The 72,089-nt window shown below is 39.0% G+C and overlaps 2 protein-coding genes and 1 long non-coding RNA gene across 4 annotated transcripts in view; 2 read left to right on the top strand and 1 right to left on the bottom strand.

The window, feature by feature from the left end:
• Positions 1-27,959: 27,959 nt before the first annotated feature.
• LOC110784769 (beta-glucuronosyltransferase GlcAT14A-like) lies at positions 27,960-44,617 on the top strand. The gene is made up of 5 exons (XM_021989214.2): positions 27,960-28,178; positions 28,492-29,149; positions 31,321-31,399; positions 31,475-31,590; positions 43,996-44,617. Exons 2-5 carry the CDS (start codon positions 28,543-28,545, stop codon positions 44,508-44,510), a joined length of 1,317 nt encoding a protein of 438 aa, XP_021844906.2. The 5' UTR covers positions 27,960-28,178; positions 28,492-28,542; the 3' UTR covers positions 44,511-44,617.
• Positions 44,618-46,509: 1,892 nt separating this feature from the next.
• Positions 46,510-49,222, bottom strand: LOC130459731 (uncharacterized). Of its 2 annotated transcripts, XR_008919316.1 has the most exons (4): positions 48,946-49,222; positions 48,328-48,403; positions 47,947-47,989; positions 47,219-47,809 (listed from the first exon to the last, which is right to left on the bottom strand). It is a non-coding gene; the product is annotated as an uncharacterized lncRNA (long non-coding RNA). The 2 variants fall into 2 exon arrangements; XR_008919315.1 differs by lacking the exons at positions 47,219-47,809; positions 47,947-47,989 and adding an exon at positions 46,510-46,936.
• Positions 49,223-68,062: 18,840 nt separating this feature from the next.
• LOC130471608 (protein FAR1-RELATED SEQUENCE 5-like) overlaps positions 68,063-72,089 on the top strand; it is a 5,203-nt gene continuing 1,176 nt past the window's right edge. The window contains exons 1-2 of the mRNA XM_056841842.1: positions 68,063-68,178; positions 70,986-71,789. Coding sequence (XP_056697820.1) covers positions 68,063-68,178; positions 70,986-71,789 — 920 coding nt within the window. The remainder of the gene's footprint in view (positions 68,179-70,985; positions 71,790-72,089) is intronic.

Raw genomic sequence — 72,089 nt, 5'->3', positions numbered from 1 at the left:
GTCTAGCAAGCTCGTCCGATGCTTATTTCGTACGACGCGCTTCCGATTATTTTTCCGATTCCGGAATTCATTTCTGATTCGAACAATATTTAACATTTCCGATTCCGGAATTAATTTCCGTTTCGAACAAATATTTAATATTTCCGATTCCGGAATTATTTTTCGATTCCGATACTATTTTCGATTCTGACAATATTTCCGTTTCCGGCAATATTTCCGATTCCGACAATATTTCCATTTCCGATAATATTTTCCGATACGTACCATGTTTCCGTTTCCGGCAACATCTACGACTTGGATAATATTTATATTTCCGATACGATCCATATTTCCGTTTCCGGCAATATCATCGTTTCCGGAGTATCCATAATTTGCCTTTGAGGATTTCAGGTCCCACTGGAACCGAGATCCGTCGATTCCGTATATTCATAAATGGAGTATTTATTTCCATTCAATACTTGATCCGTTCACGTACTATTTGTGTGACCCTACGGGTTTAGTCAGGAGTAAGCTGTGGATTAATATTATTAATTCCACTTGAACTGAAGCGGCCTCTAGCTAGGCATACAGTTCACTTGATCTCACTGAATTATTAACTTGTATAATTAATACTGAACCGCATTTATTAGACTTAGCATTGAATGCATACTTGGACCAAGGGCATTATTTCCTTCAGTGTGACCCTACAGGTTCAGTCAAGAGTAAGTTGTGGATTAATATTATTAATCCCACTTGAATGAAGCGGCCTCTAGCTAGGCATTTTGTTCACTTGATCTCACTGAATTATTAACATGTTAATTAATACTGAACCGCATTTATTACACTTAGCATTAAATGCATACTTGGACCAAGGGAATTATTTCCTTCACTTTTAACCGTGTAGTTGCCGATGGAAGATACATACGCATTCACTTCATTCACTGAGGATTATGAGAAGCTTTTAGGAATGACTGTTACAGTTCTCTTCAAGAAGAAGCACATTGTGAGTTAAATTAATGCAATTCCTTTTGCTGAATCATCCAAGACTATCTGTAATACACTCCACCCCCGCACTCAATAACAGATGACAACAACTACAAGTCCTTTACTCTATTTCATAAACTTTAATTGTATTCATTTAAATAAAAGGGACTATATGCATTAGTGTTTACCTGTCAAGTGTTTATCTTTCTAGGGCATAAAATGCAACCCCATTAGCCAACCTTCAATTACATTTATGCATGTTGTTCACTCCAATTCTTGAAGGAAATAATGCCCTTGGTCCAAGTATGCATTTAATATTAAGTCTAATAAATGCGGTTCAGTATTAATTAACAAGTTAATAATTCAGTGAGAACAAGTGAGCTGAATGCCTAGCTAGAGGCCGCTTCAGTTCAAGTGGAATTAATGATATTAATCCACAGCTTACTCTTGACTGAACCCGTAGGGTCACACAAATAGTACGTAAACGGATCAAGTATTTAATGGTATTAAATAATCCATGTATGGATATTCGGAATCGACGGATCTTGGTTTCAGTGGGAGCTGAGATCGTCAAAGGCAAGTAAATGAATACTCCGGAAACGATGATATTGCCGGAAATGGAAATATGAATCGTATCGGAAATATAAATATTATCCAAGTCGTAGAAGTTGCCGGAAATGGAAACATGGTACGTATCGGAAAATATTATCGGAAATGGAAATATTTCCGGAAACGGAAATATTGTCAGAGTCGGAAATATTATCGGAATCGGAAAATAATTCCGAAAACGGAAATATTAAATATTTGTTCGAAACGGAAATTAATTCCGGAATCGGAAATGTTAAATATTGTTCGTATCGGAAATGAATTCCGGATTCGGGAATTTAATCTGAAGCGCATCGTACAAATTAGCATCGGACGAGACTTGCTAGATGAAGGCCTAGCACGAAGCCAGGCCCGCGCCCAGCAAGCCATGCGCACCAACACACACGCCAAAGCCTCGCCAGGCCCAGCAAGGCATGGCGTGCGCGCGAGCTATTTGGGCTGCGAGCAAAAGGGCTGCGAGCTGTGCAGCTCGCGTGGGCCGCGAGGCTTGCGCGGGTTATGCGGTGCTCGTGCTCGTGTGCGGTTGTGTGCGATACGAATCCTAAAGCTATTGGAATTCGTTCTATGATTAAATCCTAATCCTAGTAGATAGAATTTATTTAATAGAGTCCTAATTAAAGGGATTCTAATTAAACTAATTGGTATTCTAATAGGATTCTAAATCCTTTTCCATACTCTATAAATATGTGCCTAGGGTCACAAATTTATACACGAAATTTCAAGTATTCAACACGAGTATTTTTAAGCAGAAAAATCAGTCAAAACTCTTGCCCTATTTAGCCGAAAATTTATAGAACCTTAAGGGCGATTCTAGTTGGTCAATCTTAAGGCGGATCCGGACGTGCTGTGGACTATCTACGGAGGGACGACACTTGGAGTCCTAAAGACTTGTTCTTGTTCGGTTCGGGCGCAGCTAGGGAGGGGACGCTACAAAGTGTATGCATCTAAATTATGCTATATGATTATGTGCAATTAATATGTATCCTGGCATCTAGGTTTTTCCGCATGATTTATGTTTTTCATATGTATCATAACCTAACAGTGGTATCACGAGCCCCTTATTAATTGCCTGATCTATAATTGCTTAAACATGTTTAAATTTTACAAATTTGCAAAGAATTAAAAGGGGTGATTAATTTTCGTAATTGTTAATTAATTGCAAATTGCGTTTATTTAATTATATGTACGCAGTTTTTCGGCAGTTTATTCGTTACTCATCCAAATTGAGTGATTTTTGTAACAATTCCGCATGTAAAAGGCATTCTTAAATTTTGACAAAAACATTATTTTTCGGCCGAAACCAGAATTCCCAAATTCGAAGCCTAACTATGACTTTTCGGAGGTTTTAGTTTTTCGAACGCAAAAGTTTGTAAATTTAAGATGTTAAATTGAATATTTGCCATTCTTGTTGATAAATCTTGAATTTTTGATTGACCTACTGTATATGTTTAACAAATTTGAATGCCTAGAATTGTTAATTATACAACCTAATTTGTAATTATGATTAATTTGTTGAAATTCGAATAATTTAGAATTGATTTGATTTTCATAATTAATTAAAATTTAATTAGGTATCCATGATTGAAAACCACCATAAAAATTGTTAATTTGTGATAAATTTTAAATTTTTATGACCTAGATTTGAATCCATGTTAATCGGAAATTAATTTATTAATAAATTTTCGATTTTTCGCCCTAAAATTATGAAATTATTATGATTTATTAATTTGTCATTAATTTTGAATCAAAAATTTTAAATTTTTATGAAAAACGCTCATAAATTTTGCACGCACAAAGCAATGGACGCTACGTGTTACCCTAAAGGGGTGTTGTATAGTGCGGGACGCGACGACGAGCAAGGGAGCTCGTCGCCCGTGCGGTACGAATGCAGCGAGCAACATAGCATGGTGCGCGCGCGAGGCATTGGTGTTGGTCGTGTGTGCTATACGATGGGCGTGGGCAAGAGGCAAGGCACTGTGAGCAGTCGCGCGTGGGCAGCAAGCGTGCTGCGCCACAGCGCGCACTGCCTCGCGCCAGCGAGCGATGCCTCGCGTGCAGCGAGGGATGCCTCGCGAGGGAAAGCAGCACCAGACGCGACACAGCACAGAGGTTGCGCGCAGCGTGGCCAGCGATGGCTGCGTGTGCGTGTGGCGTGTGGCTGCGTGTGGCGTATGGCTGTGTGTGCCTTGTGCAACGACCGATCGAGCGGGGCGTAGCTGCCTCGTGGCTCGATGGGGCTTGGGCGCAAGCCCAAGTGCCTCGTCTTGCGACGATTGATACGTTTTGTTTTTTAATTTTGAATTTTCAGTTCGGAAATAATTTTAATTAATTTTAAAATTAATAATTTAAATTGTTTTCTCGGGATTTAATTTTGATTATATAATTATTATAAATTTTAATTTATACTAATTATTTTACTAAAATGAAACCTTGAATTAATTTAAATTCGTTTAATTCAACTGAAAATAAATTAATGGATTCGATTATAATTTTATATGAGCTTTAAATTTTAATTAAACTTGTATGTTTCCGGTTAGACTAGAAATACATTTTTATGTTTAAAATTAGTAAAGCATATAAAGTTATTGGTTTAAGTGGGAGAATTTTTAGTCATAAACTCTTGATTAGGTCTACAAATCCTTTAAGGTTAAACAACTTGATTAGAATTAATAAGGACTGAATAATTGGTAGATTATTGGTGCCTTGATTAATTGCTGCAAATATTTATGTGATGCATACAATATGTTTTTACTAACAAAGTCTATGTGGGCCATTCATGATAATGAATGGGTGAATGGTATATATTGTATATGTACTGTTTTGCAGGTTATGAAGTGACTAGTATGGCCCAACTAGGAAAGAAAATATGGTCTGCGTACCATTAATTTGAATGTAATTGGTCTAATGCACCAAAGTTGGTTTTTCAATTCAAATATGGTCTGCGTACCATCAAATAGTTGTAATTGGTTTCATTATAGCTGATCCTATTTGAAGAAAATGGCGCCTCCCACGATGAAATTCAAGACGGAGTTTCCAATCTATTTTCAAGACGGACTTTGAAGTTGAAGCTTCAAGATGAAGTCGGGCCATACTAGATCACATTTATCTTATGCATGCTTTAAGTTATTTATTGCTGTTAAATATGTCTTAATTATGCATGAGATTGTGGCTTGATTATGTTGCATGATTAAGGATTTTAGTTCACTTAAAATCTATCGAACATAGTAAGAGCCTTAAGTTCCAAAGTTTAAAAATTGAGTTAAAAGGTGCCATGCCAAAATAACACTTACTTGGATAACCTTTACATCAATCTAGTAATAGATTACGCTCAGTGAGGTGTTACTTATTGATCCTAAAGGGGTAAGGTACACAAATAATTGTGAGTACGTGTTAGTTTTGGTGAAACTCAACGATATAAGTAAGGAGTCCTTTTATGTCGTGGCAAATTCGATAATTTTACCTAATAAGTTCTTAGACGTACCTATCAACCAAGAGTAGTTTCTAGACTATTAGCAAAAGGCTTTTGCTTACCTAAAATATTTTAGAATTGATTCAAAATACATAATGTGCTTAATTCTTCAATGGTTTTAGGGTCTTGGAATCATTTTATTCACACCTGCCGGAACAATAAATCCGAATAAAATGCTAATAACTTGTTTGAATTGCATGATTGCTTTAATTTTCAAGTTATTACTCATGATAAATGTTTAGACTTTGCATGCTTCAATGTATGTTTTAATTATTGTTTATAATTAAATATCTTGCACTGCAGTAAACCCTTTTAGAAAGGTAACAGTAAATTTCCTCGATTGGTAGTGAATCCAAGAACGATTCACGGAAATGAGAGAAAATGAGCAACTTCAAATGTACGTTTCTTTTAGCGACTTTTATGGTTGTTTTCGATATCAAAATCGAATGGCAAACCGATTGGTGCTTGTGAATTCAAAATACACTGTAGTTTTGAGATCATAAAGCATTGAGTTTAAACGCTCAGCTTTACCAATGGTTAACAACCTAATATCTTTTTCCATTTAATTCTCGAATGAGTCTAGTCCCTAGACATTCGAATAGATCGATGCTTAGAGAACTTTAGAAGCTTCTGGTAAGATCATCTAGTTGAAAAGAATATTCAACATAAAATAAAATGGTAAGAAGTTTGGAATGACATTGGACATGTCTAACAAAGTATAAAAGGAAACACTAGAGAATTCAATTATTAAGACTATAAGAAAGGGTACAAGAAATAGGAAAACAAGGAACAAATAAAAGGAATTTACAATTCCGTTTCTACCTATAAAGTTTATGTATAAAGAGAAGTGACCTAGCAATCAAACTTCCTTGGTATCATATACCGCTTGAGGTTCTTACTTCGGTAATAACTGAAACAATGGAAGCTAGGCTACACTAATGGCCTACAAGTGGGAAATGAAGCATGGCAATGCTACATTAGTTGTAGGGTCATATGGTTTGTTTTATGTCCTTTCAAAGGCTGGAACTTAATGGCTATTTTGTTCCACAATCAGCATACCTAAATTTCTGTTTTTAAACACAGAAAGACTCACATTCAGAAGAACAAAAACAATGTTTGTTTGTTTATTTGAATGAAATGGTCATTTACGGGTTGAGTCAATATGCTGGATTAAAACAAACAACTCTTTAACAATAAAATTTTTACTAGGTTCAAATCAAACCCTTGATTTGAGTTCCACTAATCTTTGGCATTGTTGCTTAGACCATATCAACAAATTAACATTCATAAGCTCTATTTTGATGGACTTTTGAAAGTTGATTGATTTCTAGATCAATTCAAGACAAGCTAGTCTTACTTGTTGAAAGTAACAAAAGATATGAACTATTGTTAGAACGCCTAGACGATAGAGTTCAAAGCTAAAGAAAGGTTTTATGACTTTATTATTTCACACAGATTTGAGTGAATATAGGTTTATTTACTCAATGTGATATAAGTTTGAATCTGTTTGGCTAGTTCAAAGATTCAGAAGTATAAAATCCACTTGGCAAGAAATCATAAATATCTAGGTTAGATCATGTTGATGATTACTTGAGACCAAAAATGATCATCAATGATTGTGCGTTGTAATTACATGATCTAGCTCCATAAGGTATGGCATATCTAAGTTGGAATGATCGAAGTCAATTAGTACTTGAGTCGATCAATGATGAATCATAAAGACTTTTCCTATAATTTCTAAAACAAAATGCTCAACTACCACCAAACTAAACCAAATTCGTCAAAGCTATTGAAAAGTAATTTCAGAATATCTTTTCATAATTATATATATCTAAAGAGTTGCTAAACTCAGTGGGAGCTTCGTGTTTGTTATTCAACAAACTAAGGCCCAAGTATAGATATATGTTTCACTGTGATTTATTCAAATGAGACACAAGGGTATTGTTTCTACCACGAATTTTTGAGAACATAATGTTTGTTTGCTCGAAATGATGTCCTTTTGGAGATTCGTTTCCAAAATGACAAGTGGGAGAAAATAGACCTCGAAAGTCTTTGAGGTGAACAACAAACATAAACGACATTCTGGAGGCTTTTCGAAGTTCTTTAGAAAAATCCGAACACGTATTCATTAAGGACTTTAGAAGTGGCTTTAAATAATAAGACATATCTTAGAAGACTTTACAAGTGCTTCAAGGAGAACAGAATAATCAAAGGACTCTCAAAGTGCCTGTTGATATTCTATTGTTTGATGTTCTATACCCAAGTAGGCATAGAGTTCAAGTCACTGAAACTACGAGATTCTTCTATTAGATAGTGAAGAATCATGGAGTTCAGGTCACTGAAGCTATGCGATTCTTCTATTAGATAGTGAAGAAACCTACAACTTGCAGTCAAACTATTATCATGTAGATTAATAAGTTTGTGACTTGTAAGAAAGCTATGACGAAACCTAGATTCCCTAAAATGGTTAAAGGCCATATATAGACTCAAATGTTTTAGATGGTTAAAGGCCATAAAACATAACCAATGTTTTGATGACAAAATTGAAATTTTGTTGATTTGCAAGAATGGGTTAACACCTATTGGTTGAAAATTGGTTTTAAGGATAAAAACCATCAAACATGGAATTGTGTTCACACACAAAGCTAGATTAGTTGCTAAAGGTTACAAGCAAATTCACGGCGTGGATTGTGTTGAAACCTCATGCATAATCGTAATGCTTAAGTCTATAATTCAAGCAATGATTGCATATTGGTACATATGGCAATTGGATGACAAAAACGAATTCCTCAATCAAATGTTGGAAGAAACTATGTACATGGTATGTCATAGGATTTGTGGATCCAAATAAATACTTGAAAAGGAAAGCTAGCTTATGAGATCTAAGTACAAATTTAAGCAAGCAAATTGGGAATTAAAACTGTATTTTAGTGAAGCTAATAAGTATTTTAGTTTCATAAAATGTACATGATTCTTATAGATATATCAGAAGTTTACTGGGAGTACATAAAAACTTAATTGGTCCTATGTGTATCACACACATATCTCTCTATTGTGAAATAACATTCAAATGCTAATGACTTAGATTTGAAATTATTCATCAATGATGGACCAAGGCGAAACTTAGTACATACTGGGTATTAAGATCTAGTTACAAAGATCTTATGCTATTGTTTTGGATTAAGTAATGTCATTTACTAAATCAAACACGAAAGACTCCATTGGAGATATTCGACCCATATGAATAAATCTAAGTAAAGGATGTTTGAACTATGTATAAGCATTTACTAAGTTAAACATCAAAGAGTTGAAGTAAAAGTACTTATTGCCTAAGAAGAAATAAAACAGAGTTGTTTATATTAATGAGTTCTTCATTGAACATGGGAAGATCACATGTCTGTTGACTTAATGGTCCTTCATTGCAAAATGCGTAGAACCACTAATGTAGCAAGAAAGACTAGATAACAAAATAAACATACTCAAAAGATCTTATCATCATATCTCGAAGAACATTCGATGAAAAGGATATTAAGATTGGCAAAGCATGATAACTAAACCTATGCAACAAGTGAGAAGCAATACTCACGTTGTAGCACTGGAAATCAAGCATAGCTTTGAATTCCATGAACTGTTTTAAAGATGGGTTTGAGGCCCATGGTTGTAAAACATTGGGGTTGAACATTTATCATATATGAAATGTATTTTCATATTCCATTTAATCTTGGTTTAGTATTAAATGATGAGTCCCTTCAATTTGATGATATATATTCAAGATAGACTGTCAGGACCAGTCTTGTGACTAAGAAATGTCTATCAAGTGAACTTGAATGTCAAAAGTTGAAAATGGTCCCTGGTCGGAGTTTTCTATAAAGATGGACGCATAGAAAACGTTAGACGACTAGAATGCAAGATGACTAGTAGTTCTGTTTCTTGAACTATGTGGACATGGCAATGTCGTAATCATTTGCATAGATACTTACTTTGGGAAGACTAGTATCAGACAGACCTATGAAACTTTACTGTAAGAAATGAAAATATGTCATAAGTAAATTTCATTAAAATTATTACACACTAAATCCTCAATACCTGAGTGATTTGAGATTACATGTTTGAGAACTGCTTACTTTGACGTTGACCAACCGTCGCACCGTAAAAGGAGGCTATAAAGGCAACGCTCAGGTAATCACCTATCAAACGAAGTCTAATCTCAAGATCGTAAGATTTGGATTGTCCTCCCATAAATCGGGATGAGATGCTTAAAAGTTGTACAAGGCCACTCGGAGAGCTAGAAACTGTAAAATGCATGGCCGTGCTCAGATGAATCATAGGATATGATTATCTGTTTATTTGATCAGGTGAACTCTGAAACCGAGAAACACCTCTGGACGTAATAAGGATGACAACTCTTACCTTATGTTCAAGAGCAAGCATCGAGCGACAAAGGAATTAGGAAATGCACACTTGTCCCTAAGGACAAGTGGGAGACTGTGAGGGGGTCGAAAAAGCACGAGGCTAATGCGTGACCTCGTCCCTCGTGGGTGTGACGATTCTTTTATTCAATCAAGTGTAATTGGATTTCCTGTGAGTATACACCCAATTGACTAGTAATATAGGAGTCGTCATTCAGTTTTTAACAACAATGAGAAAAACTGACAAAACCCGGTTATCGTGACATAAAGGGAGTGCAATTATGTTTGACCACGACGGCCGTAGGTTCCCTTGTGATCCCTGGTGTGGGGATCTCTCAACATACACCCGCAAGGTAGAGATTGAGGGTTCGGGGGACTGTAACTACCGAGAGGAGTACACGCTCGTCGATAACTCCAGAGGCAGGATATCCTTACTAGCTCAGCATAAATAATTGAAGGGACATGCGTTAACTATTAAACTAATCTGAGTTGATTTTAGCAATATGCAACATATAATACTAGATCGATCGCGATTATCTGATTTAAATAGCATTAAGGGACCTAGCATGATAATCCAATTTCCCAAAAATATTATATTTATTAGGCGTGGTAGAACAATCAGATTTAGTTAGTTTAACAGTTCATAAAAAGGGCGAGGAAAGCAATTAAATCATCGAGAAGGGGCACATTACGACGCACCCTTGAGAGGTGCGTCACGGTTCTCAGAAAACTAACCACTTTGACTTTGCTATTTCTCCTTTTTATTTAACGAATCTCAAATTATGGGACAGGATACGTTCTGTTCGATTTATGGATCGATTGCGACAGAACGCGTGAATAATTTCGCAGCGTGAGACTTAGGCTAAGGGTTGGAGTCAATACTCAGAATATGAATTGTGTGTGTGTGTTCTTTTCACGTCGAATTTGGGGCTGTATTTATAGGGAAGAGTTTGTGGAAAGATAGAATTGCAGAGTTCTAATCCACAAAGAATTAGGAAAAAACACGTACCCAGGTATTTTCAGCGCCCAGGCCTGGGCGCCGAAGATTTCGGCGCCCAGAGCTAGGCGTTGAAAATAGGGTCTGGGCTGTTTTCCTAGTCAGATTCGAATTCCTGAAATTCGTAGTGTTTGAGACTTAATCGAGTCTTTTAGTGCGTATCAATTTCATGACGGAATGCGTCTGGGCCCGTTACGAACTCTAGGCTCGTTAGGATTTTAATTAATACGTAACTCTTATTTCCGAATCATATTAGGAATAGGATTCTCGCAGTTTTCTATCTCACTTTTAGAAGCTACCCTTTACGGCAGTTACTATTTTTAGCAGGTTTCCATAAATAGCAGGTTTCTATAAATAGCAGGTTTCGGGTGAAATGAAAAGGGGAATTGAGATTCGTTATTTTATAGGAGATGCGTTGTCAAGTGGAGATTTATGTTTTCATCATCGAACCATTCCCTTTCGGGAATGGGGACAAAAGTAGGTGTCTACAAAGACTGAAGGAAATAATGTCCTTGGTCCAAGTATGCATTTAATATTAAGTCTAATAAATGCGGTTCAGTATTAATTAACAAGTTAATAATTCAGTGAGATCAAGTGAACTGAATGCCTAGCTAGAGGCCGCTTCAGTTCAAGTGGAATTAATGATATTAATCCACAGCTTACTCTTGACTGAACCCGTAGGGTCACACAAACAGTACGTAAACGGACCAAGTATTTAATGATATTAAATAATCCATCTATGGATATTCGGAATCGACGGATCTTTTAATTTTTGGAAAAGGGAAAACCAGAAAAAGTTATAGCTGCAGCGACTAAGGACCTGCGCGGTTAGTGGCGCAGACCCCGCCGGCTAAAGATGGCGAGCCTGTCCGCTAAGGGTGGACGCCCCGTCCGAAAGAAGTGGACGAATCTGTTTTGAAGTTTGTTTGGTTTTTTTGAAAATAAGGACCTACGCGGCTTGTGACGTAGACCCCGCCGGCTAAAGATGGCGAGCCTGTCCGCTAAGGGTGGAAACCCCGTCCGATAGAAGTGGACGAATCTATCTTTGAAATTTGAAAATAAGGACCTACGCGGCTTGTGACGTAGACCCCGCCGGCTAAAGATGGCGAACCTGTCCGCTAAGGGTGGACACCCCGTCCGATAGAAGTGGACGAATCTATTTTGAAATTTGTTTGTGATTTTTGAAAATAAGGACCTACGTGGTTTGTGACGTAGACCCCGCCGGCTGAAGATGGCGAGCCTATTTTGAATTTGAAGACTTAATTTTTCGAAAACTGAGGACCTGCGCGGCTAGTGACGCAGACCCCGCCCGCTGAAGGTGGGCGAGCCTTGCCCGCTAATGGTGGACGCCCCTGAATCCGTCTTTTTGATTTGGAACTTGCGTGGTTCGTGGCGCGATCTTGCCCGATTGAGGTGGGCAAGTCGTGATTTCTTTTGAGAATTTCTTTTATTCAATCTTGCAAGAGCGAATTCTTTCGAGGGATGCTCGGATTTAGTTGTAACCTGAATGTGGGTTGACAACGTGCTTAGACGGACCATTATCATGTGGTCATCATCTTTCATGGTTTTGAGCTAGTCTTTATGGCTCAATCTTGCCACTACCTGGGTCCTTGATTAGGGGACTATGTATAAGTGTCAATGGCGACCTTTGTCTTGAGGTCGTAAACCGGTTTTATTTTTTGAGACATCCAAACACGGGACTTCATACAGCGTAGTCTGGGAATATTGTTTTAACTTTGCATAATATATATTTCTTTCGAGCCACCAAGCACTCGTGCTTGGCGGTAAGTTCTTGTCAAAGAGGTTCTTTGGGGATACGCATTTTGTAATGTCCTTGATTGTGTTTGGGATCGTGCTCGTAAGTGCGAGCGATCTTCGTAGTGGTGTGCTACTCTTGACAAAGTCGTGAGGTGCGACTTTCAGTAAGGAAATCGGCAATTTTCGAGTCGAATGGATGCGGCAAAGCCCAATAGAAGTTAGGGCCTTTTTTTGAGCCTGGGTTCATTTTCGGCGTCCAGGCCTTGGCGTTGAAATAATTCACGCCCAGGTGGGGCGTGGAAAGTGTTGTTTGAGATGGTCTTTTGATGACACAGTCGGCCTCTTGTTCATTCGTCTATTTCACTTGGAAGTTCTATGTATTCTCTTCTCTTTTGTTTTTTCTTTATTTTTAGAACGTGATGATTTTCTTGAGAAGCCGTAGCCGATTGGTGGACTACGGTGCTTGTCGTTTTGGGGCGATTATTTTAAGGAATTGTTGCTCTTAAGGCGTACAGTTATTGCAATCGTTGGGTGAGTCTATTTGGCCCGAGGAACATACCTTGAGGCGTAAGACTTTGATCGCTCTTGTATATATATTTTTTTTCTTTTGAATGCGTTCGTGAATGATGATATGTATGTGCGAACGAGTGTTCATAGAATGACCGTTGTGTGCGGTCCATTAATCAGTTTGCTTGAATTTTTTTTGAGCAATGACTGATTTTGAATAGTTTGCTTAGACGCTTGCTAGGGTTCAGGCCTATTCATGAAGTGGGCTCAAACATCGTGCCCTTCTGATTGTTCAAACATTTTCTTCGAGATTTTTTTTATTTTGCTATGGTCGTTTCGTAGCTTGGAGCCCCCAAGTATGCATGTTGGGATGCTTCCTTTTGGCGTACGATTTTTGTAGGTTCCTTCGAGAAAGGTGCCTTGGGGTTCCGCTCGTGTAGGTGCGAGCTATCCTTTCCGTGGTAGGTAATATTTTGCTACCTTTAATCCTTAATGTAGAAGTCGTGGGGCTTGCATTTTGAATTTGGGCGATAAGCAGTCTTTGCCTCTTTTACACGTGCTCTTGGTCGTGCCTACATTAGTGCAATATGCCTTACTCTCCTTTTTTAGACTTGTACCGTGGGATGGTTGAACTTATGGTGCGACGTAGGCTTGTGTGGCCTAACAACGTGTCTTAGAACATTCCTCTAGGTGTTGGGATTTATTTTTTGCATTGGAGTACTTCATCACGCCTCGTTCAGGTGCTTGAACAAGTGTAGCACCTTCTGCGTGGGTTTGCACGGCTTATCACTTCGTTCGATGCGAGGATTCATAGGTGTTTCTTTCTTATTTTTATATCTGGGCAAAACGTGACTAGCAGAAAGATTCAGCGCCCAGGCTGGGGCGTTAAAGATATCGGCGCCCAGCTCTGGGCGTTGAAATTGATTTCTGGGCAGAATTTCGACAGTTTTTTCATTCTTGATTTTTTTTCTTTCGCTTTTGCTTTGGAACGACTTAGACTGTGTAACGGGCGCTTGTAGGGCGAGCGTTATGTGCAGTAGTTTGATCGGAGTTTTGGTGACTCGCGATTTTCAGTTACCCTTGTTAGTGGGGTGACTTTATATATTCTAAGTAGCGCTTAGAATTTGGGAGGGGTTGTAGCCATTCTAAGGTTCGTTTTACACGATCAAAGCTTAGGATTGTGCCCCTATGATGTATGTATAGCATTAGCGTCGAGAATTTGCGATAAAAACGTCATTTCGAGCATTTTTAGAGTGTTTTTCTCAAGCCTCCAATTGTAGCTACGGGATTGGCTTGGTGCTATAATGCTTTGCATACGTTTTTATGCATTCATGGTGACACGAATCATGAATAGTATGAACCAGACTCGTTTAGTGCGAGGTATGTTCGAGTAGTGATTTTGCTACTCCTTTTGTAAATGTCATATTGTGCGACATTGCCATGGTCAAGGTAGTCACATGTTGAAGTGTGCCTTGACCAAAAGCTAGGTGCCTTTCTTTACCCTTAATCATATTTAGAAATCTTTTTGACTCACTTGCAACATCGAGATAAATTCATACTTAGCTTAAACCAACGACACTTTATTATGTTCGAAGCAGTCTTTGAAAATTATTTGAAAATTATTTAAAATCCGAGTCCTACTGTGTACAATCCGAGGTGTCCTAAGTAAGTTGACTTATAGAAGGGTTCGTACAGGATTACATGAGTGAATCAAAATACTATCACGGTTTTTGGAATGATGTCTAAGGATTTGCTGGAAGCCAGGGTGCGGGCGTCAAGATATTACTTGTGCCCGTGTGGCACATGCTTTAGGCTTTTAGGGCCATCTTTTCCAGAATTGCGGGAATATAAACCATTTTCAAATTGACTTAGATTTACTTGGTGTATGTCTGCGCAAAAAGGTCAAGGTATACTTAGTTCTTTCCCTAGCTCTTTCATTTCAATATTTAGCCCCCAGTTGCTGTTATGTCTTCCCATGATGCTTTCAGATTTCGATTTTAGATGCCCGTGTCATATGTCTGAGTAGGGTGAGCCTTGGTTAAGTGCCAAGTCCTATTGACAATGTCTGATTTTTTTCAAAGGGGATTCGCAAGCATTTGAGTTACCATGAACGGGTGCCCTGAGTTCAAAGGAACGATGGGGCGATGCCGTAGAATAATCCTCTTTATTGCAAGCTTTACTGCCTTTACTACTTGTTGGCGATTATGACTGTGTCTAGTGGTGAAAGAAGGTCTTTAAGCGAACGACTATGCCTAGTGGTGAAAGAAAGTCTTTATGTGAGTTAGTTCGCTTTAGGGAGGGTCAAGTCGAGTACTTTAGAGGTCATGGACGCTTGCGCTAGCCCCCATTCAATTGAGGCAAAGCGATCTTTTGAGTCTTGGCTAAGTGCCTAGGAGTGTGAGTGCTCCTTCTGGCAAGGGTACGTGCCCTTATTATTTTTCGATGTGTGCTCATTAATTTTGGCATTTTGATGACTTGGATTCTTCTTCGTGCTTTCAATTTTTCTTTTGACTTGGATCGCAAGTAATTAAATTTCAATAAGGGACTTCTATTTTTATTCTTGTTTTTCTATAGACTTTAATATGGGTTGGACCGAATCATGGATTGCCTACGTATCCGCCTTAAATAGATTTAATTTGGAATCAGGTCTTGCGTAGTTCTTAGCCTAGAAAATGGTTTCTTAGAGTGCCGATTTTAAACAAGTATGTTCTGAGGTGGAAACATATTATTTGAAACGGTAGAATAAGTGAAGTTTATTATTATTTTAATCTGCCGCTTTGCCGTAAGCCAAAAATTTGTTTTATATATTTTTTTGAGTACATGTATTTTTGGTGGTACGTATATCTGAATACGTGTTGTACCCCTCCAAGTGTTCGTTATTTTTCCGTGCATGTGCGGATAAAATGACGAGCACTTATGGACAAAATTTGGCGAGCAGAGAGATTCATCGCCCAGACTGGGGCGTTAAAGATTTCGGCGCCCAGCTCTGGGCGCTGAAAATGATTTATGGGCGGATCTTTTTTGGTGCGCTAAATGCTCCTTTTTCTTTTTAGACTAACTTTTAGAGGCGCTTTGCAAAGTTCCTTTTTTTTTTATTCACATTTTATTATATTTTTTTTTGCAATTTTCATTTGTTTCCTTTTTTGTTTGTGACTCAAGACGGCTTGAAAAGATGGGTTGAATGAGATAGGATAATTTTTATAGGTATTGGTCAAGCATGAGGATTACATCAACCAAGGCCAATGAATAGCATGGGGATGGTTCAAGGGTATATCAACAGGATGTATCCAAACAAGTTATATGGTCCTTGTGCTAATGGTGGTGTAAGAGCCGGTTTGGGCTTTGGAAATAATGGGAATGACGTACGTGTCAATGGCCGTACGTGGTTTGCGGTTGATAACAAGTTCAAAAACAAGAGTTGAGGTAATGGTTTCTTGGGTTATGGCAATGAGAGCATGGATGGGTTAAATGAGCTGAACAGGGACCCCAGAGCGAAGGCGTCTAAGAGCATAAGGATTGGAAAGGGTAGACATCGTAGAATTTTATGATTTGGATTGGTTGACTCAATTCTTTTCCTTCGTTTACTTGGGTAGATTTCGCACTTTGGGAGGTACGGGCTACGTATTTCATGGCTCGCTCTTTTCGCTTTCTTCTTTTCTATTTTCTTCTTTTTGCTTGGGATTTCTCCCCAACATAAATCCTTCAAAAATTTTTATTTGGGCTAAAAGGTAGATGGTTGTGGTCTTTGAGTCACGAGGCGAGACTGAGTGAGCCTCGTTTGGTAGGCCTATAGTGGACCTTTAATTTTAGCGGGCCTAGGGTGGACCTTTAGCTTTAGTAGGCCTAGGGTGGACCTTTAAATTGTCTTACTTTGCAAGCGTATTTAGTCGTTTTTTAAAATGTGCAAATAGCGTAGATTCAAAATGTTGTTTTTACTTTATTGAAATTTAATGAAAGAATTACATCGAAAATAATTTTTTTTGTTTCTTTTCAGACTTCAGTTTCTGGGATTTAATTGGAAGTTGTGATTTAGACTCGAACTTTCATTAATCTTTCTGATTATAACCCGTGTATGAATACAAGGAGGTGGCCTAGACTCAAAATAATGACGTGGCGTAAGCCTATAATACTTGACCAAGCGACTCTCAGACTTAGGCTAATTGGACCATAACTTTCGTTGGTTGACACTTTAGATTTTAGCCCTTGGGTGTTCATTTTTCATGTGCCATTTTGCTTAATGTTGGCAAGTTAGTTAATTGGGGAGATCGAATTTCCATTTTTACAAGGCTAGAATCATTAGTGCGGTTTCTCTCTTAGTGTGTATTGCTTTACCCCAATGGTAGCCTTATGGTATGCCGATTTGGGTATTTTCATGGTTGGTCATGTTGCATTCATGGAAAATCTTTTAGTCCGTACTTAGTAGTATTTCAAGGAGCGAGTGACTCGAGAGGACTATGATAGTCGTGACCCAATATGATTATAAGCCTTGAGGCCATTAATTTTTTCTTTGCCAATGGTATTGACACCTTAGGTTCACTTTGGGGGTTGTGCGACTATGGGGGAATGATTTTCAGAATGTGACTGTTCCCATTTTGCAAATACTATAATATATTCTTTTTATTGGTGAGAGAGTATTGAGGCCGTAGACTCTTAGCAAGGGATGACAATTACATATGGGTGCTTATTGATTTAAATGTTAGGAAGGGAGACTCAATATGGTTTAACCTTTTAACTTGCAGAACGACACCAAGCATTAGGACCGATTCTATGGATAAGACAAGTGAGACTTAGGATTTAGATTGTACTTTGGCATAGCCTAGTCTAGACTCGGATTTTTTTTTTATTCGAACATTATTCTTTGAATACTTTGCCCGTGTGACATTCAAGGTTATTTCAATTAGCATGTTCGGTTTTGGTGCCGAGCATTGTCGTCGTAGGAGGCCTAACAACGAAACAAAGAGTTATTTTATTTTTTACAAGTCGTTTTCTAGAATCGAGTGCCTTTCATACGCCCTCGCAGCAATTTTTTTCAAAAAGTTTTTTTTTTGCTACGTATATATTTTTTTTTATGCGCGGGCACCGAGGCTGCTGTGCCTGACCAAAAGGCCAAGCAGCAACTTCAGCGCCCAGCAGTTGGCGTGAGAAATTTTGGCGCCCAGCCAGGGGCGTTGAAAATGCGTCCCTGGCTGGTTCTCGTTTTCTGTTTGTGTATACTTTTGTTTTTGAGACTTTAGTTTTGCGTGCTTGCCTTATAACGTCCTTTACGCGTTGTGCAGCGTTTGTGGGATTCGTTACAGGCCATCCCGAGCGTCGCTTATTTTTGTGGCGATCGTTCGGGATTACGGAACGCGTATGTTGGCATAACTCTTTGGCCAATTGGTTCATGAATGTTTGGGCAACTTTTAAGGTCGTTGGTTTTCTAGCATTATTTGTCTAGCATTATTCGTACGCATAATCATAACGTAGTCACATAGTTCGCTACACATAACTACATTACAAACATGGATTTGAAAATTAAATATGTCACGTAGTTTATGATAGGCTTCTATGGGTAGTATTTGCGCCTGGCTTGGTACCGCTTCTATCGTAGATCCAACACATGCCCCGGTCGAGGTAGTGTCTTCAACAGACGAATTTCGCCCAAGAGGCCAACCCGCAAGTGCAAGCCAAGGGGGCATGCAAGCGAGAGGGACCTAATGAGCGAGCGATTGTGTTCGGGATAGGTGTACTACCTGCACAAGTACCGAGTGGGCAACATGCGCGGCGTATGCACCCCCCTATTGGCGAATAAAGGTATCCTTAGTCCCAACTCCCGAGGGAGCCGAGATTCGTTATGCGGTTCTGCCCGTTCACATTAATATGCTGATTTTCAGGTCGTCCCAACTTGATGGGGAAATAAACGCGGGGTAGGATCGTTTCACCCTTCGGCTATTTTGATTACCTACAAGCACGAGTATTTCCTTCACTATCCCCAGTGGAGTCGCCACTGTGAGGGGGTCGAAAAAGCACGAGGCTAATGCTTGACCTCGTCCCTCGTGGGTGTGACGTTCTTTTATTCAATCAAGTGTAATTGGATTTCCTGTGAGTATACACCCAATTGACTAGTAATATAGGAGTCGCCATTCAGTTTTTAACAACAATTAGAAAAAGTGACAAAACCCGGTTATCGTGACATAAAGGGAGTGCAATTATGTTTGACCACGACGACCGTAGGTTCCCTTGTGATCCCTGGTGTGGGGATCTCTCAACATACACCCGCAAGGTAGAGATTGAGGGTTCGGGGGACTGTAACTACCGAGAGGGAGTACTCGCTCGTCGATAACTCCAGAGGCAGGATATCCTTACTAACCCAGCATAAATAATTGAAGGGACATGCATTAACTATTAAACTAATATGAGTTGATTTTAGCAATATGCAACATATAATACTAGATCGATCGCGATTATCTGATTTAAATAGCATTAAGGGACCTAGCATGATAATCCAATTTCCCAAAAATATTATATTTGTTAGGCGTGGTAGAACAATCAGATTTAGTTAGTTTAACAGTTCATAAAAAGGGCGAGGAAAGCAATTAAATCATCGAGAAGGGGCACATTACGACGCACCCTTGAGAGGTGCGTCACGGTTCTCAGAAAACTAACCACTTTGACTTTGCTATTTCTCCTTTTTATTTAACGAATCTCAAATTATGGGACAGGATACGTTTTGTTCGATTTATGAATCGATTGCGACAGAACGCGTGAACAATTTCGCAGCGTGAGGCTTAGGCTAAGGGTTGGAGTCAATACTCAGAATATGAATTGTGTGTGTGTGTTCTTTTCACGTCGAATTTGGGGCTGTATTTATAGGGAAGAGTTTGTGGAAAGATAGAATTGCAGAGTTCTAATCCACAAAGAATTAGGAAAAAACACGTACCCAGGTATTTTCAGCGCCCAGGCCTGGGCGCCGAAGATTTCGGCGCCCAGAGCCAGGCGTTGAAAATAGGGTCTGGGCTGTTTTCCTAGTCAGATTCGGATTCCTGAAATCCGTAGTGTTTGAGACTTAATCGAGTCTTTTAGTGCGTATCAATTTCATGACGGAATGCGTCTGGGCCCGTTACGAACTCTAGGCTCGTTAGGATTTTAATTAATACGTAACTCTTATTTCCGAATCATATTAGGAATAGGATTCTCGCAGTTTTCTATCTCACTTTTAGAAGCTACCCTTTACGGCAGTTACTATTTTTAGCAGGTTTCCATAAATAGCAGGTTTCTATAAATAGCAGGTTTCTATAAATAGCAGGTTTCGGGTGAAATGAAAAGGGGAATTGAGATTCGTTATTTTATAGGAGATGCGTTGTCAAGTGGAGATTTATGTTTTCATCATCGAACCTTTCCCTTTCGGGAATGGGGACAAAAGTAGGTGTCTACAAAGACTGAAGGAAATAATGTCCTTGGTCCAAGTATGCATTTAATATTAAGTCTAATAAATGCGGTTCAGTATTAATTAACAAGTTAATAATTCAGTGAGATCAAGTGAGCTGAATGCCTAGTTAGAGGCCGCTTCAGTTCAAGTGGAATTAATGATATTAATCCACAGCTTACTCTTGACTGAACCCGTAGGGTCACACAAACAGTACGTAAACGGATCAAGTATTTAATGATATTAAATAATCCATCTATGGATATTCGGAATCGACGGATCTTGGTTTCAGTGGGAGCTGAGATCGTCAAAGGCAAGTAAATGAATACTCCGCAAACGATGATATTGCCGGAAACGGAAATATGGATCGTATCGGAAATATAAATATTATCCAAGTCGTAGATGTTGCCGGAAATGGAAACATGGTACGTATCGGAAAATATTATCGGAAATGAAAATATTGCCGGAATCGGAAATATTGCCGGAAATGGGAATATTGTCAGAGTCGGAAATATTATCGGAATCGGAAAATAATTCCGGAAACGGAAATATTAAATATTTGTTCGAAACGGAAATTAATTCCGGAATCGGAAATGTTAAATATTTTTCGTATCGGAAATGAATTCCGGATTCGGGAATTTAATCGGAAGCGCATCGTACGAATTAGCATCGGACGAGACTTGCTAGACGAAGGCCTAGCACGAAGCTAGTCCCGCGCCCAGCAAGCCATGCGCACCAACACACACGCCAAAGCCTCGCCAGGCCTAGCGCAAGGCCAGGCCCAGCAAGGCATGGCGCGCGCGCGTGCTATGTGGGCTGCGAGCAAAAGGGCTGCGAGCTGTGCAACTCGCGTGGGCCGCGAGGCTTGCGCGGGTTGTGCGGTGCTCGTGCTCGTGTGCGGTTGTGTGCGATACGAATCCTAAAGCTATTGGAATTCGTTCTATGATTAAATCCTAATCCTAGTAGATAGAATTTATTTAATAGAGTCCTAAAGGGATTCTAATTAAACTAATTGGTATTCTAATAGGATTCTAAATCCTTTTCCATACTCTATAAATATGTGCCTAGGGTCACAAATTTATACACGAAATTTCAAGTATTCAACACGAGTATTTTTAAGCAGAAAAATCAGTCAAAACTCTTGCCCTATTTAGCCGAAAATTTATAGAACCTTAAGGGCGATTCTAGTTGGTCAATCTTAAGGCGGATCCGGACGTGCTGTGGACTATCTACGGAGGGACGACACTTGGAGTCCTAAAGACTTGTTCTTGTTCGGTTCGGGCGCAGCTAGGGAGGGGACGCTACAAAGTGTATGCATCTAAATTATGCTATATGATTATGTGCAATTAATATGTATCCTGGCATCTAGGTTTTTCCGCATGATTTATGTTTTTCATATGTATCATAACCTAACAATTCTTGCTATGCTCTCATGCACAAACACCTAACTAAATTGCATAAAGACTCATAGCTTCCCCTAATGGAATGCCCGACAAACTCAAAGTTTCCGAAATACGTCTATCTGCTAAACGTCTCCCAAAACCATCTGTCACTTATGTGTTTGTGGGTTGTATACCTCTCGCATTGAGAGAGCATCTCAATTCTTCATAATAGTACAATGTCCATAATTGCACCTCTCGCATTGAGAGAGCATCTCATTTGTTCTGCGGATGCCTGATTATAGTGTTTATTTCCTCTGCTGTGATGGATATCCAATTTCAAATTCGAAAGTTCTGTTGCAATTGATTATTTTTGACTGGTATGATCATAAAATTTTCTTTTGATTCGCAAATGCTTATCTTCCTGCTACTTGGTTATTATTTTTATTATTAATCCATAGTGTTTGGCCATATTTATGATAAAATACTTACAAAATCTATTTAGAAACCTGGGAAACCATACATGTTAGGGAAACAATAAAACTCAATATACACCAATGGTACATGCCTAACTTCTCATATGCAACAATGTGTGCTATAATAAATTATTTAAACGTAACCGTTATATGCCAAATATCACCCTTCATTGCAGGTTGATGCTAAGACCTTTGCGGCCGTACACGAACTTAATTCTCAGCACCAAGCATGTTCTGATGGAAGTTGGGCCAACTATATCCTGGCTAAACGCAATGCCCTTTAATGGTGCTTGAAGCAAGTGGTCATCGAGGATGCCCATCATGAGGAGGATAGATGGTGATCACCCTGTTGCAGAGGGTGTCGATCACGGTGTTGCTGCTGAGGAAGATGTCAATCCCGTTGTTGGTACTTAGGTGGATGGAGATCATGCCCACGCTGCCCCTGTTGAGGACTGAGTGCTGCACTACCTCATTTTGTCCAGCAGGCTCATGGACAACATGCATTCCAACAATCAGTTACAACCCTCTCTTTAATGGCTATGTATGTGCCTTTTACAAGCATACTTTCTAAAGGCTTGGTATTGTAATATATTAACTCTAACTTTTATGATTATGGTTTTTCTCGAGTAACATGACAAAGTTGATTAGTAGTTCATGTTCATAGGAAATACCTAAACATCTTTTCCCTTTGTGGCTCCAAACTAATGGTCAAAGCCTTGTAATATATGGCTATTTCACGCAGTACATTATCACGTCTTATTTATAAGTCATAACCCTTTATCCATTTCCCATGACCAACTGTATTATTGTTATTGTTACCAAATCATTTGTGCAACATCAACTATAGTACGTGATGTGGGCTTAATAGTTGCACCTTAAAGCCCAAGGAAGTCAAGATAACTAGGCCAACGAATCCATGGCCCAAGCCCAAGAAGCAGGCCTGGACCTTGGTGTTCAGATAAAATAAAGGCACGGCCTTAGTTAAGGAAGCCCATGATCTCTGGCCCAACTTGCTATAAGGTCATTTACAGAAGGACACATGTCCCCCAAATCCTACGGAGCACACAGATAGGGATGAGGGATCACTTCCCAAGAAACCCTAGCCCTATAAAAGGCTCAGATCCCAAGGTAAGAGGGCAAGGAATTCATTCCCACCAACTTGGCATTAAATTTGCTCTGCCCTCTCTCTACAAATTATTTCTCTCTCTAGCATATACTTACTTAAGCATCGGAGGGAATATTCCTACGGGAATATTCTTGTTTTGGAGGTTTCCAGAAGTTCGTGTCAGGTCATACTTGATACCTCCGAGGAACGCATGACACGTCATCACTGTAAAAGATCCCACAACATTTGGCGTCATCTGTGGGGAGGTACAGTGTCATGGCTGAACTTCAATCAGAGTGCGGAAAACCCCAGGACAAAATGGGACTCCCAGTCAGGGGAGGGGCGTCTAAAGATAAGTCCAACTATCATTGTGACGCGGCAGCTAGCCGGCCTGCTACCGCGAGGTCTGTGCAGCACTTGTTGAATGACGCCCACGAAGTCAACCCTAAGCATGATAATGGCAGGATGATGGAATCTTTATCAGAAGATCTCGACTAACCCATGAAAGGACGCACCCTGGAGAAGGAGAGTCGGCATGTAAAAGAGGAACGTCCAGGAAGATGGACGAGATGAACTTCACAGAAGAATGATGAGGCTCAGGGTCATCACTCTCTCAAGACTCCTAGAAGACAGTATGAGAGCGCCACCTGTGCATGGAATGCGGATAACCTCAAGAAGTACTTTTTCTAGATTAACACTTATGTTATCTTGATTATATGTTTTGTAAAGACGTCCAAAACTTAGACACACCATGTAGCATGCTTTAAACATTAAATGAAAAATTCCCTGCAAGCCAGCCTTGCTGGGAAATCTTTATGACAAATATGTTACCAAATTTCTTGGAGAAATGCAAACTAACGTTCTCCCAAGAAATAAAGACTAGTCGTCTAAAGGCCTAAGAAGTGGCCCAGATTAGCACCCTCACTAGGCTGATCACCTAGAACACAGGGGTCACACATTTCTAAAAATAGCTATATAAAGTAGCTAAAGACCTCGGCAAAAAGACCAAGGCAGGCATCTGACGTCTCAATTTAGGGGCGTCAGATATAATCGTAGAATCAATCACAAATAAACAGATGACAAAAGCTAAAGAGAAATAAAAACGTTCAAAAGACGCCAAGTCATTCCAAAAAATTAGTCATAATTACAAAAATTATGCACATAGTGCCACTAAGCAAGGCGTCACAAAAACAAGCCCAAAATAAATACAAGACGCCTAGAAGCTCTCATTCATCGTCCTCGCTGGGAATAAACTCAGGAGGAGTGCGTCCTTCCTTCTGAGCCTTCTCCACCTCAATCTGATAGGTGAGGAACTTCTCGAACCAGCTAAAGGGACGTTCACTGGCAAATTCGGCATTCCATGCAAGCTCCATGCCCCTTCGGGTTGATTTCTCACCCAACATGGCCGACTGATCGAGAACACTCTTTGACGAGGCAACCTCCTTGCGAGCCGCCTCCAGCTGGACCTCCAACTCCTTAAACTGAGTCTCAAGACGAGAAAACTCAGCTTCCTTCTCCTTAATTCTCTCAGAAAGGTCCTCCATTTGAGAAAATTTCTGATCAATTTGCAGGAGGCGGCCCGCGTTCTCAGCACGTTGGGAGGCCAGGGAATTGGTCACAGCGTCAATCTCCTCCCGCCTGTCAAATCGAAGTTTCTCCAGCTCAGCAAAATGCTGATCGCCACACTGACTGGCCAGAAGACGGTGTCGAGCGTCTTCATGCACCAAAGCAGTGCGCCACTTCTTTAGCGAGTCCAACAGAATGAACATCTGCATAAAAACAGCAAGAGTAAAAAACAAGAGAAACAAGAATATGTAAATAATAAAGGCATAATGAAACTCACATCCAGTGCCGAGGACTGCATAGCGGCAAGCATATTCTCGGCCGCCTCAGGAAGGGTCTCAGCATACTTGGGAGGAATGGCATTGCGCATCTACGTCATTATCCTCCTTCGGTCATGAGAGTTGAACCCGCCTGAAGAAGGGATCTGATCCAATTCAGCATCAATGTCTTTCTGAGGGTCGGGTATTTCTATGGGAAAAACAACGGCCTTAGAATCCCTGGGAGAGACTATAGAACTGCTAGACGAGGAACGACAGGTGGTTACGATGTTGGAGTAAAACTTACCCCCAGAATTTCTAGCTCTTTCCGCCGCCTTCAGGGGAATATTCCGGCGGACGGCTTCATCAATCCCCGCAAGAGGATCGACCGTCGCTCCAGCTTTCCGAGAGCTAGGAGAAGCGGATGCAGTCTTAGGGACGGCAAACACCTTAGGAGCCTTCGAAGCCGTTGACTTGAAGACGGGTTTCCCTGTGCCGCCAGCCCTGTGCTTGGAAGAAGGTGCCGCGTCCGTGACCGCCTTCCTCGCACTCTGAAGAAACGAAAACATATAGGTTGCAAACAATAATGGAAATTACATAGGAAGGCTTGAACAATACCTTCTCCTTAGCAGCAGGAGGGGGAGCCATCTTCTCTAGGACGGCTTGCTCGGCCGCCTGCTGACGTTGCCAAGCCTTAAAGGTGCTGGCGTCAAGTACCTTTGCCAGCCAGGACGGCATATCCACTTGGCCTTTGGAGGCATCGTCTAGCTTATCCATGGCCTCGTCTGAAAAATCAAATAAAGACATTAGTAAAGTAGAGTTTTGATGAAACAGTGAAAGATTTGAGGTATAGATACATTACCTCTCGGCATATACGGACACAAGCCCACAACCGAGAGGAAAACGGGATCGGCCAGTTGATCCAAATGAGGCAACCACCCCTCGGGTATGTAGGTCGTCTTATCCTTAACTATGAGCGGCTTGGCCTTGAACAAAGACGAGACCCGTTTCTAGAGGGCGGCGGAGACCGGAGGGAAAGAGCTGCCCTTTCCAACCAAATTGGGCTTAACAGTCCAACGTCTCATCCGCTCGCACATCTCCAAATTGGTGGTTTTGATAACCACCCACTTTTTTCTCTAGTGATGCCACTTGGACGCCTTGCCCATCACCGCCCGATAAGCTCCCTTGTACGTAAGAATTAGCCAACCCGCGACAGCTTTGGAAACTTGGGACATGGAGGCGATCCTCAGGAACGCCGGGAAGGAGGGACTAATACCTTCGAGCTCACAACGGGCGACATAGCCGAACACACCAGCCCAAGAGTTGGGGGACATCTGGTTCAGACCAATGTTGAAGCCGTCCAGCAATTCCACCACAAAGGGGTGAGGAGGGAATCTCATGCCAAGCTTCAGAAAGGAGCTGTACACGGCGAATTCCCCTTCCACTAGTCCAAAGATGGTGCAGTCCATACCAGCCGGCATGCGAAACTTATACTCAGAATCTAGATTCAGAGACTTCCCATAATCCCTCCCCTGGATGGTGAGGAAAGTCAGCCACGGCTGAAGTGGGAAGATCGCGCTGGGGTGAAGGTGACCTTCCTCCCCACCTGACGTGCTCGCCGGCGCGACATCGGCGCGCTCGTTTGAGGGGACGTCCTCCTCCATGGGAGAAGAAGATTCCCCTTCGAATTGCTCTTCGCCTTCTATTCGCGCCATGAAACCCTGCACAGGCTGAAGACTTGGCTCAAGACGAGGGGCATTACTTGAAAAGAGAAGGCGTCAAAAGGGCAGGTTGACGCCCTCAGTTTGACGAAACCCTCGCATAATTAAGAAAAGAGAATTGGGAAGGATCAAAATCAACAAACAAATTTTCCCAAAAGAAAGCATTACCTGATAGATCAAAGAGAATTTTTGAAGAAACTTGATGAAGAACTGCAAGAACAGGGCTTTGAAGATTGTGGCGGCGCTACAGTGGATTTCGGTGGATGTTAGACGCCGGAAATCGCCTTCTCCTATAGCTCTCAAATGATCACTAGAAATGAGGGGGAAAGTCACTCAAAATGGCCACTTATTTATAGAGGGGTAAGAAATGATTACCCCTGCCACGCGTCGTCATCCCATTGAACAATCCAAGAGCAGTGAAAACTAACGTCTGTTTTCACTCCTCATGAGGGGCAAATGATGTGGGCTTAATCGTTGCACCTTAAAGCCCAAGGAAGTCAAGATAACTAGGCAACGAATCCATGGCCCAAGCCCAAGAAGCAGGCCTGGACCTTGGTGTTCAGATAAAATAAAGGCACGACCTTAGTTAAGGAAGCCCATGATCTCTGGCCCAACTTGCTATAAGGTCATTGACAGAAGGACACATGTCTCCCAAATCCTACGGAGCACACAGATAGGGATGAGGGATCACTTCCCAAGAAACCCTAGCCCTATAAAAGGCTCAGATCCCAAGGTAAGAGGGCAAGGAATTCATTCCCACCAACTTGGCATTAAATTTGCTCTGCCCTCTCTCTACAAATTATTTCTCTCTCTAGCATATACTTACTTAAGCATCGGAGGGAATATTCCTACGGGAATATTCTTGTTTTGGAGGTTTCCAGAAGTTCGTGTCAGGTCATACTTGATACCTCCGAGGAACGCATGACACGTCATCACTGTAAAAGATCCCACAACATTTGGCGTCATCTGTGGGGAGGTACAGTGTCATGGCTGAACTTCAATCAGAGTGCGGAAAACCCCAGGACAAAATGGGACTCCCAGTCAGGGGAGGGGCGTCTAAAGATAAGTCCAACTATCATTGTGACGCGGCAGCTAGCCGGCCTGCTACCGCGAGGTCTGTGCAGCACTTGTTGAATGACGCCCACGAAGTCAACCCTCAAGTTTCACGGGGAATTTCCTGGTATACTAAAAACTAACGGAAACGACTTTTACGACATTTGTTTTTACCCTCAAGAGACTGGGCGCGCTAACGCATGATCCAACAACTAATATTTGTAAAATTGGCATCTTTTATGCAAACAAACTTCCTCGATAAAATTTGCCAAGTACATTAATCAATTCACTATACTTCTTAGAAAGACTTGAGTTCAAGCATAAATTCTAAAGATGTCACTTACTTACAAAGTTACAAGTCGTAGTGACACATATAATTTTCTCCCTCCCCAAACTCCAAATCTGTGCTCTGCATCTCCTTCCACTTCCTCTCCTCTCTTCTCAAAACTCGAATAACAAAAGCAGCATCGGTGCCAACCAACCTCTCCTTCTCTGCTGCTTCTATTCTTGGTAAGTATTTTGTATCGATTTTTCTGTTGATTTTATTAAGTTTTTGTATTGATTAATAAATTGTTATATATATTCTGTTGGATTTTTTGTTAGCTTTGTTTTTATATGATTTTCGTAAGATTGACAAGGATTACTGATTCGATTTTTCTGATATGATGAGCTTCAATTTGTTAAGTATATTCTGTTGGGTTTGTTTTGGTGTTATTTTATGTCTAATTAGTTCATACCCACTTCACGATTCTACTTGAAATTCGTAGACATGATTCGATTTTTCGTTTTTCTGACAATCACCGTTAATCTCTGCTTGGCCCAGGGCGGGCGCCCTTCCTGCCCTCAGGGACGGGCCTGGTATTTGCTGAGCTAAATGGCTACAAGGAAGAATGTGAACACTCATTCAAGTAGGATTTTTAGTGACAGGAAGTGGATTATACCGTTCTTTGCAAGTCTACTCATATCAATAACATTTTTGTTAGCTAGTATTTTTGGAATTTATTCACCTACTGTTGATGAGGATGCGTCATCAAAGTTTGATGGTATGGAAGATGGAATATCTGAGTTGACTGATTATTTTGTTGAAGACGACATCAGGAGATCATTAACATTGAGTGGGAATTCAAAGAATGAACCACCTCGATTCGCGTATCTTATATCGGGTACAAAAGGTGATAGCCAAAGAATCATGAGAGTCTTGCAAGCAGTGTATCATCCGCGAAATCAGTATATCTTGCATATGGATTTCGAAGCTCCACCCAGGGAAAGATTAGATTTGACAATGTCTGTCAAAAGTGATCCCACGTTTCATCAAGTAGAGAATGTTCGCGTCATGGATAAGTCTAATTTGGTGACTTATAAAGGTCCAACAATGATTGCTTGCACTCTGCAGGCTATTGCCATTTTGCTAAGGGAAAATTCGAATTGGGATTGGTTTATTAACCTCAGCGCCTCGGATTATCCCCTATTGACGCAAGATGGTTAGTTCCTTAACTTGTTTTGTGCTTGTACCTGACGTATGTTTCTCATTACTGTTTTCAAATGACCTCAACTCTTTAATATTGCGTGGTATATTGTGCTTGGGTCAACAAATCTCTCAATCTTACGTTTCACAAGGTCAGTTGAGAGGTTTAAGAAGGCTTTGGACTCTTTTCTCTTTTCTTTTTTTGTTTTTGTGACTTGTGCTTTCATTCTATTCTTTATATAACATCGTCAACACTGTTTCGACTTTAAGTTTTATTAGACGTAACAGTTTACTCAAGTAATAGATGATGAAAGGGCTAAATATAGGGCCTTCTAATGCTACATTGATTTTCTCTTTTCCTCTCTAATTTTTAAGTAATTTGGAACAAGGAACCTCAAACAAGAACATGATAGAGTTGATGGGATGATCATCTTCTAACTCAAATTAGGTTGTTTATAGATACCAAAGTGTAGCAACGGTATAATCACATTGATCTTTATGAATCCTCCCTAATAGCCAAATGAAATACACTTACTCTCTCATTTTACTTGTAGGTTTCTCAGCTTCTACAGCATGTTGAGTTGTCTACTAGCTGGTGTATTGGATTTCACAGTGATATGTTGGCATATCTGAGTAGGGAAACATAATTGGTTGAATTTTAATTAGTTGCTGATGCTGCATGAATCAATGCCCAATCCAGTACTTCTTTAGGTCCAGCAATATGTCTAAACAAGACCTTTTGCATTGTAATCATTTCATTTCTCTTTTTTGTCTGTTTTGGTAAGAAAGGTGGCAGCTGTCATTTGTTTGTTTCTAGGCCAGCTGTCCTAGGTTTTGGTTGATCTTCAGGCATGCAGTTTGAGGCTGATGCTACATCGCCTATTTAAGGCAATGTGAGGCTCATTTTTTAGTCAAGAGAGAAAGAATTAATAATTGAGAAATCTGGATTGATGGACATATGTTGTTGTTTCTGTATTGATCATCTAAAAACAGTAATGATTCCATTGAATAAATCAGGATAGTCAACGGAACATATCATAATAGAAGAATAATTATATTGGATGGAGGGAGAAATATAAATAGGAATCTCGAGGATGTCCTGTCTAGATGTTAGGGCTCTTATTGTATGAAGTGCTTTGTAGACATAGCAATGATCTGCAAGGCCTATGATGCCGTCACCTGCAATATTTTCTAATATGGTAAGATCTTAACATTTACTGCGTATAAATCCAAAGTAGATGCTTTTGTGTCATCTCATGCTAGTCTTGTAGGAATGCCTGACACAGAAATACATCACTGGAACATTAAACTCTTACAAAGTTACAGGCATTTTGGTTCTTGAAAGCCTGTTAATATATCCTATTCTATAGTGTGTAGTCATTAACAGGATTTTATTTCGATGCACTCTCGATTGATCTTGATTGAGATATTAGAAAAAAGTTAGCTATTTGGAGTGTTATGTAATAAAACTCCAGTTTGATTATCTATATAAAGATTATGTAGATTCTTAATTAATGCACAATTTAGTACAGAATTATGGTGCAGTGGATGATTTTTGGTTAAGTTCAAGGATGTGTGTTTGCCGACCTTCCAGTTCTACCAACAGCGTTGTCCTTATTGGTTGCTTTTTGTCCTGCAATTTGCTGTTGTTTAGTTAAAGTAAACCCTGGCAGAAATTATAGAAAATGGATGTATATCTGCTTTCCATACCATGGATTCTGATCCTTTTTATAAATGCCCCTATCCAGTACAGTACCTTTCTTTCAGTTGTGGCTTAGCACAAGTTCTACCGCGTATCTGTTTTAATTGATTTCCTAATATATGGTGACAGGTTTCAGGAAGTAATATGTGTTGCAAATTTTAGGATATTTATTTCAGCTTTTCTGCTTGTATGTTAGCATCAGGGTCCTCACCCTGATCTTAATCTTGTCTGAAACGTGATTCACTTGATTAACTCCTTCATCCATTTCCTTCTTCCCTCAGAAAGTTGGTGTTATGGTAGCTAGTAACCCTGGTTTCTACAATCCCTGCATGTATTCACAGCTGTATGCCTGGTATAACATGGAAACATAATATGCTCGATTGCTCAGTGAATACAGAGTACTTGTTTTTTAAACTATCCATTTCTGCTGAATTTGCACTTCTCAACACAATGCTTAGAATCTCATCTTAGTTTTCATCACACAGATATGCTTCATGTTTTCTCCAACTTGTCAAGGAATCTGAACTTTATTGAGCATATGCAGATGGTAGCTGGGTGGAAACTGTGAGTATGCTTTTGCTGCATTTCCAGACTTTAAAATATTCTTTACTTTTATGGTAACTCATGTTATATCTGCAGGAGCCAAAGGGCGAGGCCTATTATTGTTGATCCTGGCCTTTACTTATCCAAAAAATCTGATCTTGCTGTGACTAGCCAGCGCCGATCACTTCCAACTGCTTTCAAGTTATTTACTGGTATGTATAACCGGATGATGCTTTGCTTTATACTGTATTTCGTATCAGACTATCAGTGGACAGTTTAAGAACGATTTTTCTTTGTCCTATTGCATAAAAGTGTCTTTTTGAACTCAGAATCATGGGCTTGATTCATGCTGGGTTTGCATATTGCTGAATAATGTTTATCATAAAATGTGCCATTGTCTAAGCATGCTATTGATTTAGATACTTGTAATTAAAACTTAGCGCGGTGATGGTGATATGAAATTGATCACCCATACAAAGTAACCTGAGACTATACTCGGTTTTCACCCAAATCTTTATCTGAAACCTGAACAAACCAAATGGATCTGCAACTGACCCAAATTTAGCTAGACTAATTTTTACCCATGAATTGCCTTCATTCGATATTGGTTCAGTTCTGTTTTATACCAAACCAAAAACAACTTTAACCAATAACAGCGCAAGTCCGCAAGTAATGAGGCTTAAACCTGAATTGAGCCCTACCGCAACGTCGATTTGACCCGAATATTTATCCTTTTAAGCCTCTTTATTATTTACTTTTTAGAATTTTAGCATGTTGTTCGTAATCAAGAGTCAGTAGAAAACTAATGAAATACTTACAAATGGAATGGCTGAATTAGGACTTAGCTTGTTTTGATTAACAATTACTCAATAAGATTTAGTTGGAAAAAATCAGCAAATCTATTACATAAAATTTGAGTGTGCTTGTCGATTTCAAGGGCTAGGTAGGGAGTACCTTTAGTCATCTAACCTAACCTAAATAGTCCTTTCAACATACCATAAAATGTATAAAATCAATGAACCACATTAAGGCTTTGGGACACATTGATAACAAAACTGTTTTGTAATAATTAGTAAAAAATCCCATCCATGTGATTCGTAGACATAAGATTAAAATTCAATAGTATAATAGTTGGTATATGTAGCAAGAAGCTAGTAAGGAAAGATGCAATTAGATTTATCCATTACCATTACAAAATAATGTTAATATATAAACTAATTTAGTTTTTATAAGTTAGTGTACGTTATATTTTTCTTAAATTTTGGTTAAATGCTAATTAAATTTAATATTTCTTAAATTGTAAATAATTAAGATTTTGAATTATTTCCTCAGTTACGAGGAAATAAATGAGTGCAAAAGAATAAAAATAAAGGTTTTTTTATGAAATGTCCGCCGTTTTCATGAAATTCATGAAATGCCCTCAAGTTTCGAAAATTCATCAATACCCCTAATTTTTCACAAGTACACCCAAATACCCTTACTTTTAGCGGAAGTCTAACTCCATTGACATCAACCCCCTAGTTAAACTAACTACCTCCTAATTAAATAAATTAACCACCTAATTCAATTAATTAACCCCTAATTAACTACCTTCCTTCTCTCACCTCTCTTTCCCCTTTTCAAATCAAAATTAAAAAAAGGGCTTCCCAGAATCGCCACTATCAAAGACAAATCTTACCTCCATCAGCCACGTGCTCCTCACAGCGTCGCCCTTGTCAATGCTCGCAGCAACTGCCTGCACCACTACTGAGCCCAAAACAACCTCCTCCAACTCTCTCTCATCCTCCCAGCGAGCTTCTTCCAAAACAGCCGCAACCCCCCCCCCCCCCCCCCCTCACAAATAACACCATTTTATTGTTGAGGGTATTTTTTTCTCTCCTCGAGGGAATGCGACGGAATCAATGGCAGAAAATCACCGTTGTCAGGTGCTCTGCAATTACCCCACCCACCCACTATTGATGATGATGAATTTCCTGATGTATTTGGGTATTATAAATTCAAAACCCATTGCAATTGATGTGGGATTACAAATCAGATTAGGATCAATCTAGAGTACCAAGTTCTCTAAAGCATTTGGTAGGCCATGGAATTACTTGGCCAAGTCAAGTTTTTTTTAAAAAAAATGAAGTACACAACCTTAATTTGAGATGATGATGATGAAAGTTTGGTGTTGATGATGGCGAAATGAAAAAGGATTGTCTCTCAAATTCAAGCAAAACAACGAAACAATTGACATGAGGTTGATTTAACTCTGGCTTGAGAAGCATAGAGGCAGAAACAACGGTGTTTGGTTATTTCTGTTGGGATGGTGGTTCTGCAAAGTATGGAGAATGGTCGTGGGTCAGGGTTTGAGGTGAATCTTGGAGGAAGGAGAGATAGAAGGGAAGTGTAACAGGAGTTACAAGTTGTTGGAGTTAGTTGTTGATATCCAAATGTTTGGGAAATATGTTACAATTCTGTTTCTTTTACCTTGAGCTCTGTGAGCTTATAAGTTGATTTACATCTTTTGTTTCCCAACTATAAATAGAGTTGTAATCTGAAAACATCAATTAATAAAAAATGATAAGAAATTTCTCTTCTCTTCCTCCATTCTCTCGACAATTTCTCTTGTTCTTGCCAACAAAGTTAGCTACTGTCCATTGGCTTAGGCCTTTGTTTCTCCATTTTATGGTGAATTGCAGTGCTAATCTAGCTCACTGCTACATTGGTATCAGAGCAAACACACATTTACGAAGAGTTTCCTTCTTGAAAATACCCATTTTTCTTTGCAAGCTTGAAGATTAAGTGTTCCACACCAACTGCCTGAGGCAATGGAGAAAATTTCCAGAAATCTCTCTCAAAGTTTTAACCCATTCTTCTCACCCCTTCAATTCTTTTGAATTAATTCTATCTCTGAGTTCTGGCGCCCATTTCAGTAAAGAGGATGGTAGCTGTTGAGTAAGGTTGGGAGAGCAGCAGGAAAACAGTATGAAGTTTCAAGAATCTATCATGAAAATGATGCAAGATCTTGCTGAGAAATTGGATGCACTCGGGTCAAGAAAAAAGGAGGATTCTGCAAGTGAGAGATCTTTCCCATCTTCAACAAAATCTTCTGAAATTGGTTTCAATTCAACCAAAAACCTCGGGTATTTACCAAAACTTGAGTTCCCAAAGTTTGATGGGAACAATTGTTGAATGTGGATTAGGAAATGCAACAAATGCTTTAGTTTGTGTAAAATTAGAGATGATCAAAAAGTTGATCTTGCAAGTTTAAACATGACTGATAAGGCTGAGAGTTGGATGTCTAGTTACTTAGCAGTTAGGGGTCATGTGGATTGGACTGAATTATGATCGATTTAACTTCTCGATTTAACGATTCAATGGGTGATAATGTGGTAGAAAGTTTCAATAAGTTGCATGTTCTATTGAAATCTTATGTGGATTCTTTTGAAAATCTAAGATACCTGATGTTGCAGCAAAGCCATTTCCTTAATTCCTTCCCGACTCTTACTTTCTTGATAGCTTCATAAAGCCCCCTGTTAAATGGTGACAACTATTGGTCAGAAATCTGAAAAGATTTTTGCTCAGTCAATTCAGTTGTATTTTATGCAACTGCTTTCAGATGTTGATGGTGCAACAAGTATTTTAAACTTCTGAGACTGAAGTAATTCCAGATTGTGTTGATAAGCTGTTGCAAGGGTATACGAAGATATTTGAGGAACCCAAAACGTGGCCACCTACAAGGGGGGTCTATGATCACAGGATACCAGTGGGATTTGGTTCTGATCCAGTTAGTATTAGACCATATAGGTATCCATTGAAGCAGAGGGATCTTATTGAGAAGTTGGTGAGGGAGATGCTGGAACAAGGCATTATTCAGGACAGTTGTAGTCCATTCGCGTAACCTGTTGTGTTGGTAGGGAAAAAGGATGGTTCGTGGAGACTTTGTGTGGATTATAGGGAGCTCAACAAGGTGGGAAAGATAATTTCCAATTCCGGTAGCTCATGAGTTGATTGATGAGCTAGCAAGGTCATTCGTGTTTAGTAAGATTGATCTTAGAGCCGGTTATCACCAATTGAGAGTGCATGACGAGGATGTGTTTTAAACAACATTTAAAACTCACAATGGACACTATGATTTTCTATTGATGCCATTTGGGCTCACCAATGCACCAACATCGTTTCAAAATTGGATGAATCATATTTCAGACCTCTTTTAAGGAAGTGTGTTATTGTCTTCTTTGATGATATATTGATCCACAACAAGTCCACTGATGATCATTTGCACCATTTGAAGGAAGTATTTGAGTTGATGAAATTGAACACATTATATGCAAAGAGAAGTAAGTCTTCATTTGCTATAAATAAAGTTGAATACTTAGGTCATTATATCTCTGGAAATGGAGTTGAAACTGATCCTAGAAAGATGAATCGGTGGTGAAGTGGCCTATAGGCCCTATACCCAAAAATGTGAAGGAGTTGAGAAGCTTTTTGAGTTTGGCAGGCTACTATAGGAAATTTGTGAAGGGTTATGCTTATATTAGCAAGCCATTTACGCAATTGTTAAAGAAAGGTGAATTTAACTGAACTACTACAGCAAGTGAAGCTTTTGAAACTCTGAAAGTAGTGTTAAGTACAGCTCCAGTTTTGGCACTTCCAGATTTTTCTAAAGAATTTAGAGTGAAAGTCTCCTGCTAAAAGCCACGGCCTGGTGGAATCGATGCTTCAAATGGAGGAATTGGTGCAGTTTTGATGCAGAAAGGGCACCCTTTGGCTTTCTTAAGCAAATTGTTGGGCTCAAGCTGGCAAAATTTTTCTCTGCATGAAAAAGAATTGTTAGCCGTTGTTGCTGCGGTTCAGAAGTGGGAGCAATACTTAATGGGGAAACACTTCATCATAAGAACTGATCAGAAGAGTCTCAAATGGTTATTACAATAGAAGATTTCCACTCCTTTCCAACAATTATGGTTGTCTAAATTGATGGGATTTAGCTATGAAATTCAATACAAAAGTGGAAGTGAAAATTTAGTCGATGATGCTTTGTCGAGGGTCACAGGAGCTGAGATTATGTTAGGCATTGTCTGTTTTGGATCCTAATCTTTCTCAGAAGATTAAAGACGACTATGAGTTGGATTTGAATACTTCTAATTTGCTTGAAGCTTTGAAACAAAGGCAGCAAATTGTTAACTTTTCTCTACAAGACGAACTGATAAGAAGAAAAGGAAAATTGGTGGTGGGACCTGATAATGAATTGAAGTTAGCAATACTTCAATGGTTGCATAATTCAAGTCAGGGAGGCCATTCTGGTAGGGAAGCTCTGGCCAGAGTTAAAGGCCTCAGAGTTAAAGGCCTGTTTTATTGGAGGGGCATCACAACCTATGTTACGCATTTTGTAAGGAATCGTGTTGTTTGCGAAGCAAAGTCAAGCAAACAAGAACGAGAATGTGGCAAGTCCTGGTTTTTTGTAGCCTCTCCCCGTTCCTCAAGAGGTATGGACTGATATTTCAATGGACTTCATTGGTGGGCTACCTAATTCACAAGGAAAGAATGTGGTTTTTGTGGTAGTTGATAGGTTAGGTAAATATGCCTACTTTATGGCATTATCACATTCTTATACTTCAGTAGAAGTGGCTCAGATTTGTCTGGATAATGTGTTTAGATTGCATGGATGACCTAGATCCATAGTCAGTGACAGAGATGCAGTTCTTAGTAATTTTTGGTAAGCCTTGTTCACTTTGCAAGGGACTGAATTGCTGTTATCTTCTGCATAGCATCCTGATGGTCAGACTGAAAGAGTGAATAGATGTTTGGAAACATTTTTGAGATGTATGACTGGTGATTTCCCCAAGAATTGGAGTAATTGGTTACCCTCAGCTGAGTAGTGGTACAATATTACCTTTCATACTTCAGCCCAAACAACTCCTTACGAGATTGTTTACCGTCAACCCCCACCGTTAGACTTATCTTATCTCGTTGGAGAATCTAAGGTAGCTGATAAAGGCTCAAGCTGATAAACGTAGGAGTGAAAGAAAGTTTGTTGTTGGTACTTGGGTTTGGTTGAAGTTGCAGGCTTACAAACAGAAATCATTGAGAACAGTCTCAAATGAGAAACTGTCATCTAGGTTTTACGGACCTTTTCAGATCATTGAAGTTGTTGGTGTAGTTGCTTATAAGCTGAAATTACCCCAAGCTGCTCAAATTCATACTGTTTTTCATGTTTCACAATTGAAGAAATTTAAGGGTGCTATTACTCACATTCCTAGCTGGTTCCATGGAAGAAATGAAGAAGAGGAAGCTGAGCCTGAGTCTATTATTGAGAGGAGAACAGTCAAGCATCATAACGCTGCTGCTACTCAGTTCTTAGTGAAGTGGAAGAATTTTCCTATGTCAGAAGCTACCTGGGAAATTTGCTGATGATTTTGAACAAAGATTTCCTCACTTTGATATCGAGACTTAAGGGGGGAAGGATTGTAACAGGAGTTATAAGTTGTTGGAGTTAGTTGTTGATTTCCAGAATTTTGGGAAATCTGTTACAATTCTGTTTCTTTTACCTTGAGTTGATTTGTCACCCTATTAGTTGATTTACACCTTTTATTTCCCAACTATAAATAGAGTTGTAATGTGAAAATATCAATTAAAAAGATAAGAAATATCTGTTTCTCTTCCTCCATTCTCTCGACAATTTCTCTTGTTCTTGCCAACAAAGTTAGCTATTGTCCATTGGCTTAGGCCTTTGTTTCTCCATTGGAAGCAGGGGATGGTGTGAGGAGAGGAGAGAGAAAAGGGAGGGGGGGGGGGGGAGGAGGCATGGTGGTGAGCAATGGCTTTCATGCTTGCCATGGAGGAAGAGTAGGGAAAGGAACAGGGAGATAAAAGAAAATCGAAAAAATTAAAACTATTGTTAACAGAGTTAGACTTCCGTTAGTAGTAAGTGTATTGTGTGTATCTGTGAAAAAATGGGGGGGAGGGGGGGTATTTGGTGAATTCTCGAAACTTGGAGGGGATTTCATAAATTTGTGAAAATCGAGGGGCATTCCATGAAAAAACCGTAAAAATAATAATGACTTGGAAGTTCAAGGATGATATACTTGTTAGAGAGTTAATGAAACGTTCAAAAGAATACAGACAACATTTTTAAAAGAATATTAATGCAAAACAGAAGAAAAATGATAGAAAAATGAGAAGATGACACGTGGCAAAACAAAATCTCTTTTATTAAATAATACTATAGTTATTTAATGTTTATGTGATGAATAAACACAATAAACATTACACAAATGATATAGAAGTATGCTCATTTGATACGAATCGTATCTCCAAAACGTAGGATTATAACAATTTACTTTAGTTTCCTTGGATGATTGTCCACGAATTTGATGCCAAAAAAAAAACCTATAAAAAAATACAATACTTCGTATACAATACTTTGATATTTGGTGATTCAATTTTTGCTCGATCTGTTTATCCGACCCATATTCAATCAATCCGGAATGACACAGATCTGAGGTGAACCAGAAAAGACCCAACAACCGTATTTTTCACTTACTTTTTCTGAACATATCTATCCTTATTTGAACTTATTGGAACTAATTTTTGTTATAAATTGTACTTGGGTAACCCTTACTTTTCCCGAACTTATCTGAATTTATTTTACCTTAAGTAAGTGGAAATAAGGTGAACTTGTTCGATTGTATGTGTTATGGCATTAACCTACCAGATATTCCCCAAACCGACACTGACTGTACGCGTACATGGTTATTATAATAAACATATTATACCAAAATAAACCATAAGCCATACCTGATCCTAATGCAGTACGTGTAGATTTGATCTTGACCCAACCTGATTCGACTTGTTCTGTTCGCCTGGTCAATTTGAATGTTATCAGGAAAACTATTATTCTTTCTCTGAATCATTCCCTGTTTTTCAATGAAATGAGATTTGTAGTAAATTAATTAATCAATATGGAAAAAATATGTTTGAATAATAAGATTTAACTTTAATTTTTCGACACCCCTTTTCAAGCTAAATTGTTTGAAGTAGTTGATGAGCTTTGTGTTGTACATCAAGAAAAGGAGAGATGGTTGTCATGTAGTAGTTGATAATACAAAGTAGTAGATTGTATTGGTAGGTGTGTAGCATTTCTCTTTTAGAGAGGAATGTAATGCATCTGAGGGTTGTTTCAAGGAGTTCTTGATTTTTTTTAGATTAAAAATCTTTGAATAAAAGCCATTTCGTGCCTTTTGTTTTAGCATTTAGGAGACATTGAAAGAACCACTCTCTCCATTCCTTTGAGTTGGTTACGCTTTCCTTTTTCTTCCATTCCTTTGAGTTGGGTTAGTCTTCCTTTCTCTTCCATTTGTGTTGATAAGTTTTTTCACTTTTTCCCTTCGCTACCCCGTGCAGAAGTACCCACATGCATATATTCAGCTACACTATGAAAATTTATACATTTTTCTCCCACTTGCACACCAATGTACCCACTTTTTATACCCTCCTCATTCCTTAAAATGGGTTCGAAGTTCAACAGTGACTGCAACCAATTCAAAGGAACAGGAACAGTAAAAAAAATTATGTTCTTTTCTTTGGTCCGAAAGGATCTATTATTTGAGTACAAAATACTCATACCCAAGATGCAACTTAATCTGGTTCAGTAACCAACTGTAGTATAGTCACGATTTATAGAAGGCATGGATTGAATACCAACATTAATTTCATATGAATACCAACATTTAATTTCAATTAATCTATCAAAGATTTATAGTCACGATGAAATGAAAGAGAGAAACTCATAGTTTGACCTTCATGAATTTTATAACGAGTGTTCACCCAACATGTCGACTTATGTACGCTGAGGCACTAACAGCGTCAACTTACCGTGAATCATATGAAAATCAAGCCTTTTAAACTATGTAACAAGGGGCCTGAATAAATGGAGATTTGTAAACCTAGTCAAGATCATAGGTGACATTGCATAGTAAAATTCGACCCCATATAACCTTGTTGCTCTAAAGATTCACCACGGATTTGTTAGGGAAATTTAAGGGTATTCTTGCTTCAAACCCTCTCTTGGAATGTTATTTCCTTTGTTCCATAGGTTCCGCTTATTGAAAACAAAGTAAAACCCTGTTTGGTATCAACCAACAATGTGGCACTACAACCATTTAGGTCATAAAGTAATCACACTAAAAGAATCCTCCATGCATCCTTACCCCCCACGTCATGGAATACAACCAGTTTTAAGTACATTCTTCTGACTTCTATAACTAAACTGATGATAGGAAGGGGGAGAACTAATTGTTACATAACTGTGGATTGGCCTCCTGCATATTCATAAAATTTAGCAACATGCATAAAACTCTCTCCTCTCACACGAAAACAAACCCGAAGCCTAACTCTACGAATACCTTAAAACACAAACTAGACTATAAATCTTTAAAATAATTATATAAAAAAGGATAATTTGGTATTTACTACCTTAAAAATATCCGACTTTTGTAATTACTACCTTATGAAATTTTTATTTTAAATTACTACCGTAAAGTTCCAATATTTTTTTGTTTACTACCACTTGACAGTTTCCGCCCAAAAGCTCGTCAAATGGGGACCACTAACAGCTTTAATTCTTATTTCCCTCCTTTTCAATTTCCTTCACAATTTCTCTCTTTTCTCTTTCAATTCACCTTCTGTAATTTCTCTCTCTTCTTCAACCTTGGTAACTCAAAATTGAAACACCTGATGGCATAATTTGCACCCAGGATCCTCAGAATTGAGCATGGGGTAATACTGATTCACGCACTCCCATACTCCCAAGACTCCCAACTAAGCAAAGTGTTGGGATTTAAGACATTTACGTGGATACCCTGATCTCAATGCCAAGAATCTCAATTCTCTCTACCAATAGGAGCTATTTATTCTGATTTTTACGCAAGAACCAAAACAAAAGGAGAAAAAGAAATTAAATAAATAAACAAGAAAACCATCAGCAGTCCACAACCATTGTTAGTGACAGATTTGTACAAGAATCATCTTCCTTTTTCTCTCTCTTGAAATATGCAGTCGAATGTTTAACAAACTGAGCTTCAACAAAAACAAAATACCAAGAAAACCCAAATGACAATATATTCAACTGAAGTATTCCATAATTGCCTTCCCTACATTAAAGAGCTCAGAGTACCTTCACTGCAATCATATCAGAATTGCCAAATTACCAGCAAAAAAACTTTCAAAATGAGATTTATTACAGAAATATACCAAAAGTCCAAGCATATTATGTAGAAACTTGAACGACATTTCCACAACCACTTGATCATAAATATAATCAGTTGCTGAAATCAATCAAAAACTTGTATAAAGCAGGGAATTTCAATGAAGCTTTCTGTTTTTTTCAGAATTTGCGCTCAAGATCTTTTCAATTGAAACACCTGATGGCATAATTTGCGCCCAGCAATAAACTTGCACCCAGGAATAACATCAATTTGAAGAATTGTATCCTAAATTTCACAATTCGTTTGAAGAACAAAAACCCCCAAATTGAATTTAAACCTTAATTAAAGAACAAAACATTAAGTTGTTACCTTTAATGAGCAGATTTATCCTAGCACAAATCGGATGATTAACAAAATAAAGTAAAACCCCTTAAGTAATTGCAAGATTGGAAGTGATTGGAAAAATTGGGGAAAATTTGGGGAAATTTGAGCAAAATCGTGGTTGGATGAAAGAATATAAGGAGGGAAATAAAAAACTAGCTGTTAGTGGGCCATACGTAACGGAATGTTGGACGGAAACTGTCAAATGGTAGTAAACAAAAAAACAATGGAACTTTAAGGTAGTAATTCAAAATAAAAATTTCATAAGGTAGTAATTACTAAAGTCGGATATTTTTAAAGTAGTAAATACCAAATTATCCTATAAAAAAGTTGGTATACAACTATAGAACCAAGTTACTACGGAGAAACTAATTACAAGGGTACGTAAACAACAGCAGCAACAATATTTCAAGGATTAATAACATATAATGATTTAGTTTTGTACTTTTGTAAAAATAATATTTTTTCCTTATTTCTTAACTCAAGGAACTATCTTTTCTAAACTACAATAGTTAACTTTGACCGGAAAAGGGAGATGATGCCCCAATTCTTAACTAAAAAAAAGTGAGGTCATCGTCGGTGATTTTTTGTAAAACTTAACCCCAATCATGGGGTTAACTCGTGTATAGGTGTGAAAACTGGTTTATGAAAGAAAAGTTTTACCTGGACCAGTTGGCTCTTCCTGTCAGTCTGTCACAATTTGTTGATCAACAGAGAGAAGTATAGGTTCCTGGCTGGAGAATTACGAATTGTGTTCTGGAAGTCTGAGTCAGTTGATGTTGAGAACTGTGACTGAGAAATAATCAACAACCTGACAATCTAATGTGAATTAGACATTATCTATAATTGTCTCTTCATGTGCCATTTCCATTTACTCATTCAGTTATTTCGGTCACCTCAGGTCTATTATCAGCATGTACTGCTCTGAGGTCCTTTGTGAGTTGGAAGGGACTGGTGGTGGCGGATGGGACGGGGGGGGTAGGGGTATATAGAATCGGGTTGGAAAATTTGTTTTGTGGATGGACTTCAAGAATACAAAAACAACTCACTAGGTTCCTATTAGTCTATTCAATTCCAATTTTCCAACTTCAAAATTTCATCTAAGTGTGACCCAAAACCATTAACAACTTACTTGGTAAGTGGTGATATATGGTTGTAATGATATAGTTTTATTCGAAGAATGTCATTTTGCAAAGAAAATCTCATGCTAGTATTTGTTAATGTGAGTCCTTCCGAAATAGTTCGTTTTCTTCACATTTCCATTACCATCCTTATACCACTTCTCAAGTGGAGAGTTATGAAGAAAAACACATGTTTAGTACTGGAGTTCCATTACCATTGTAATTAGCATGGGCTTTACTTACGAAATACACACAAATTCACCAAAATATGGTTTATACACCCGGGTGCACAATGCTCACTGTGCACCCTGTTTTACAAAGAACATATAGTTCAAATACAAAGAACCTATTGTTCATACCCAAAGAACATATAGCCAATGAACATATAGTTCAAATTCATAGAACATATAATTTCAATATTTCACTAGTACATGTACATTGAAATCGTTCTCAATGTTCATTAGATTTTCAATAAATGTTCAACAGCAATGTGCACCCGGGTGTATAATCCAAATTGTGCAAATTCACTACCAGTCCGCACGATCACTTACCAAACTGGCAGTAAATGATAATTAGTTAATTACTTCCCCCCAATTCCTCTACCCTCTTTATACATCCATCTATTACTTTTCATTACTATACTCCATCAGAAAATTCATTTACTCTTTCTTCGAACTCTAAATTTACGCACTATTGACCATTGACACTAGACATAGAAGGAGGGCGAAAAATCACAGAGATAAGAGCTAAGGGAATATGTGAGATGGCTTCGAATTGATGGGCTTATTCGTAAAATATTACTTTATCCGAACTGATCTGAATATTCTATTTTATTGTTTTGTCAAAATAAATTGCTAACATTTCAGGGTAAGAAAAGTGGGACCCAAAATTAACGGTTCACCCCTTTTTTTTTTTCTAACACATGCAGGTTCAGCTTGGCTTGTAGTGACTCGATCCTTTGTGGAATATTGTATATGGGGATGGGATAATTTCCCAAGAACAATCTTAATGTACTTCACTAATTTTATCTCTTCTCCTGAAGGCTATTTTCATACTATCATTTGTAACATTGAGGAGTTTCGTAGTACGGCAATAGGTCATGATCTTCATTATATTGCATGGGACACTCCTCCAAAACAGCACCCTCGCATTTTGTCGATGAAGGACTTTGATAAGATGGTAAAAAGCGGTGCCCTATTTGCTCGCAAATTTGCGAGGAATGATCCAGTTTTAGACAAGATTGATAAAGAGCTTTTAGGCCGCTCAAACAGATTTGCACCTGGTGCATGGTGTATTGGAAACTCATCCAGTGGGGCTGACCCTTGCTTATTACGAGGTAGCTATTCTGATTTTAAGCCAGGCCCTGGTGCTGGAAGACTTGAACAACTTTTGAACACATTAACTTCTGATGAATTTCGGAGTAAGCAATGTCCTTCTAACTGATGAGTACATTCTTTGTAAAGTTTTGTATTTTGTATTCATACACATTCCAGAAGAATTCTGGTTGAATGAGCAACAAAAGGTATTCAAGATCGTCTTTCTTCTGAGAAGAGCTTTGTCTGTCACTTGAGTTGTTTTTAGCAGTTTTTCAACGCCTTCTTTCCAACAGGTAACCGTTGTAAGTTTTATGTAAAATGTTAAACTCTGAGCCGATGAGGTCTTTTGCTAAGTGTTTTAAGACTGAGGTCGCTCCTTCGTTTTGAACGTTTTATTTTACCCTTGTTCGATTTATTCAATGTGTTTGAAATAATCTCTCTCTTCTTTTCCTGTTAGCTCTTGTAAGTCCCTCCGTCCCTTAATACTCTCCCCGGTTTGACTGGCACGGAGTTTTAAGCAATTTAATTCACCTGTTAATTTAGGCACTCCTTCCGTTTCTTTTTGTTTGTTACGTTTGGACTTTTGCACTTTATTAACGTATAGTAATGATTTTTTTTATTCTTTTTTATTAAAAAAATAAATTCCAAGTAAAATCTCAATCCACTAATCATTACAACAAACAATAAGACCGTTTTATTTATCAAAATGAATCAATAATGGAAAAGCACAAATATTGTTAACTTAACATACTTGGGAAATTGCAAAGATATTTAATGAGTTGAAAAAATTGGACCAATTAAAATTAAAAGATGACACAAAAAATGATAGTATAATAAGTTTATAAAAAGAAAGATTCTCCCAGGTAACAAACATTGTGAAACACCCTAAACACCCTAAAATGAATACGTAACAAACAAAAAGAAACGGAGGGAGTAGTTGATTGTGGAGTATTTTTTTTTTAATATTGCTAGTGGGAAATGTGTCAAACGTTTTTGAAGGATGAGTGTGGGGTTGAATTTTTTAATGTTTTTTTTTAGGAAGTAGGAATATAAATGGGTCCTTAATTAAGTGAGATAAATGATATAATATAAGTAAAAGTATAACATTTATAGAAACGAAACGAGTATTAAGTGACGACTTTATAAGGAAAAGGGGGCGAGTACGAAGGACGGAGGGCGTTTTCAATATTTGCAACTATTTAACTTTTGCATTATTTATACATTAACTTTGACCATATTTTCTTACTAATATATAAAAATCAAATGTGATTCTGTAAATGTTAGATAACTATTAATATATATATTATCTCTGTTTTAAAATGATTTTTGCACTTTTCGTTTTAGTTTGTTTCATAAATTCTTTACACTTTGCTTTATTCTATTACATTAAAGTTTACTATTTTCCCTTCTTACCCTCAATATTTACAAATTTTAACTCATTTTCTCTTATTCTATTCATTTTTTCTCACATCCACCCACCTTTTTACACGTTCTCTAATTTAATCCATATTTTATTATATTCAACTAGCTTTTTCATCCTATCTCTGCATCTCCTCCAACAGGTTCATAACTTGAGACATCATATTCTCCTTACAAAGACTATCAATGATGATAGTATATATGACAACATTAGGCTTACAAACACCGTCGGACTGTATTCTCCTAAGAAAGTTAAAAGCAGCCACATTATTCCCTTTCCTACAAACACTACTAGAAAATTCGCTTACAGAGGCAAGCCATAATTGCCTCTAAAAATGAATATGTAGCCTCTAATGAGGTTTTGAAGCAAAAAAGTGGATGCCTCTAATAAGTCCGTCGCTAATTAGTGGTTGCCTCTAAAGGCCCCTTTTGAGGCAATATGACGTGTTGCTTCTAAAAGCACATACATTTAGAGGCAATTATATATTCTTGCCTCAAAATATAATTAGGGGCAACATATATCTTTGCCTCAAAATATAATTAGAGGCAACATATATATTTGCCTCGGATTATAATTAGAGGCAACCACATATTCTTGCCTCAAAATATAATTAGAGGCATTTGTATATTTTTGCCTCCAAATATAATTAGAGGCTAACATATATAATTCTTGCCTCAAAACATATTCAGAGGCAATATCAAAAGATTGATTCTAAAGACATATATTTAGGGGCAACCATATAATTTTGTCTCAAAATATAATTAGGGTCAATTACATATGCCCCTAATAATATTAAAATGATATCTAAAACATTCATGTGGTTTTTAGAGGCACCAAAAATAATATATGCAATTTTTTTAATATTTTTCATTAGTATATATCTTGCTTCAAATTACACAATTTTACAACTAAACCAACAAATTTCATGAAAATCAACATTGGTATTATTAACTCAAAAAAATGTATGTATAAATAATTACATAATTAGTACCTCTCAAAAATGTCGACATGACTTTACATCAAAATAAGTAAATGACGAATTATTAAAATGAGCAACAAAATATCGTTTAAAAATATAAATCTAAAACTACGATGCTATTCTCTTTATCCTCCTACACCCCTATCTGCCCTATCTGCAACAGAGAAAATGCAACAAAAAAACACAGATTTTGTGTTAGCTTCTGTATAATATAATCTGATCATCCAAATACAAACTTGTTATTTTTTTTATTCAAACGAGGAAAAATCCAGCAAAAAAACAGAAAAAATAAAAAGTAACAGAAATTAAAGGAACAAACAGCCTAACTAGAGCCTATATCAGTGGAGATAAGAAAAACAAAAAAGCTTATTAGCATATTAGAAGAGAATATATGTTTATTAGCTAACATTGTTTTGTTGATTTGTTATGCCTTTAACCAATTCAATTGATGAACATCATCAATATTTACTTGTAAGAAGTGGCTAACCAGTAGAACTTTTGAGCTTTGTGTGATTGGAACGTCCAGACGTATTTAAGTTGTCTACACCTTGTTTGTTCTCTAGAGCCTGTTGTTTATGGATATTTTCATTCGTAATTTTCATCAGGCAATCCCTGCGAACCCATTCATACCAACTGTTGGAAACAAGTGCGTGAAATGTAACAAATCTCTATCTAACTCCCTTGCGCGAACCAGACAGGTATTAGATATCAGATAATATACCACTTAAAGTGGTTCAACTATCATTGGATTAAACTTGAAATCAATAAACTTGTATTACATCACAAATACAGAAACAGATTGCCCCCACCATGAATCAGAAATTACTTATAGATCCATAATTAGAACCACCAGCCTTGGAGAGTGAAAAAAGATTTTGAAGATCATGAAGTTTAAAAGAAAGCCAGACTTTTCTACCATGGCGAGTCCTATTCATACATCATGTTGGAAACTTACAATTGTTGCAATCTTGTATGGTTTCCAATCTCTAAAGGCAGGGATTCAGAGAAATGGTTTGGACCAGGACCCCTAAATGCATATAGAGTACGACATTTATCAGTATTTATCCCATTTTCTTTTAAAACTGAAATTTCTCTTGTAAAGGAAACAATTTAAACATTTTCTCAGCATAGGAAAATAGAAATCAAAAGAAAACTGAGACTTACATAAGACTCATATGATGTGGATAGCAACAAGGTAAGAGGAGATCTGAAACAGGTATAATTATTTCTTTAGTTTTAGAGTTATGTGCATTATTTGGAATGTTTCAGCATTATATTACACAAGACATGTGAGAATCTCAAATCTGACAAAAAGCATAAGACACATGACATCTCAAATTCAGACTAGAAAGATCTCATTCAAAATATATTGGATTGCATTAAGATTCCCAGAAAAAAGTAAACAGATACTAGAAATCTGGTATGAATCCAGACATGAAAATACCAAATATCATTTCTCTCAAAAAATGCTGAGCTCAAGTAAAAGATGAAGCAAACTATTGGATAATGATATGCAACTTGAGAAACCAAGTGTTGTTGTCTCACCCTAAGCCACGACTGCATACCACTTAGTTGAGCAAGACCCTCATCTCCAGCAAGCCAGCAAGTAATCTACCCAATCCTACAGTATAACTGATGAATATTTGCACTTGCCAGTTGTCATATAGACAAATAAATAAACAGTTAAATTTAGTCCTTGCGCTTCTGAATTGTGTATCAATATAATTGCAATAGATAGATAATAAAATCAAAGTAAGATTTCAATAGTTTGCATAAACCTAATTGAGCAAATTAAAGCAGCTGCAGGCTTTCTCAATTATTTTCAACATATTCAAAGCAGGAACAACATCAATCAGGCATAAACAACAAAGTTCCACAAGAAATTCATCAGTAAACTTAGTAGGGACAAAAACATTAATGTATTGCAATAAGGAACCAAATGAAGCAAAGCTGAGCACAAATTGCAGAGATCAATGGGAAACTTGGAAATACTCACATAATTAGATAACCTTGGACGAATTAGGGTTTCATAACATAGAAACCAAAAAATCAAATTAATCGGATAAACTAAACAAAATCCTAATTTTTTTTTAATAAAATCGTAATTTTGAAGCTCAAAACAAGGGGATTTGAGAAAATAATAAAAATTTTGGAGAAAATTACCCACTATTGTTGATAACGATGACTGAGAGGAAGGGACGGCGACGAGTTGACATTGATGATACGAATTTATCAGAGAACTTGAAAGAATTTTATGGAAATATTTGGTCTTTTAGAGTTTTCTGGATGAGAGAAGAGAGCAGCGGAACCAGCAGCAAGAGAGATGAGGGACGTCGGCGAGAAACTCAGGCGACGACAGTGGAGGGCAGCGGCCGGTGGTGGAGTTTGGCGTAGAAGCAGGGTGGATGGTATAGCGTGGGAGAAACCTGGCTTTAAAATGTTGTAAGAGATGAAATGAATTTTTTTCAAACCCAATGAGAAAAGAAACCGGCCTCATAACTTTGAGTAATTAGAGTTTGTTCCTCAAATTAGATTTTAGAGTTTGTTCCTCAAATTAGATTTTAGAGTTTGTGCAACAACTCTTTACTTTCATATCGGGTTGATTGCTCGGTCTTGTATCGGGTTGATTGCTCGATTTTGTATCGGGTTGAACAGATATGGATTAAGCTAGGTCAGGTTGATGGGTTCATTTGGCTAACTGGTTGATTTTGGTTGATTTTGAAAACTAACGGGTATACTTTGTACGCGTGGTTTCCGATTATAACCAGGGCAATTTGTAATCGAGTTAACAACTATGATTAGTTTAATAACCAGTATTGAAAAGTATTAAATGTTTATCACTGTACTGTATTAAATTATTTATATATTACTTAGGTTTGTGTAACTATAATCGATTAAAATAAAATTTTATAACATATAATAGTGATATAGAAGTAATTCATTAAGTGGGTATAATATTAAGTAACATTGACATAGTTGACTAATTGCAAAGTAACATTGACTTGTCCAATTAAATATAATTTACTCTATTTGTCCTTCAATGTTAGTATTTTTTAGAATCTAAGACAATCCAACAATAGTACAATTGCCGCATGAATTTCAATAGAATATAACTCATGTAGGTAGGAGAGAAACTATTAAGAGGTTTAATAGGGATACAATTTTACAGAGTAAACAAGTGGGCCATTTAGATATTTATAAGCTTCTCTTTTAAACTTTCCATGCACGATAGCTCTTATATATGTAGCTCTTATATACTTGTGGCATGGGTGAAGGTTTGAGTAATGCTTCAATAACAAAATTTTTTAAAAAAGTTGAAATAGGCTTTATCATGTCAATAAGTTTCAATAAATTTCAACCAAGTCAACAAATTCACTCTAACTCTATAGTTTTCTCTCTTGCAAGCATGTATGACTAGGTCCAATTAGTTCAATTAGAATCAATCAAGTATTCAAGTTTAATCAATTCTAATAAGTCCAGTTAAATTTAGGTTTAGGGTTTTAGGTTTTAGGGTTTAGGGTTTAAGGGTTTAGGGGTTTAGGGTATAGGGTTGTAGGGTTTAGGGTTGTGGGGTTTTAGGGTTTAAGGTTTTGGCGTAACTTGTTTTTCATTAATATCTTTTGGCGTAACTTATTTTCATTTATTTTAATTATAATATTAACAAGTCCATATTCACGGCTATAAACTAAATTTCCGTATTGTTTAAATTAAAATTTAAGTGGAAAAAATCTCTCTAAGTACGTATAATTAAGGTCAATGGTTTCCGAGATGCTTAAGAGAGGTGCTCAAATAGTGTTGAAGCTTTTAGTGATAGATGGGTCTGGCCCGAACTCCGTGCAGATTGTACATGGGGTGTTCAATGACACCTGAAGTATATAAGAACCTTCATCAATATTAATTATATATACTTCATACTAAGCATTTGCTATGTTCGACAAAATAAGTTCAGATAAAGAACCCACCCATTCTTTTTACAAAAACATATCGATTTAGGTCATTTAGCTCAACCAATTCAGATAATTTTACTCTTTTGTCATGTGCAGGACTTATCAAGTCCAATCAGTTCCTGTAATTAAATTTCAATCATACCAATCAGGTCCATTAAGATAAGTTATAGTTAGAAGAAGTTCAAATGTTATAATTTGAACATAACGCACACAACTTTAGTAATATTTCAAACTTGGTCAATAATTTTAACAAAGTAAAACATAGCCACCCGATCATAAGTAACATTGAATTATATCCATTGAGTGTAAACAAGTTCAAACAACATATAAACGAAGTATATAACTCAGTTATTAGTTCAGATAAAGTAATGTTTTTATGACTCAATTAAATATTTAAGTACTTCCCCTCAAAAAAAAGAAGCTTAAGTACTTTATATGTTATAATTTAATAAGACTCACTTGTTCACACAAATTATGCTTTATTTTTCAATTAAATAAAATGCAACATAGTACACTTTATTTGTGTTTGAATAATTCAAAAGGCCGAACTCCCAATTCATTCCTAACCGATTCCGATCCAAAATTAAACACTCACTTATATACTAACAATAAAATAATATTGTTTGCAAAAGTAAGGTAAAAGTAGAAGAAAAAAAAGGAAAACTCTTTTTCATTTTTGCGCCAACAGAAAGCTAGAGTGAGGGTGCGTTCTGTTCAACTTATTTGACCTAAACTCATCTGAACTTATCTGATCTTATCTGAACTTATCTGAACTTATCTGCTCTTATCTGAACTTATCTAAACATATCTGATCTGAACTTATCTGAACTTATCTGAACTTATTGGAACTTATCTGAACTTATCTGAACTTATCTGAACTTATTGGAACTTCTTGAAACTTATTACAAATAATAAATAATAAATAATAAATAATAAATAATAATAATATAATAATAAATAATAAATAATAAATAATAAATAATAATAATAAATAATAAATAATAAATAATAAATAATAAATAATAAATAATAAATAATAAATAATAAATAATAAATAATAAATAATAAATAATAAATAATAAATAATAAATAATAATAATAAATAATAAATAATAAATAATAAATAATAAATAATAAATAATAAATAATAAATAATAAATAATAAATAATAAATAATAAATAATAAATAATAAATAATAAATAATAAATAATAAATAATAATAATAATATAATAATAAATAATAAATAATAAATAATAAATAATAAATAATAAATAATAAATAATAAATAATAAATAATAATAATAATAATAATATAATAATAAATAATAAATAATAAATAATAAATAATAAATAATAAAAATAAATAATAAATAAATAAATATAAATAATAAAAATAAATAATAAATAATAAATAATAAATAATAAATAATAAATAATAAATATAAATAATAAATAATAAATAATAAATAATAAATAATAAATAAAAAATAATAAATAATAATAAAAATAATAAATAATAAATAATAAATAAAAATAATAAATAATAAATAATAAATAATAAATAATAAATAATAAATAATAAATAAAAATAATAAATAATAAATAATAAATAATAAACAAAAATAATAATAAATAAATAAATAATAAAACAATAAATAATAAATAATAAATAAATAAATAATAAATAATAAATAATAATATTATTAGTAATATTGGAACTTATTGAAATTTATCTGAACTTATCTGAACTTATCTAAACTTCTTGGAACTTATCTGAACTTATCTGAACTTATCTGAACTTATTGGAACTTATTGAAACTTATTGGAACTTATCTGAACTTATTTGAACTTATTGGACCTGAAACTTATTTTTTTTAAGGTGAACAGAACGCACCACGATGAAAATTTCCTTTAACCGCCACAAACGAAAGGGAGATGATTGAGGGATAATTTCTGGCGCCATTGACAATTAAAAGGTAAGATACTGAAATTTTAATTTTCCCCATTAACCAATTCACTGAAATTTTGAGCGCCATACCTAAATCACAGAAATTTTGAGCGCCATAAACGATGTTCCCGTCCCATTAGGAAACCCCACCTTCTCCTACTTCTTCATTTTCTACCTTTATTCTCTCTCCTACTTCGGTCTGTGGTATCGATGATAACCCACCTCTTCTGGAGGATCTGCCGGCGGAGATCCCCGATGATGTGAAGCCGGGCGCTGGTTGTGGTGGACATTCGCCATAGTTGGTTTTCGTTAGGTTAGTTTTTTTTCATTTTAATTGCTCTGGTGTTTTGACAGTTGAGAGAGAAATGAAACTCTCATTTACCAGTTCCCCTCTTTCATTCCCAACAATTATCAGTCATGCTCTTACTCAAAATACCCCTCCTTTTTCTTCTTATAAACCCAAATTCAAAAACACAGGTAAATTTTGCAGAAATTGAAGTCCCCTTTCCTTTAATTTTGCCAATTTTGATCTTTTTTGAAGAAATAGGCATTGATGGTTTTTAATTCATTTTTAATTTGTTTTTGGGTGTTTTGAAATTGGTTGGGTTTTTCAGGTGTTCTTGATTCGTTAGAGAAAATCCAGAAGCTAAATTTGCAGGTTTCATCCCATAAAACCAGTAAATTTGTAATTTTTACATCTAGAAATTTTGTAGTGTTACATTTTCTGTGTTTGTTAATTGATATTAATTTTGTATAATGTGGGTAAAAATTGTTATGATTCATGATTTTGTGTTAATATAGTTCATAAAGTGGTTTGAAATTGTTGCGATTAAATACGATAAAAGAATAATGTTGCCACAATAATTTAATTGGAATATAATTAGAATAACTTATCTCAATATCGTGATGAACGAGGTGACCGAATTAGAACGATTGTCGCGCCGTGGACGAACCACTGCTCTAAAAGACAATTCCGCGCTACCCCGGTGCAGTAGAACGCTTGCGGTTTCCCTCCAGGGTTAACACGACATCAAGACTTGTGTGCACTCACAAGACTCGATTGGAGACCAGAATATTTTCCCAGAACAGGAGAAAATTGAGAGAAATTTAGTTAACAGTTTCTGTGTGTATATTTTGAAGAACGGAAGTGGTAAATATATATTGAGAGTTTATGAGAACTGTAACTGCCATAAAATGGCTAGAAAATAAATAATGGAAGTAGTGGGTGGTTACATTATTAGTGGGTGGAATAAGTGGGCAGTTACAATATTGAATGGGTTGACTAATTATTCTAACCGTTAGAATTAATTAGACCACTTCTGCCCAAAAAGAATAACCCCACCCACAAACCCATGCTACTCTCATGCTTTCTTAAACCTATCTTTCCCTCAAGTCCCCAAATATAAACAATGAATATAGTAGGTGTTTTTCCCATGTGGGAATTTCCATATTCCCACATTTTCCCATTTCCCACTCATTTTTCTTTTGTATTTCTCACAAGGATTTCCAACAATCCCCCACAGGTCCGAAGATGAGAAGAAAAAGAAAGAAATAAAAGAATTGAATTTCTGGGCAAAACAAACAATTGAATAGGTGTCAATGTCTTACGACTTGAATTAACACTTAGTGACATTTAAGCTAGAATCTCTTTCCTACCAAGTGACTTTCGTTTTGAACTTAATAGGAAGTTAGAAACTCGTTACTCAAAGCACACAATTGAACATGTATAATATTCAGAATCTCCGCCAATAAAAGTGACGCATTGTACTGGCCATACGTCCGTAACCTGGATGCTCATAGGTGCTCTAGAGAATAGCTCATGCAATTCTCATAGGAAGCGGCCTCACTTCCACACCTAAGTAGGTGAATCCCATCAAGTGTGAGCTACATCACACCACCAAAAATATGGATATGGGTTCATTAAGAGCCATGTGCTCAACCTCATTCCAATAGTAGCAAGCACATAACAAACATCTAAAGGTGGGCAAAAATAAATTTTTGTGCTTCCGAATTGTATATAATGTCCCCCTTTGAACTCTAAGAGTAGGAGCTCATTACTTTATAATTCATCCAATGGGCCTCAAGCCCAACCCTTCCGATGTTTCCAAAACTAGTTTTTAATAGGCCTTTTGTTAACGGATCCGTACTATTCATTTTAGATTTTACACAATCTAAAGTTATAACTCCAATAGACAACATACCTTTGACGGCCTTATGCCTCAAACGAATGTGTCTTTCTTCCAATTGTAGGCAAGGTTGTTTGCAACACCGATTGCAACTGAAGGAGCTGGCTTCCCCCACATTGGAATATTTGCAAGCACATTCCTCAACCATTTTGCCTCATAACCTGCCAACTTAATAAAAATAAATTCATATTATATATTATTCATAGCAGTTAGTACAAGATTGCTTGCAAGATTTCCAATATACAGCTCCACCCGCTAGGGTGAAGACATAACCATTGTTGGAGTCAACTTTATAATTCACAGATACCAAATAAGCATCACATAATCCCTCCAACACTCCTGGAAATTTGGAGTAGTGCAAACTCCAATCCATGGTATTCATATAGTACCGAAGCAATCACTTTATAGCATCCAAATACTCATTATTTGGGCTATGGTTGTACCTGCTCAATCCACTCACAGATTAATCAATGTCAAGTGCAGTGTAGTTCATACGAAACATAACACTACCAACAATCTTAGCATATTCAATTTGACAAAGTAGATCACTTTTGTCTTTAAGTGGATGTTTGGATCAAAAGGGGTCCTAACTTGATCGACATTAAATGAGTCAAGCGTTTTAAGAAAAAATTTCAACATAGTGAAAAATTTGAGCTATGAGTTTTACTCCCGAAATCACGTTTGCCTCATCCACGTGGTTTTTCATTTCAAAATTTCTGAATTTAGAAATTATTTTATCTCATTTAATCGATCCAAGTTAGTGTCAAAAATAATAATATATATATCTTATCATCCACATAAAGACAACCGATCACACAACCAAGATAATCATGCTTAGACTAAACACAAGAGTCACCTCCATAGACATGAAACCCATTACCAATCATAGTCTTGTCAAACCTATCATGCCATTGTTAAAATCTTGCTTAAATCCATATAATGATTTAACCAATTAACAAACTTTGGTCTCTTGACATATAAGATTCGATACTAAGAGTCAATTTCATAGTGCATAGTGCAACATAATTCTTTGCATCTTCTCATAACACTACACTATCACTTAGTAAAAAATAAATTCACCAATAGTGTTATAAATATACCAACAGACGGTTGTTTACTTATTGCAAAGCAACATCAAGTCAAGAGTAAATAATCACCATATTTTACTTACAAGTACATTAGCATAATGTTTTGAGACTATTTTCTCAATAACTATAAACAATAGTATGCTAGAACCACAACAAGCTGGTCTGTACTAGGTGACTGATGATCATTACCAAGAAAATTCTCTACATAGTGAGAATAAGTTTTAAGTGTACTTGTACCAACTTGTTAGCCTCTAGGCCACCAAGTATCATATTAATTATCTCACCTAGAAATTTCAACTTGGCTTAAGATCGGAAAAACTTTAGTCTCATCGACCTAAAGTAGCAAAATGTATGTAAATCTGCAATATACGAGCATCACAACTCACAAGGCATATAATAAAGCACACACATGCAATTGATTTAAACAATAGAAACCAACAATAAAGTGTAGTTTTATGAAACTACTCACACTACTATTTGGGTTCCTGCAATGATGTTTTAGTAGTTTCACAATTATACTCACTAAAATCAAGTTAACAGTTAGTCTCAAGTACTAACTCACCCCCACATTGCACAACAACAAATTTGTGGAAATAAATATTAAGCATAAAAAGGGGGCACGAATGGAACAAATATATATATATATATATATATATATATATATATATATATATATATATATATATATATATATATATATATATATATATATATATATATATATATATATTAAATCGAGTAGAGACTTCTGTTGTGGGAAAAATTACCGTGCCTTCGTTTACCAATGAGGATGTGACACATGGCACGTATTACGCCCCGTAAGCAGGAACCATACGAAGTCTACTCCGGAGCATGAGTATCAATCTACGTACCTGCAATGTATATGTATTCGTATTTATGTATGTGTAAATGTATGTATTGTACCTACACCCAAAGAGGGGCCTAAGTAGTAAGTATCCTACGGAGTATAAATACGCACAATGGGCCCAAATAGCCCACTATTGCCTAAAAGGGCCAGTAAAATGTAAGAAGGAAGGACACGTGTCCTCTCCTCATACCTCGGCCAATCATGTAAAAGGAATATTAGGTCATTCCTACAAAAACCTAGTACTATAAATAACCCCACTTCCCTAGAAAAAGGGGTCACAATCAATACAATCAAGAACAATTACTGCTCTGCCTTCTATCTACTTTCTCTCTCTATAAAAATACATTCTTGTTAAGTTCTCAGTTACCGGAAAACCTCCAGGTTATCTCACCGGAAAAACCCCACAACATTTGGCGCCATCTGTGGGGAGGTACGGTAGCATGGAAGATCAACGACAGGACAATGATACTGGGCGGCATACGCGAGTAGAGCGGCCACCCCTCGAAAGAGAAATGCCGACTGAGCATCAGACGCCGACCACGAGAATCACTGGAGATGCCGCGCGGATATTTGCGGCCGGGCACACACCGCGTCATGCTGCCGAAGTAGAGGTGCTCAGTGAGGAGGACGACCAGGCCAATCGCACCCCTCCTGGAGGACACCTGGATCCTCGGGCAGATACAGTAATAGAGGAGAACCCAGATATGCCCGTCTCTGTGGGTGCTCTTCGGGCTATTTTGGCTGAGTTCCAAGCTGATATGGGAAAGACAGTTAATGCTGAGGTACAGAAGAGCATGCCGATTTACACCACTGCTGCGGTTGCAAATCATGAGGGACCGGCAAGCAATAGGCCAACACTTTCTTTGCGTCCCCCAAACGTCTGGACCAGGCAGACAGGCGAGGACCTGAGGAGGCGGCCGCCAGCGAATCAGCCCAATCAGGAAATGTCTTACCTACCGCGCCGACTGCCACAGCGGCTGATCGGAGAAACGTCTCGAGGACGTGAGCAGCCACACGCAGAGCAGTTGCCTGACTCTGAGTCTGAACTTTCTGACACTGGGTCAACCCCCGTCATACCGGATAGACCTCTCCCTCACCCAACTTATACGCACCTGAGCCAGGCGCGCCCAGGGGCCACCCGTCCAACCCTTCAAACTCGCCGACGCGAGTCTTCTCGGCGGGAACCCTACTCAAGGCGTCAGGATCCTGTGTATCACATTCAGGAGGGGGTGTCCAACATGGCCCTAGGACACACCACCCCTTTTGCAGACTCCATTATGAGAGCCCCGAGGGAACCCAAAGTCAAGCCGCCCAATATTGATGCTTATGATGGGACCACAGATCCAGACATGCACCTCTTGGTTTACCGGCATCACATGTATGTTCAAGGAACAACTGACTCAACTTGGTGTAAGTATTTTCCGGGCACACTAAAAGGAGTAGCATCTAAGTGGTTCGAGAGGCTTCCAGCTGGAACTATTTTCTCTTTTTCGGAGCTCGAGTTATTGTTCTCTACTCGGTTCATGGCTCACAAGGAAGAAAAGAAGACGAGCATGCATCTGAGTAGGATTCAGCAAGGGAAAGACGAGTCTCTGAGGAGCTATGTGAAGAGATTCAATCTGGAGGCAGGGCAAATTCCGGATTTGCCAGATGGTGTTGCATTTGATAACTTCATTCGAGGACTTAAAAAGGGCTATTTCAAGTTTGATCTGGTAAAGAAAAGCGTCCGAACCATGGCAGAAGTGCTAGATGAGGCCGAGGCCTTCATCCATGCAACAGAGATTTGCAGCGTCCCGAAAGATCCCAAAGGAAGTGATACCGCCGAGCCGGCGGAAAAAAAGGAGAAATTCGAAAAGAAGAGCCGGCCTAACGGGACGTGGGCTATTGCAAAAGAGTCAGACAGGGCTCCCGGGGCGGCAGGCCAGAAGCGGTTCAGAACTTATGACCGGGAGAGATTTGAGTATAACACAGACATGTACACAATTCTGATGGACGTCGGGTCCAAATATGAGATTGACCGTCCATTTCCCATGAAGTCGCCACCAGAAAGTAGGGACCCCAAGCTGTACTGTCACTTTCACAGTGACATTGGGCATGACACCAAAGAATGTAAGAGCTTAAAAATGGCACTGGACGGCCTGGCCGCTAAGGGATTCCTAAAGAGTTATATTAGCAGGAACACGGGAGGTTCTGGAAAACCTTTCTACAAAATGAACAAATCCTCTTCCTCGGAAGAAGATGGGAACCGTACTGACCCAGAGTGCGTGGCAGTCATCTCCGGAGGATTGGCCGCCGGCGGTCCGACCATGAGGGGCCAGAAGGATTATGCCAAGCGGTTGGGGCAAGTGATGCTGTCTGGCAAGGCCACAACCGACCCGTTTCCAAAAGTAGAAATCGGTGAGGCCGACCGTGGGAAAATCTCCACCCCGCATGACGATCCTTTGGTAATTGAGTTAAAGGTTGCTAATCTGAGGGTTAGGCGTATTTTGGTTGATACAGGAAGTTCGTCGGACATAATTAGTCTAGAGTGCTTGAACCGGCTGCAACATGATTCCTCAAAGATTGAGAAAATCCACTATCCCATCATAGGCTTCGGAGGTAGTATCATCCATCCAGTCGGCATCATTGCTCTTCCTCTGCGGATGGGAAATAAAAAGGAATTTCGACAAATGGACGTCCGTTTCCTCATAGTGAAAGACCTAACGGCGTATAACATCATCTTGGGGCGTCCTACCTTGAATAGGGCAAAGGCTGTCATTGTGACTCATTTGATGCTTCTTAAGTTTGTCTGTGATGATGGGAGTGTCAGCACTATACATGGTGATCAGCAACAAGCTAGAGATTGCTATCTAGCCACCTTGAGTCCGGAAGCATGGGGGACAGGTGAAGAAAAAGAGACATCGGGAAACAAACGAAAATGTGGCGACACACAACCCAAAGTCGTCAAAGAAACATTAACTATCTCAGCAGGGCACATGGAAGAGAGACGTCCAGAGCCTGTTGGGGCCCATTTCAATGTGGTATTAAACACAGATAAACCTGACAGAGTAGTGCCCATCGGGATTCCTCCTGACGACCCGCTGGCGGCAGAGTTAGTCCACCTACTGAGAGAATTTGAAGATATCTTTGCTTTCACAGTGGAAGAAATGCCGGGATTGACCCTGCTGTGGCCGTCCATAAGCTGAATGTGGACCCAAACTTTAAACCGGTTCGTCAGAAGAAAAGGAACCATGGGGAAGATAGAAATCAGGCGGCAGCGGCGGAAATACAGAAGTTGATGGATGCAGGGTTCGTCAGGCCTAGTCAGTACCCCGACTGGGTTGCTAATGTGGTCCTCGTCAAGAAACCAAATGGCACCTGGAGAATGTGTGTTGGCTACACCAACCTCAATAAGGCATGTCCCAAGGACAGCTTCCCATTGCCTAAGATTGACCGGCTTGTCGACTCTACGGCAGGGCATGCTATGATGAGCTTCATGGATGCATACTCAGGGTTTCATCAGATCCCGTTGTGGCCTGACGACCAGGAAAAAACGCCACTTGTTACTGAACAAGGACTTTACTGCTACAAAGTGATGCCGTTTGGATTAAAGAATGCATCGGCCACCTTTCAGCGTCTTATTAACACTGTGTTCAGCAAGCAGCTCGACAGAAATATTGAAGCTTATATTGATGATATGATCGTGAAAAGTAAGCTGCGGGCGGCACATATAACTGATCTTAGGGAGACATTTGAGACTATTCGAGCTTACAATATGAGATTGAATCCTAAGAAGTGTGTGTTTGGGGTGACGTCAGGCAAATTCTTAGGTTTCTTGATTGATGAAAGGGGAATTGAAGCCAACCCAGACAAAATCCAAGCAATAATTGATATGAGCTCACCAAAGACAGTAAAAGAGGTCCAGCGGCTCACAGGTTGCTTGGCCGCCCTGGGCAGATTCCTTTCCAGGGCTGGAGACAAGTGTCACTACTTTTTTAGGGCAATCAGAAAGAAGGCTAAGTTTGAATGGTCGGACGAAGCCGAGGCGGCGTTGGTCAGATTAAAGGAACACTTGCATACCTTACCTCGTCTTGTTAGCCCCTTGCTAGGAGAGACTCTGTACATGTATCTCGCCGTGTCCGAACACTCGTTGAGTGCCGTTCTACTGACAGAGAGGGAGGGAATACAAATGTCAGTATACTTTGTCAGTCATGTTCTTCAAAATGCTGAAGTTAGATACCCCACAATGGAAAAGTTTGGCTTAGCCCTGTTCATGGCCAGCAAAAAGCTCCGTCCTTATTTCTTAGCTCACAAAATAGTGGTCTATACAGATCAACCGCTCAAACTGCCCTTTACGAAGCTGGAGGCGTCAGGACGAATGCTGAATTGGGCAATAGAGCTGAATGTCTTTGATATCACCTATGAGCCGAGGAAAGCTGTCAAGGGGCAAGCATGTGCCGACTTTATTGTTGAAATGACGAGGCCTGACTTTGCCAAGAATACAAAGACTGTGTTGACATTGTACGTAGATGGCTCGTCCATGCAGAATGGATGTGGAGCTGGGATAATCTCTCACTCCCCAGAAGGGGATACTTTTGAGTATGCTATGCGATTTAACTTTCAGGCGTCAAATAATGAAGCTGAATATGAAGCACTGCTTTGTTGCATAAAAATGTGTAAGGCGGCAGGCGCCGAGGAGATTGTAGCACTATCTGACTCCCAACTGATTGTGAGCCAAGTTAATGGAACCTACGAAGCTAGAGATCCGACTATGGTCAAATACATGCAGGCCGTCCATCAGGAAGTAGAACCACTGAAAAGTTTTGAAGTACGGCAAGTCCCTCGCTCGGAAAATAACCAAGCTGATGCCTTGTCAAAATTGGCAAGTTCTGCGTCTTGTGATACCCCTCGGCACGTGTTTTGGGAGGTAAAGGAGCACAAAAGTGTTGAGCAAATGGAGGTGGACACCCTTGACAGGACCTCCACATGGATGGATGACATAGTAAACTTCAAAATGAATGGAGTCTTGCCAGAAGACTCAAGGAAAGCGGCAAAACTTCAGAAGAAATGCTCTTGGTTTGAAATGTGGAACGGCACCCTCTACAAAAAGGCCTACTCCCGTCCTTTGTTAAGATGTGTGACACGTGAAAAAGGGCAGGAAATTCTAGAAGACCTTCACCAGGGATTGTGTAGCTCGCATATTGGTGGAAGGGATTTGGCTGAAAAGGCACTTCGAACTGGCTATTACTGGCCGACTCTTAAAGAGGATGCAATCTCACTAGTCAAGAAGTGCGACAAATGTCAGCGTTTTGCTCACCTAATACACCGACCGGCACGAGTTCTGACGCCCATCACGAGTCCAATTCCATTTGCTAAATGGGGAATGGATCTTCTAGGCCCGTTTACGGCCGCACCAGGAGGGAGGCGTTACGTCGTCGTTGCTGTAGATTACTTCACCAAATGGGTGGAGCCAGAAGCGCTCAAAAACATAAAAACTGCTGATGTGAGACCATTCATTTGGAAGAATATCATGACTCGTTTTGGGATTCCACAGGCTATCGTCTTCGATAATGGGCCTCAGTTTGAAACGCCTAAGCTGAAAGAGTGGCTGGCAGACCACGGCATACATACTTGCTTTGCATCAGTCGGACGTCCCCAAGCCAATGGCCAGGTTGAGGCATTTAACAAAATTATCTCCGAAGGGATGAAAAAGAAGCTCGATGAAGCCAAAGGTCTATGGGCTGATGAGCTACCGAATGTCTTGTGGTCCATCCGCACCACGGCTAAGAATTCAACTGGTGAATCACCGTTCTTGCTAGCCTATGGCGCCGAGGCTGTCTTACCCATAGAGATATGTGAACCAACTTTGAGGGTCATGCTGTATGACGAAAATGCTAACTGGGAGACGATGAAAGCAGCCCTGGACTTCCTGCCCGAGGTTAGAGGAAATGCAGCACTAAGACAACAACTGTACAAGATAAGAATGGCGAGAGAATACAACAAGAAAGTCTCTAATAGAGTGCTCAAAGTGGGAGATTTTGTCCTCAGGAAAATGGAATCCACAGGCCGAGCAAATGAACAGGGTAAGCTGACGCCCACCTGGGAGGGACCATATGAGATCTATGATGAAGTCAGAGATGGAACCTACCGTATTCAAGACATGCAAGGATGGCCTATTTTGCGCACTTGGAATGCCGACAATCTCAAGAAATATTTCTTCTAGATATGTGCTAGCTTTGTCTTACTTACCACGATCCATTGCCTAAGGGGCGGCCTCTAAATGGTCATAATAGGGTAGTAACCACTTTTGTAACCGGCTAAATTTGCCATGCAAAGTTATAAATAATACTACTCTATTCCTTTCATATCATTTATTACTCGCAAGTCGAATATCAAAGCCTAATTGAATGACGGCCTGAGAAGTGGCCTAGATTAGTACCCGCGCTAAGAAGCCTAATTGTTTGAAGCCTAAGAAGTGGCCTAGATTAGCACTAAGTTATAGGCTGATCACCTATTCAACTCGCACGTCAGCGGCATAACATGCCGCAATTAACCCGCTCGGTGGCACAGAAGCCCTGCGGCAGAAGTCACCTTGAAACAAAGGTGGCTCACTCAAAAGCCCCACGGCACAAGTCACCTTGAAACAAAGGTGGTTTGTTCAGAAGCCCTGCGGCAGAAGTCACCTTGAAACAAAGGTGGCTTACTCAAAAGCCCCGCGGCAGAAGTCACCTTGAAACAAAGGTAGTTCTTTGGTCGTCCATCCCATTTGACGAGCATGTCTAGCGGCAATCATACCTATTTATTGACTTGCGTCAATCAACGTAGTAGTAGACACGCTCGTCAAAGATTGTGACGACCACATAAGTGCCGAAAGCATTGGTAGGCGCTCACGGCCGAAACAACCATAAGGCAAAAGTTGTTTGCCCGAATGGGCGGCGGCATGAACATCCATGGAACAAAGGGTTGTTCGTGCAAGTTATTTGATCGTCCATCCCATTTGACGAGCATGTCTAGCAGCAATCATACCTATTGATTGACTTGCGTCATTCAATGTAGTAGTAGACACGCTCGTCAAAGATTGTGACGACCACATAAGTACCGGGAACATTCCCACGGCAGAAGTCACCTTGAAACAAAGGTGGTTTGTTCAGAAGCCCTGCGGCAGAAGTCACCTTGAAACAAAGGTGGCTTACTCAAAAGCCCCACGGCAGAAGTCACCTTGAAACAAAGGTAGTTCTTTGGTCGTCCATCCCATTTGACGAGCATGTCTAGCGGCAATCATACCTATTGATTGACTTGCGTCAATCAACGTAGTAGTAGACACGCTCGTCAAAGATTGTGACGACCACATAAGTGCCGAAAGCATTGGTAGGCGCTCACGGCCGAAACAACCATAAGGCAAAAGTTGTTTGCCCGAATGTGCGGCGGCACGAACATCCGTGGTACAAAGGGTTGTTCGTGCAAGTTCTTTGATCGTCCATCCCATTTGACGAGCATGTCTAGCGGAAATCATACCTATTGATTGACTTGCGTCAATCAATGTAGTAGTAGACAGGCTCGTCAAAGATTGTGACGACCACATAAGTGCCGAGAACATTCCCGCGGCAGAAGTAACCATGGGGCAAAAGTGGTCGCCTAATTGTAATCTATATTGTGGTGCCTCGTCTATGATTGTGACGACCACATAACTGCTTGGCGTATGCTTAATGGCCGGCGGCAACGTCGCATAACACATATCTTGGTCGACATCTTTATCTGACAGGCAGGCTACACCTTTGATAAATGCCAGATATCTTGACGACCATACCTATTGATTGGTAGCATCGCTAAGAAAAACCAAAATACGAAAAACAAGTAAACACGAGATAAAACAGAAATAGCCTATTTATAGAACAACGCCCATAAGAAGGCGTGCAAAAGTGGCCAAAAATGCAAAATAAAATTGTTGTGTGCACAGCAAGCACAATATTACAGACGCCAGCGGCGCCAAAACATAACAAAATAATTGTTTTTGCCCTTAGGCATGAGAACACTTGAATAGAATTTTGATAAAGCAGAAGGAAGCAGGTTAGGGAGCAGCAACATCGTCCTCGTAATCGGAGGGTACAAACTCAGGGGGCGGCTGTCCGAGACGCTCTGCGGCCAACACAGCAGCACTGTGTTCTAAGCGCCGCTGGAACCACGCGAGGTAATACTCCTCCATGTGGTTCTCCCAGGCATACTTAACGGCGTCCTTCGCCGCCTGCTCCCCCTGATCGTAGGACTCGAGAAGACATTCTCGCAGGGTGCGAACCTGCGATCTGGCAGTCTCCAGATCCCCCCGAAGTTGCTCAGCGTCCTCAGCCGCCTCTTTGATTTGGGGAAGCTCCCGCAGCTGGTCCTGAAGCGTACGTATTTCCGCCGCTACTGCCTTGGCCTCCTCGACCATCGCCACCATGTCCTTGTCCTGCGCCAAGACCTTCTTTAGCAGCTCGACCTTATCAGACCGTAACGAAGCCACCTCCTTCGCCAGAAGGTCTATGGTCGTCTGCATCTGCAAGCGGACCTCTTCAATCGACTTGAACGCGTAATCACCATGATGGGTGGACTCGGCCACTTGAGCTTTGAGCTCCTCAGCAGTCTGAGTCTTCCAACTCTTGCAGAATTCCATGCGGCAAAACAACTGCAAAGGGGGCTACATGTTAGTAAAAGCTCTAAAAAGAAAAGCAAAAAACAAACACATACGAAAGTTGGAGGCAAACTCACGTCGAGTAGAGTGGCTTGGATGGCACCAAATTGAGCGTCTGTCTTACGGCCAGGAAGAGAAGCAACGTACTCCGAAGGGACGGCCTTAAAAACCTTGCGACATATTGCCTCCCTGTCTCTTGCCGAGTAATGAGGAGTAGCGGGAATATCCTCGTCCACCGCCACGGCTGCCTCCTTTCCCTTGTCCTTAGCTATAGGAAAAACAATGGCCTTAGGATGACGCGGAGGGTAAGAAGAACTGCCAGAAGAAACTCGGCAGGTCTGAACAACGTTCGAATAAAACTTACCCCCTGACGACCTAGCTCGGCGGGCCACCTCCGCAGGGATTTGGGACCTAACATTGGCTGGAATCCCGGAGAGAGGATCCTCCGGCTCGGCAGGTTGCCCCCCAGACTTCGACCTGGACACTAAGTCCACAACCGAAGACGGCTTATCCACGCCTAGCTCGTCGTCAGTAGGGTGACCCCCTTCTGCGGCTTGAGACTCGTCCTTCTTCACAAGACACCGGGGTTTGGGCTTGGGCTTCTTGAAGGTACTCGGGGTCTCCGAGTCAGCCGGCGCAGATCTCTTTTTCAGTTGGGACAGAGTCGTCCCCTTCTTCTTCCCAGACGCCTTAGTCGCGTCCTTCGTTTGCTAAACAAAAACACTAAAGTCAGGTACTTGGCCCCATAGCAAGTCATAAGTCACTCACCAAATAATGGCTCGTCATCAAAGAGGACGCCCGTCCAAAGATGACGAGGCATACCTTATCAATCTCATGCCACTCACTAGATAGTGGTTCGTCATTAAAAAGGACGCCCGTCCAAAAATGACGAGGCGAACTTTATCAATCACAAGTCACTCACTAGACAGTGGCTCGTCATTAAAAAGGACGCCCGTCCAAAAATGACGAGGCGTACCTTATCAATCACAAGTCACTCACTAGATAGTGGCTCGTCATTATAAAGGACGCCCGTCCAAAAATGAGGAGGAGTACCTTGTCAATGACAAGTCACCCACTAGATAGTGGCTCGTCGTTAAAAAGGACGCCCGTCCAAAAATGACGAGGAGTACCTTGTCAATGACAAGTCACCCACTAGATAGTGGCTCGTCGTTAAAAAGGACGCCCGTCCAAAATATGACGAGGCCTACCTTAGCAAACACAAGTCACTCACTAGATAGTGGCTCGTCATTAAAAAGGACGCCCGTCCAAAAATGACGAGGAGTACCTAGACAATGACAAGTCATTCGCAAAAAATGACTCGTCATTGGAAAGGACGCCCGTCCAAAAAATGACGAGGCGTACCTTAGCAATCACAAGTCATTCCCTAAAAAAGGCTGGTCATTAAAAAGGACGCCCGTCCAAAAAATGACGAGGCATAACTTAGCAATCACGAGCCATCACAAGGTGACAGCTCGTCATTAAAAAGGACGCTCGCTGCCAACTCTGGACGGGTAAAGGCTTAACTCACAAAAATAACGAACTAAAAGGATACTCACCTTCTCCTCCAACTCGGCCTTGGCTTTCTGCATCTTGGCCTCATAGATGTCGGCCATCCAGTCGGTCATGTCGCCCTTCCCCATATCCGTTGCGGACAGTTTTCTCATCCCTTCTTCTGCGAACAAAAAGGAACCATAGTTAAAAATAAGAATAGACCAACACGGAATGACACACAATTTGGCATACAACCTCGGGTCATAGAATATCCTAGGCCCACGGCCGCTAGAAAGGCCTTATTCCGAAACTGGCTAATGTGCGGCAACCACTCGGCCGGCACATGGAAGGTCTTGTCAACAGTTAAGTGGTGAGTGTTAGCCTTGAACATGACCATTATTTGATCCCAATCCTCGGAAGTAAGGGGCGAAAGAGGCTCGTCGCGATCCATATAATTGGCCTTGCGATTCCAGCGGCTCATCCTGTCATACATTTCCTGGTCGTCCGTATAAAACACGACCCACCTTTTCCTCCACATGTGCCATTTGCTGAGCTTGCCGACCACTGTCTGGTATGTACCACGGCTGCTCAGGTTAAACCACCCTTTGGCGGCACTGGGGGAACGAGAGAGAGAGAGACCAGATGTAGAAAGGCGTTGAACGACGGCTCCACGTTGTTCAGCGCACATTTGGCGATATAGCCAAAGATATCAGCCCAGGAGTTGGGGGTCAGCTGGGCCACCCCGATGTTAAAACCATCCAAAACCTCCACGACAAAGGGGTATGGAGGGAATCTCATGCCGAGCTTAATGGCCGCGGCATACACTGGGAACTCTCCCTCAGCTAGCAGGCTAACGGTTGAGTCCAGACCGGCCGGCACGCGCATCTGGTACCCTTCCCCCACACAGAGGTCGTCCCTCATCTTGGCCCCATGCCTGTCTAGCCACCGCATCCAGCCAATGTCTTGGTGGATCTCCGACGGAAGCAGCTGGGCTTCTTCCCGTCCTCTGGGCCTAATGGGCTGGGGAGCAACCTCTTGCTCCTCGGCGGCCGATGGCAATGGAGCGACGCTCGACTCACCCACTGCCAGGCTCGCTGTACCCAATGACGAGCTTGCCGTTTGTTCCTCCTCCGCCTCGACATATTCATCGATCTCTTGAAAGAGATCGGCATATTCTGCGTCAGCTGCCCGGCGGTGGAAGAATATCTCTCCCTAGGGGGTGTGAATGCTTCCTCCCGCAAGCGCAGGCGAGTAGGATCTGCCGTTTGCTTGGTTCTAGCCATGCCTTCTGCATAGTGAACGAAGCACGGCTTAGGGGTGACCAACAATGAAGAAAAAGACGCGATTGGACGTCCGCCCCGACAAAAGACGAGCAGCGGAAAAATCTCAATTAAAACCATCAAACCCTTACCTAGTACTAGGAGGCCGGCCGCTATCAAGGAGAAAAATGACGAGAGGATAACAAAAACAAGAAAGAAAGGCGAAAACTAACCTTGAGAGATCTGTGAAAGTACTTGGTGAAGAACAGGTTGAGTTTGATGAAGAACAGGTTGAGTTTGAGGGAAGAACAAGTTGAGTCTTGCGGTGGCCAGAAATCGCCTGCTGGTGGTGGAAATACGCCGGAAATCGCCTGTGTATAGCTCTGTGAAAGTGAAATGTAAAAAATGAAATTTACCCCTCCTCCATATATATAGGGAAGGACAAAAAGGAGAAAAGTGACACGTGTCACTATCTCAACACTTGTTCCAAAGGCGAAGCTGCAAATCAAAGGTCAAGAAGCGATATCCGGAAGATTGTTTCCAGAAATGCCCTTCTTGAGGGGAAAATGTTGTGGGCAAAATTACCGTGCCTTCGTGTACGAATGAGGATGTGACACATGGCACGTATTACGCCCCGTAAGCAGGAACCATACGAAGTCTACTCCGGAGCATGAGTATCAATCTACGTACCTGCAATGTATATGTATTCGTATTTATGTATGTGTAAATGTATGTATTGTACCTACACCCAAAGAGGGGCCTAAGTAGTAAGTATCCTACGGAGTATAAATACGCACAATGGGCCCAAATAGCCCACTATTGCCTAAAAGGGCCAGTAAACTGTAAGAAGGAAGGACACGTGTCCTCTCCTCATACCTCGGCCAATCATGTAAAAGGAATATTAGGTCATTCCTACAAAAATCTAGTACTATAAATAGCCCCACTTTCCTAGAAAAAGGGGTCACAATCAATACAATCAAGAACAATTACTGCTCTGCCTTCTCTCTACTTTCTCTCTCTATAAAAATACATTCTTGTTAAGTTCTCCAGTTACCGGAAAACCTCCAGGTTATCTCACCGGAAAAACCCCACAACAACTTCCCTACTGCCTTACGCGATGGATATACCAATAACACTATGTTTGCTTGCCAAAGTAGACTATGAGGAACATCTGTAGTGTTGTTAGCATCCTAGAAATTTAGTCCCACCAACTGTGAGTCTAATGGGCATGCACAACTTTAGTAGTGACCAATTGCAAACCACATCATACTTGTAAGTGTTCAAACTTTAAGTTCAACCCCCACAATGCTCGCTAAAGCATTTGATAAGACACCAGACATGAGATTATAAGAGGGCACATCAAGGTATGTAAATGAATTAAAGTATGACAATAATAAGATCGAGAAACAAATGACAATAATATCACTCAATAATAAATTAAAATAAAATAAATAAAAATATCCACTCGGCCGATTTGAACCCCAAGATAACAATTCGGCTCAATTAGTACGACATTTGACTCTTAAGAATAGACGAAAGAGCTTCATAAGCTGGTCAATGTTGGTCTTTGATTCCATACAAATAACAATTCCTACCGTCAAGTTTTAGCTCGGAAATATATGAGGTAAACGAATTCAATCCCAATCATATATAATCACAATGGTCAAACTCCAAAGAACCTAAATTGTTTGTAGTTAATAGTTCACACATAGAATCTGAACCTGACTTAAGGTGCAAGACCTTTGCTAAAACATTTAAAAAGTCGGAAAATTTAAAAGCCTTCAAGTTCTTCGTAGAACATTTGTTTGCCATTTCAGTATTGCTATACCCAACAAAATCCAACTTGAGATTTATATATCTCAATAATCATATTGTATCGTAAATAACATAATGCATTGTATATTATTAACCTTGAAAGGAAAGAAAGGTCTTGCTATGTATGGCTAAATCTAACCGATTAGTACCAGCAAGTCATAAAGCTTTTCTATTGGCTATCGAGCCTGAGCGCCTATCCCTATCTCTTTTTAACTTAACAATACCTATGCCTAATTTAACATAGCAATGGGGAGATGATACAGTTACCCTGGGGGTAACCTGACTGGACTTACCCTGCAATCAGGTAAGGACATGTCAGCTTGAAATATTAGGTTTTAGGGGGGAAATTTCTGTTTTAAGGGGGAAAATTTTAAGGCTTTCCGCCATTCTTGCACTCAGCAGCGCGCAAGTTACCGCCCAATTCTCTCCCCAAAAAAATCCCGCCCAAATTTTGTAACCTATTCCTAAAAAAAAAAAAATAATAATAAGAATTCAACCTGACATTTCTGGAAAGAGGTAAATTTTGTTGAAACTCCATTTGATTTCTAATACCTTATCAGTTTTCACTGTGATATATTTCTTTAAAATAGAACAATTAAAATCGATTCTTTGGTATGTCTTTTTGTGTTTTTTCTTGTAGTTTATGAAATACTTTATTATCGATTATGTTTATTTATAGTTTATCAGATTGTCTGTATATCCTATAAATCTGGTTTAATGCGTTTGCTTTGGAATGGCGGAGAAAACAATGTGACTGTTAATATGTGCAACAATTAATTATTTTATTAAATTTTGTATGTAATACAAGTGTACTTTATTTAATGTGTATGTAGGTTTAATAATCATTAAATTTGCAATACTTTTTTATAAATTAAATGGCCGATGATTTAATTTAATATGTATGAATATTAAATAATCTTGAACTAGTGTTAATTATTTATGTATTTTACAGTGAAATAGTTAGTATAGACCTAAATGGTGAACCAGAGGCCGACGATGGTACTGTTGTGAATTTTACTACGCCGAACCCCCCTAAAGAAGGAATGCGTTTTGACTCCGGTTTTGAATTTAGTGAATTTTGTCACCGCTATGCTTACAACGAAGGTTTTGAGATGTTTGTGAGTAGTGATGAGATAAAGAAAGAGTATAAGGATAAGGGTGTAAGTAAGAAAGGTATAGGAGAACTTGAGGCTAAGGCGCATATGATGCAACGAATAAGATTAAAATGCAAGAAGGGAGGTGTTAAAAAAAGCGAGGGGTCTAATGTTACAGGTTGCAAAGTCTTTGTTTATGGTTCATTTAAAAATGGAGAGTTTATAGTTGTTAATTGTCATTTGGTGCATAATCACCCTCTAAGCCCCGAATGTAGTCGAATGATGGTTAATTACCGTAGCATTGATGAAGCTACCTTCGATAGGATAATGATAAATGAAAGGGGGGGTGTGAGCGTTAGTAGAAACTTTGGCACTCAACTGATTGAAAAAGGTGGTTTTGATAATATTACGTTCAACAAAAGGGATGTTAGAAATGCCATAGCTGTTGAACGTCGTAAAACAATGTTTGAGGAAGGAGATGCTGCCAGTCTTGAAAAGTATTTCAAATCACAACGAGAATTGAATAGCGATTTTTATAGTTCTATTCAACGAGATGAAGACGGTATTTTAAAGAACGCATTCTGGTCTGATGCGCGTAGCAGAGGAACTTGCAAATACTTCGGGGATGTGATTAGTTTCGACACCACCTTCTCTAGCAATAGGTACGTAAATGTATATCGTACTTTTATTAATTAAGTCAATTATTATTATTTTTTGAAATATATTAGGATGTCATAATGGTTATTGTGTTGGTTTAGTTGTTGTTACTTATTAGGGTTATATATGTATGTGTTTAGTGTATTTTATTTTAATATATTTATGCATGTTGGTTTGCATGCTGATCATCACTAACGTTAATTAAAAATTTGTTCATTTGTATTAGCATGTCGTAGATAATTGGTTACGTGGTAGTACACAGTTCATGATGATTATATGTAATATTATTAAATAATTTCAATCAA

The sequence above is a fragment of the Spinacia oleracea genome, chromosome 4 (assembly GCF_020520425.1).
Source record: "Spinacia oleracea cultivar Varoflay chromosome 4, BTI_SOV_V1, whole genome shotgun sequence".
NCBI lineage: Eukaryota > Viridiplantae > Streptophyta > Magnoliopsida > Caryophyllales > Amaranthaceae > Spinacia > Spinacia oleracea.
The sequence above is the reverse complement of the archived record's forward strand: the minus strand, read 5'-3'. Positions and strand labels throughout refer to the sequence as shown.

Coding starts and splice junctions, on each gene's coding strand:
- LOC110784769 (XM_021989214.2), top strand. CDS start 28,543: ATGGCTACAAGGAAGAATGTGAACACTCATTCAAGTAGGATTTTTAGT. Junction 29,150..31,320: donor TCCCCTATTGACGCAAGATG/GTTAGTTCCTTA, acceptor TTCATCACACAG/ATATGCTTCATGTTTTCTCC. Junction 31,591..43,995: donor TGCTTTCAAGTTATTTACTG/GTATGTATAACC, acceptor TAACACATGCAG/GTTCAGCTTGGCTTGTAGTG.